At 44.8% G+C, this 71,428-nt stretch overlaps 1 protein-coding gene and 15 non-coding genes across 16 annotated transcripts in view; all 16 read left to right on the top strand.

Annotated features, from left to right (window-relative positions):
* UBE2U (ubiquitin conjugating enzyme E2 U) overlaps positions 1-15,776 on the top strand; it is a 49,208-nt gene extending 33,432 nt beyond the window's left edge. The window contains exons 6-10 of the mRNA XM_040360773.1: positions 124-190; positions 5,329-5,417; positions 8,474-8,540; positions 12,670-12,779; positions 15,382-15,776. Of these exons, the coding sequence (XP_040216707.1) occupies positions 124-190; positions 5,329-5,417; positions 8,474-8,540; positions 12,670-12,779; positions 15,382-15,563 (515 nt within the window). The 3' untranslated portion in view covers positions 15,564-15,776. The remainder of the gene's footprint in view (positions 1-123; positions 191-5,328; positions 5,418-8,473; positions 8,541-12,669; positions 12,780-15,381) is intronic.
* Positions 15,777-28,189: 12,413 nt separating this feature from the next.
* LOC120946404 lies at positions 28,190-28,268 on the top strand. Its single transcript, XR_005750727.1, has one exon. It is a non-coding gene; the product is annotated as a small nucleolar RNA SNORD74 (small nucleolar RNA).
* A 2,052-nt stretch (positions 28,269-30,320) lies between these two features.
* LOC120946373 lies at positions 30,321-30,402 on the top strand. Its single transcript, XR_005750706.1, has one exon. It is a non-coding gene; the product is annotated as a small nucleolar RNA SNORD79 (small nucleolar RNA).
* A 3,422-nt stretch (positions 30,403-33,824) lies between these two features.
* LOC120946405 lies at positions 33,825-33,903 on the top strand. The gene has a single exon (XR_005750728.1). It is a non-coding gene; the product is annotated as a small nucleolar RNA SNORD74 (small nucleolar RNA).
* A 2,368-nt stretch (positions 33,904-36,271) lies between these two features.
* Positions 36,272-36,352, top strand: LOC120946372. Its single transcript, XR_005750705.1, has one exon. It is a non-coding gene; the product is annotated as a small nucleolar RNA SNORD79 (small nucleolar RNA).
* A 1,071-nt stretch (positions 36,353-37,423) lies between these two features.
* On the top strand, positions 37,424-37,500 carry LOC120946408. The gene has a single exon (XR_005750731.1). It is a non-coding gene; the product is annotated as a small nucleolar RNA snR60/Z15/Z230/Z193/J17 (small nucleolar RNA).
* Positions 37,501-37,999: 499 nt separating this feature from the next.
* Positions 38,000-38,084, top strand: LOC120946382. Its single transcript, XR_005750711.1, has one exon. It is a non-coding gene; the product is annotated as a small nucleolar RNA SNORD103/SNORD85 (small nucleolar RNA).
* Positions 38,085-38,682: 598 nt separating this feature from the next.
* LOC120946383 lies at positions 38,683-38,767 on the top strand. Its single transcript, XR_005750712.1, has one exon. It is a non-coding gene; the product is annotated as a small nucleolar RNA SNORD103/SNORD85 (small nucleolar RNA).
* Positions 38,768-40,111: 1,344 nt separating this feature from the next.
* Positions 40,112-40,196, top strand: LOC120946381. Its single transcript, XR_005750710.1, has one exon. It is a non-coding gene; the product is annotated as a small nucleolar RNA SNORD103/SNORD85 (small nucleolar RNA).
* A 519-nt stretch (positions 40,197-40,715) lies between these two features.
* LOC120946380 lies at positions 40,716-40,800 on the top strand. The gene has a single exon (XR_005750709.1). It is a non-coding gene; the product is annotated as a small nucleolar RNA SNORD103/SNORD85 (small nucleolar RNA).
* A 781-nt stretch (positions 40,801-41,581) lies between these two features.
* Positions 41,582-41,665, top strand: LOC120946378. Its single transcript, XR_005750707.1, has one exon. It is a non-coding gene; the product is annotated as a small nucleolar RNA SNORD103/SNORD85 (small nucleolar RNA).
* A 1,374-nt stretch (positions 41,666-43,039) lies between these two features.
* Positions 43,040-43,124, top strand: LOC120946385. The gene has a single exon (XR_005750714.1). It is a non-coding gene; the product is annotated as a small nucleolar RNA SNORD103/SNORD85 (small nucleolar RNA).
* Positions 43,125-44,028: 904 nt separating this feature from the next.
* Positions 44,029-44,100, top strand: LOC120946387. The gene has a single exon (XR_005750716.1). It is a non-coding gene; the product is annotated as a small nucleolar RNA SNORD103/SNORD85 (small nucleolar RNA).
* A 609-nt stretch (positions 44,101-44,709) lies between these two features.
* On the top strand, positions 44,710-44,794 carry LOC120946386. The gene has a single exon (XR_005750715.1). It is a non-coding gene; the product is annotated as a small nucleolar RNA SNORD103/SNORD85 (small nucleolar RNA).
* An 891-nt stretch (positions 44,795-45,685) lies between these two features.
* LOC120946379 lies at positions 45,686-45,770 on the top strand. The gene has a single exon (XR_005750708.1). It is a non-coding gene; the product is annotated as a small nucleolar RNA SNORD103/SNORD85 (small nucleolar RNA).
* Positions 45,771-46,847: 1,077 nt separating this feature from the next.
* Positions 46,848-46,932, top strand: LOC120946384. Its single transcript, XR_005750713.1, has one exon. It is a non-coding gene; the product is annotated as a small nucleolar RNA SNORD103/SNORD85 (small nucleolar RNA).
* Positions 46,933-71,428: the final 24,496 nt, after the last annotated feature.

Raw genomic sequence — 71,428 nt, 5'->3', positions numbered from 1 at the left:
TGAGCTCAACTACTGTATCTCGGGTAGCCTGTTCTTCCTCTGACTGAGGATTGCCAGAAGCTGCAATAGTCAGGAAACCAAGAATCTCTGAAGGTTTATTCATACGCAATTTCACTTTTGCAGCTGGTTCGTTTCAAGATTGTACACCGGTTAGAGAGCCATCGGCCACAGAGAAAACACCTGCGCAAAGGTCTGTATGACTTGTATTTATTCTGTTTTATCCACTTTATGAGGCCTATTGTCTCTTACCCAACTGCCCCAGGACTTACAGCAGGACCAATTCCATTGGCACTGGTGCCAAATGCAAGAACACTATTAAAGCGGAGTTCCACCCAAAAATGGAACTTCCGCTTAATCCACTCCTTGCCCCCTTACATGCCACATTTGGCAATTCATTTTTTTTTTGGGGGGGGGGGGGAGTGGGGACCACCAGGGATAAAAAAAAAGATGCCACCAGGGATGAGGAGGACACAAAAAATGGATGCCAATCAGTGCCGCAATGGATGCCAATCAGTGCCCACAATGGGCATCACTGATTGGCAGGCATTGTTTGGCACTGATTGGCATCCATTAGTACAACACATACAATAGTGCCCATCTATGCCCATCCATGCCGCCTATCAGTGCCCATCCATGCCGCCTATCAGCGCCCATCCATGCCGCCTATCAGTGCCTGTCCGTGCCGCCTATCCGTGCCCATCCGTGCCCGTCCGTGCCGCCTATCCGTGCCCATCTGTGCCGCCTATCTGTGCCCATCTTTGCCACCTATCCGTGCCCATCCGTGCCGCCTATCCAAGCCCATCCATGCCGCCTATCCGTGCCACCTATCAGTGCCCATCCATGCCGCCCATCAGTGCCGCATATTAGTGCCCATCAATGCCACCACATCAGTGCCACCTCATCGGTGCCCATCAGTGCCGCCTTATCAGTGCCCGTCAGTGCAGTACCATCAGTGCCCATCAGTGAAGGAGAAAACATACTTATTTACAATGTTTTATAACAGAAACAAAAAAAAAAAATTTTTTCTAAATTTTCGGTCATTTTTTTATTTTTTTTGCAGAAAATAAATATCCCAGAGGTGATCAAATACCACCAAAAGAAAGCTCTATTTGTGGGTACAAAATTATAAACATGTAGTTTGGGTACAGTGTAGCATGACCGCGCAATTGTCATTCAAAGTGCAACAGTGCTGAAAGCTGAAAATTGGTCTGGGCAGGAAGGTGTATAAGTGCCCGGTATGGAAGTGGTTAATATAAGGAGACTTACCTGTCCAGGGCGCCCGCGATGTCAGGACCCCGAAGCCGATCTCTGCCTCGGCTCTCGGATGCTGCCGCCGCCATCTTCGGTAAGGGAATCAGGAAGTGAAGCCTTGCGGCTTCACTTCCTGGTTCCCTACTGCCCATGCACAACTCGCGCTGCACAATGCCACTGGTCCCTGCTGTCTTCTGGGACCGTGTGTCTCCCAGAAGACAGCGGGGCGCGATGTGGCATGGACTCCCGCAGATAATGCAGGGATCTATGCCCGGAAGTGGGTGCAAATACCTGTCTTAGACAGGCATCTGCTCCCCCCCTCTCCCCTGAAAGGTGCCAAATGTGACACCGGAGGGGGGGGGGGATTCCAGACATCGGAGGTTCTATTTTTGTGTGGGCCTCCGCTTTAACCATTTGCGGATCGCCCTCTGTACATAAACTGTGGCAGGGCGGCCGCTCTGCGCCAGTCGCCAGATCACGTACCTAGTATGTGCTCTGACACTTCCGGGTCTGGGGATCGCTCACATGCTGCCGGTGACCACACTTGGCAGGAGCCCAGCGGCGGGTACTGCAGACACGCCACTCTGTCAGAAGGGAAGGTATTGATGCTGTGCTCCACATGGATCAATGCCTTCCCCTAGTCAAAGCCAATATTTTTAGCACTGATCGCTATATTAGGGTCACTGGTCCCCAAAAAGTGTCAAAACTGTCTGACTTGTCCACCGCAATATCACGGTCCTACTATAAGTCGCTCATCAGCGCCATTACCAGTAAAAAAAAATCTTAAGGACACTTTCCTGTCCAGGGAGCCCGCAAAGTACCCCCCCCCCCCCCCCGAGACCGATCCGTCCATTGGCAGACGCCACCATTGTAACTAAGGGAAACCGCCGGTTTCCTACTGCGTATGCGTGAGTCGCGCATCACTTTCTGAATGGCCCGTCGTACCTAGCCAAGGTAAAAAAAATAGCTAAACAGAGGCTTGAACTCTTCGGTTTCAGAAGCTATTACTGGTTTCCCGAAGCAATCCCATTTTCACCAAGCAAATAAACAGAAAGTCTGGTCTGCAATGACTGAGCAAAAGAGATGGTGAGAACTGTCGATGGAGTGTTCTGGTTGGACAATACTGCCCTCAAATGTTGAGATTATATTACTGCACCCTTGTGTCCTTGTGTTCCATATACACTATGGCCCGGATTCACATACATTGGCGCATATTTATGCCGGTGTAGCGTATCTAATATACGCTACGCCGACGTCGCGCAGAGAGGCAAGCACCGAATTCTCAAAGCACTTGCCTCCCAAACTGCGCTGGGTTCCCTCGGCTTAAGCCGTCGTAGGTAGAAGTGGGCGTGAGCCATGCTAATGAGGCGTGACCCCATGCAAATGATGGTCCAAGCGTCATAGAAGTACTTAAAACGAAAACGGCTCATGCGCCATCCCGTGGACGCATCCCAGTGCGCATGCTCAGAATCACGTCGGAACTACTCCCTAAGATACGACGGATCACTGCCTAGGACGTGAACGTAACCTACGCCCAGCCCTATTCACGTACTACGTAAACGACGTAAAATACGACCGCTGTGTTCCCTGGTCCATACCTTAGCATGAGTTGCACCTCATATATGGGGAATAACTTCACGCCGGACGTATGACTTACGGAAACCGCGTATATTATGCGCCGGGCGTAAGTACGTTCGTGAATCGGCGTATCTCCCTCATTCGCATATGTGCATAGAAAATCAATGGGAGCGGCAAATGCGCCCAGCGTAAATATGCGCCCACGATACGACGGCGTAGGCAAGTTACGTCGGTCGTAGGAAGCCTATTTTTAGGCGTAACTCAGTTTATGGGCACGGCGCATAGATACGACGGCGCATATTTGCACTTACGCGGCGTATCTCGTACTAACGATCGGGACCCGGGACTGTCGGTTACCTGATCACTGTGATAGACTCTGATTGGCTGATTGTGATCAGTCTGAGTGTGCCCGCCCCTGTGTTTACTTCCTCTTCTTGAAGGAGAGGACATGTAAAAAATAAAAAGAATAGAGAAAAAAATAACGAGATCAAGGTTTGCCAGTGCCTGGGTTAGGTTTGGGGTCAAAGATCATGGTCAGCATATTATGGGTAGAATTTAAAGCACTTTTGTTGAGAAAAGGATACTCCCCTCTGGGAGGTCTGTGTACATTGCAAGGATTTTAACAAACTTTGTTTCAGATTCCTACCTTTTTGTTATTCTGTAGAAATCCCTGTATGTTTGCCTGTGTCCCATGTGGGAAAGTAACACTGGTGAGTTTTTGCCACGTTTTCAATTGTAAAAATAGCGCTATTAAAACGCTCATAAAACGCTCCCCGTGCATCTCAATGGACCCTTTCACACTGAGATGTTGCGCTGGAGGAGCGTTGAGAAAGCAGCATCTTTGGAGCAGCTTTTGAGCGCTAAAAAACGCTCTAAAAACGCTCCCCTCTCCATTGAAAACGCGGTAAAAACGCAGTAAAATCGCTGTAAAATAGCGGTGTTTTACCGCTATTTTAACGCTCCGCTATAGGCGTTTCCAGTGTGAAAGGGCTCTAATAGGAGTGGTTTCATAATTAACAATCAGCTGTGCACCTGCAGAGCTCTAATGAGGAAAGCTGCTGGGCCCGCATCCCTTTAGACGTGAGTTAACCCAAAATGACATTTTTGTTTCAGGGGATGCCTGAAATCTGACTTGTATCTTAGGCCCCTTTCACATTGGACGTGTAGCCGCGGTGGCTGTACATCGGCGCTAAAAATATCGGCGCTATACCGCCGGGATTGCCGTGGGAATCGACCGCTAGCGGTGTGGTATTAACCCCCGCTAGCGGCCAATAAAGGGTTAATACCGCCCACAATACGCCTCGGTATTGCCGCGGTTTCCCATTGTTTTCAATGGGAAGGAGCGGTGAAGGAGCGGTATACACGTCGCTCCTCTCACCGCTCCAAAGATGCTGCTGACAGGAGATTTTTTTATCTCCTGCCAGCGCATCGCCTCAGTGTGAAAGCCCTTTAAATATTTTTTATTTTATTTTTTTAATTAGTGTCAGTGTCAGTTAGTGTCAGTATGTTTTAGGCAGGATTAAGAAAATGCAAAATGTGCATCATTGTTTCTAGGCGGTACTACAGCTACAACAACTAACATACACATACTGTATAAATCATCGCGGTTATCAACGCTTGTGTCACGCTTTTATTTTATCATTCTGGTAACAAGACACTGTCCACAAGGGGTTAATCTCCACCCACTCAGCGCTTACTACATGCTTCTCCTAGGAATATAGGCACGGATTCACGTAGAATGGCGTATCTTTGTGCTGGCGTAACATATCCTATTTACATTACGCCTCCGCAACTTTTATAGGCAAGTGCCGTATTCTCAAAAGAAAGTTGCGGCGGCGTAGCGTAATTAGGCCGGCGTAAGCCCGCCTAATTCAAATTGTGAAGAGGTGGGCGTGTGTTATTTAAATTACCCATGACCCGACGTGATTGACGTTTTTCACGGACGGCGCATGCGCCGTCCGTGGAATCTCCCAGTGTGCATTGCTCCAAAGTACGCCGCAAGGACGTATTGGTTTCGACGTGAACGTAAATTACGTCCAGCCCCATTCACGGACGTAAATGTAAAATTTTCAAAATTCGACGCGGGAACGACGTCCATACTTAACATTGGTATGCCGCATGTACGCCACCATATAGCAGGGGTAACTTTACGCCGGGAAAAGCCTAACGCAAACGGCGTATCTGTACTGCGTCGGCCGGGCGTACGTTCGTGAATTCGCATATCTAGCTGATTTACATATCTCTAGGCGTAAATCAGAGTACACGCCCCTAGCGGCCAGCGTAAACATGCAGTTAAGATCGGACGGCGTAAGAGACTTACGCCGGTCGGATCTAATAGAAATATATGCGTAACTGATTCTATGAATCAGGCGCATAGATACGTCCGGCCAGACTCAGAGATACGACGGCGTATCTGAAGTTACGCCGTCGTATCTCCTTTGTGAATCTGGGCCATAGACTGTTCATCGTGATTTGATGATTTGTGATTTGATATTGCAGGAAGATAAAAGCCATTTCTTTTGAAGATTATCACCAAATTTGGAGTGGAATTGCTACATCAACTGATCCTGAGAATTTACAAGCTGCAGGTAAGATGGACAGGGGCATGCAAACTGCGAGTCGCAATGTTTTTTTGTTTGTTTTTTAGACTTACCGCGTTTTATATCTATGCAGCACTATTCTTTTCTCTCTCACTGCGGCTACTGAGGCATGATGGCGTCACCTGTATAGTATTTAGGAGCCGAGTCTTTATATAATTTTGCTCACAGGAAAGTAGTTTGTGTGATGGAAGTTGAAAAGGATCAGAGTTTTGTCTGCAGTGGTACCTCAGGCGCAGTGTCTTGTATGACCAGTAGATGTCACTGTTGTTCCAGGAAACAGCACAGTGTCTAAAACTCAAACTTCTCAAATTTTGGGATATTGGTTTAATACTTTTTTTATTGTTGCGTTCATGAGAAGAAAAAAAAATGTATTTATTTTACTTAAAGGGGTTGTAAACCCTTGTGGTTTTTTTTACCCTAATGCATTCTATTTATTAAAGCGGAGCTCCACCCTATAGTGGAACTTCCGCTCATCGTAACCCCCCGCCCCCTCCGGTGTCACATTTGACCCTAGGATCGGCCCTGCCGTTGTGTTCTGGGAAACACTCGGCTCCCAGAACACAACAGGGACCAGTCAGCCGCTGCGCAGCTCACGCATGCGCCGTAGGGAATCGGGCAGTGAAGCCGGAGCGCTTCACTTCCTGATTCCCTCACAGAGGATGGTGCGATCGCCCGTCCTCTGCTGCAGACGTCGCTGAACTCCAGGACAGGTAAGTGTGCTAATATTAAAAGTCATCAGCTGCAGTATTTGTAGCTGCTGGCCTTTAATATTTATTTTCCGGCGGAGATCCGCTTTAAGGTGAAAAAAATTCTGACAGTGACCGCCCCCCCCCCCCCCCCCCGTTTTAATCACCTGAGCCCTTCGATCCCTCGGGCGGAGGCACGCTGTAGTAGGGTGACCAAACATCCCCGGTTTCCGGGGATAGTCCCCGGATTGAGGACACTGTCCCCGGACCAAGTCTGTCCCCGGTTTTGTCCCCGGATTTGGGGCAATTTAGAAGACAGTCAGTGCAGAATAAAAAAAAAGTTCTCCCTTACATCAGAGTCTGCAGAGTCCCCCCTTACAGTGTAAGGGAACTCTGCAAGTTCAAAAAGTAAAAGGGGAACTCTGTGGACTCTAATGTGAGGGAGAAATCCATCAACTATTTTATAGACGCTATAGTTTTGCGCAAACCAATCAATATACGTTTATTGCAATTTTTTTAACAAAAATATGTAGAAGAATACGTATCGGTCTAAACTGAGGAAACATTTTTTTTTTTTTTAATTGTGATATTTATTAACCACTTCTAAACCGCTGTACGTCTTTATACAGCCTAACTTTAAAGATTGATATCTCGGTAACAGCAGCAGCTGCTGCCACAACCGAGGTATCAATCTTTAGTGTCTGCGGTTCTGTTAACGATAACGGTGGTCTCCGCGGCGGATTCGCCGCGAGATCGCCGTTATCGGTGGCGGGAGAGGGGCCCCCCCTCCCGCCGCTCTCCTGCGCCCACCGCCGCTTACCGGAGCCGTCGGTAGCGGCGGAGGAGATCGGGACCGTTCGGCAGCTGAGCGGGGACGAGACTGAAGGAAAAATCTCCTTCGCCCGTCCCCATAGCTCTGCTGGGCGGAAGTGACGTCAAAACGTCAGTCCCGCCCAGCCTCCTAAAGAAACATTTTTTTTTTTGTCATTTGAAAAAATGACATTTTCAAATTTTTTTTTTTTTTTTTTTTTGCATTTTAGTCTAAATATGAGATGTGAGGTCTTTTTGACCCCAGATCTCATATTTAAGAGGACCTGTCATGCTTTTTTCTATTACAAGCGATGTTTACATTCCTTGTAATAGGAAAAAAAGTGATCATTTTTTTTTTCCAGTGTAAAAAATAATAAAATAAATAAAAATAAATAAGAAAAAAAAAAAATGTTAAATCGCCCCGTCCCGACGAGCTCATTCGCAGAAGCGAACGCATACGCGAGTAGCGCCCGCATATGAAAACGGTGTTCAAACCACACAAGTGAGGTATCGCCGCGATCGTTAGAGCGAGAGCAATAATTCTAGCCCTAGACCTCCTCTGTAACTCAAAAAATGCAACCTATAGAATTTTTTAAACGTTGCCTATCGAGATTTTTAAGGGTAAAAGTTAGACGCCATGCCACGAGCGGGCGCAATTTGTAAGCGTGACATGTTGGGTATCATTTTACTCGGCGTAACATTATCTTTCACAATATATAAAAAAATTGGGCCAAATTTATTGCTGTCTTATTTTTTAATTCAAAAAAGTGATTTTTTTTCCAAAAAAAGTGCGCTTGTAGGACCGCTGCGCAAATATGGTGTGACAAAAAGTATTGCAATGATCGCCATTTTATTCTCTAGGGTGTTAGAAAAAAATAAATATATAATGTTTGTGGGTTTTAAGTAATTTTCTAGCAAAAAAAAACTGTTTTAGTCTTGTAAACACCAAATCTGAAAAACACCCAAAGTAGAGAAGTGGTTAAATCAAAAATGTTTAAATATATATATTTTTTTTTTATTGTCGCTCTTCTTTTGTTTATAGCGCAAAAAAATAAAAACCGCAGAGATGATCAAATACCACCAAAAGAAAGCTCTATTTGTGGGGAAAAAACATCAAGATTTTATTTGGGTACAGTGTTGCATGACTGCGCAATTGTCATTCAAAGTGCAACAGCGCTGAAAACAAAAAATTGGTCTGGGCAGGAAGGGGGTAAAAATGCCCTTTACGGAAGGGGTTAATATCAAAATATATGTATAGTTTATACTATAAAAAAAATTGCTGTGTGCTGCTATAGTGTTCGGGTTTGACGTGAAGAAAAGGTGGCGACCCTATAACACATTCATCAGTCAATATCGCCCGCCGCCAAACCCCATAGAGGTGAAAGGGGCTGCACTACAGCTATATGCAATGGATGCAGTTGCGGTATGATGAACAAGGGGATAGTTTGTCTTTTGCACTTACTTAAACAAATATAACATAATGCTTATTTGTACAAGTTTCAACCTCAGGACATTGCTCGACAATCCATTTTCCATTTTTATTGGCAGGGCATAAAGGACTCAAATCCAAAACACCGTACCATCAAACCAATGGAACCAGTACTGCAAACAAACAGTAAGTAGGACAACACACGGCTGTATTCAGCATCATTATATTCATAGGGCCAGATTCTCGTACATCTGCGGCGGCGTAACGTATCTCATTTACGTTACGCCGCCGCAAGTTTTACGGGCAAGTGCTTGATTCACAAAGCACTTGCCTGTAAAGTTGCCGCGGCGCAACGTAAATCCCCCGGCGCAAGCCCGCGTAATTCAAATGATCTGCCTAGGGGGCGTAGTGCATTTAAATTAGGCGCGTTCCCGCGCCGAACCTAATGCGCATGCGCCGTCCCTAAAATTTTCCGACGTGCATTGCGCTAAATGACGTCGCAAGGACGTCATTGGTTTCGACGTCAACGTAAATGGCGTCCAGCCCTATTCACGGACGAATTACGCAAATGACGACGGCCATACTTAAAGTGGAGTTCCACCCATAAATATAACATTACATCAGTAGTTTTAAAAAAATGTCATTAGTCCTTTACGAAAAAATTTTTTTTTTTTTAGATGCCTTCAAAGTGTTGTTGCTAGGCAGAATAGTTAATCTTCCCACTTCCTGCACCTAGGTGCTTAATGCTTCCTAACCTACACCGCACAGACTCCTGGGAATGTAGTGGGTGTAACTTTCCAGGAGTCTGTGCACTCCCCAGTCTCAAAGAATCATGTGACTTGGACAGCACAGGTGCTGAAACCTGATCTGACACTGCTTGTGCAGCACTGAGCATGTGCGAGATTTGCAAGGCTGAAATCCAGGAAGTCATACAGTCTGGCTTCATGATGCCCACACTTAAGATGGCCCCAGTCAATTTCTATTTTATAAAGTGTCTAAATGCTGTAACAACCTAACAAAACGGACTTTAGTTTACAGACTAACATTACTAGAATACATTAAGCTTGTGTATTACAGGGGTATTTATATTTAAAAAGTGAAATTGTGGCCGGAACTCCGCTTTAACATAGGATACGCCACCTAGGGGGCATGTTTATCTTTACGCCGCGTATCTCTTACAGAAACAGCGTATCTTTACTGCGACGGGCAAGCGTACGTTCGTGAATTGGCGTAACTACTCATTAGCATATTCTACGCCAACCTCAATGGACGCGCCACCTAGCGGCCAGCGTAAATATTGCACCCTAAGATACGACGGCGCAGGCCGTCGTATCTTAGGCATGTTTAAGTGTATCTCAGTTTGAGAATACATTTAGACATACGACGGGCTTAGATTCTGAGTTACGTCGGCGTATCTGCTGATACGCCGGCGTAACTCTTTGTGAATCTGGCCCATATTATCCAGTTTTCTTTTCGGCCAGCAGTTGGAGCTTTACTCCCCTTTTCTATATTCAGCTATTGTTATGCCTGACAAAGTTAACTGGAAAGCAATCCACTCTACTGTTGTGCCCTTTCTTTAGCCACTTAACCCCCGGACCATATTGCTGGTCAAAGACCAGAGCACTTTTTGCGATTCGGCGTCGCTTTAACTGACAATTGCGCGGTCGTGCGACGTGGCTCCCAAACAAAATTGGCGTCCTTTTTTCCCCACAAATAGAGCTTTCTTTTGGTGGTATTTGATCACCTCTGCGGTTTTTCGTTTTTGCGCTATAAACAAAAATAGAGTGAAAATTTTGAAAAAAAAATAATATTTTTTACTTTTTGCTGTAATAAATATCCCCCAAAAAAAACATTTTTTTCCTCAGTTTAGGCCGATCCGTATTCTTCTACATATTTTTCGTAAAAAAAAAACGCAATAAGCGTTTATTGATTGGTTTGCACAAAAGTTATAGCGTTTACAAAATAGAGGGTATTTTTATGGCATTTTTATTAATATTTTGTGTTTCACTAGTAATGGCGGCGATCTGCGATATTTTTTTTTTCGGTACTGCGACATTATGGCGGACACTTTAGACACTTTTGACACATTTTTGGGACCATTGGCATTTTTATAGCGATCAGTGCTATAAAAATGCATTGGATTACTATAAAAATGCCACTGGCAGTGAAGGGGTTAACACTAGGGGGCGGGGAAGGGGTTAAGTATGTTCCCTGGGTGTGTTCTAACTGTAGGGGGGGTGGACTGACTAGGGGAAATTACTGATCTTCTGTTCATACTTTGTATGAACAGAAGATCAGCATTTCTCTCCCTGACAGGATCGGGAGCTGTGTGTTTACACACACAGCTCCCGGTCCCCGCTCTGTAACGAGCGATCGCGTGTGCCCGGCGGCGATCGCGCCCGCTGGGCACACGCACGGGAGTCAGGGGCGAGCGGGCCCCTAGTGGCCTGCGCAAGAGCCGACATATAGCTACGGGCTCTCATGCAGGGGAGCCGACCTGCCACCGTATAACTGCGGCTGCTGGTCGGCAAGCAGTTAGGTAAACCATGGTGCTCAGGGAATCCTTGGTTATGTATTGAAAGTTTATTTAAAACAAATAGTGTGTTTGTTTAATAACCAGGTCATCCTCTGTCTCCACCCCCCTACCTAACTCCTGCACCATTCCTTGGCTCCACCCCCTACCCACCTCCCAGTTCTGCCTCTTTTTAGAGAATACAGAATCAAGTAACAATTGTGGTACGAAGTAATTTATATAGAATTTGTTAATAAATCCCCCCCCCCCCCAACAACAATGGATCACCCGCAACAAAATACCCCCTCCCCCAGCAATAATAGACCCCTGCAGCTAGCTTCACTAGAGCCTCCCCCCCCCCCCCCACCAGCAACAAAGACCTCCTTAGCAACAATAGACCTTGTCCCACAAAAAATTGGTATTCGCCACCGCGCTACTTTAACTGGTCATTGCAGTGTCAAGCAAAACTGTACCAAAACTACTCAAATAGAATGTTCTTTTGGTGGTATTTCATCACCACTGTTATTTATTTATTTTTGTTATACAAAAACAAAAAAAGACAATTTTGAAAAAAATACAATATTTTTTACTTTCTGCTATAAAACATATTCAATAAAAAAAATCCTCAAAAATGTAGGTCAAAATCTATTCTACTACATGTCTTTGGTAAAAAGACCCTGGTTCCTGCTGTTTTCTGGGACCTGTGTGTCTCCCAGAAGACAGCGGGGGGGGCGGAGGAATATCCGGACATGGCGAATACTGTGGCGATCTACAGGGCCGCCATCAGGAATTATGGGGCCCCTTACACAGCTTCAGACATGGGCCCCCTGAAGCAAAGAACCGGGGGGGGGGGGGGGTGTTGCCGCCTCAAATTGAGAAGCGGGGGGGGGGGGGCTGCCGCGAATTGAGGAAAAAAAAAAGAAGAAATAAAGAAAAATATATATAAGAAAAGGGGGGTTGCTATCCGGGGCCCTTTAATAAAAAGAAAAAAAAGAAATGGAAAATATATATAAAAAATATATATTTATTTTTAAAAAAAGGGGGGTTGCCATCTGGGGCCCTGGGCCCTTTAATAATAAAAAAATAAAAATAAACCTCATGGCCCTTTAATAGAAAATAAATAAAAACAAACATATATAAAAAAAATAAGCATTTATAAAAAAAAAAAAGGGGGGGGAGTTTCCATCCAGGGCCCTGGGGGAAAAAAATATATAAACAAAAATAAAAAAATAAACATTTATTAAAAAATAAAAAAAGGGGGTTTGCCACATGGGGCCCTGAAGACCTCTGAGCCCTTTAATAAATAAAATAAATAAAAATATATATATATATATATAAATAAAAAAAGTTTTTATTTTTTATAAAAAAAAGGGGGTTGTCATCTGGGGCCCTGGGGACCTCCAGACCCCTAAGAAAAATAAAAATTGGCCCTTTAATAAAAAATAAAATAAAAATATATTAAAAAAAATATTTTTTTGTTTTATAAAAAAATAAAATAAAAAAAGGGGGGTTGCCATCTGGGCCCCTGGGGACCTCCGGGCCCCTTACAGGTGTACTGCCTGTACCCCCCTGATGGCGGCCCTGGCGATCTATGCCCGGAAGTGGGAGCAAATAACTCTATTATACAGGTATCTGCTCCCCCCTCCCCCTGAAAGGTGCCAAATGTGACACCGGAGGGGGGGGGGGAGACGAATCCGAAAAGCGGAAGTTCCATTTTTGGGTGGAACTCCGCTTTAAGCCTTGGCACCAAATTGTTTTGATCTACTACAAAATGCTCTTCGTATATCTTTTTTGCATCAATAGATACAACATCCTTACCCATGGGTTTATTGATGATAGAAGAGGAGTGATTCCATCCATCCAGCTGGGGAGCGAGGAAGACCCTCACAACTGTGTGTTCTGCAGGCTGTCGTGTATGTACTGTATCTGTTATATGTATCAGGGTGGTGCAAATCCCCCTGCAGTCAGAGGTATAGTGAAGTACTGGCAGAGATTCTGTGATAATCATGGGAAGTACTGGCGGAAATTCTGTGATCATCATTCGAAGTACTGGCGGAGATTCTGTGATAATCATTAGGAGTACTGGCAGAGATTCTGTGATAATCATTGGAATTACTGGCAGAGATTCTGTGATCATCATGGGAAGTACTGGCAGAGGTTCTGTGATCATCATGGGAAGTACTGGCAGAGATTCTGTGATAATCATTGGAAGTACTGGCAGAGATTCTGTGATAATCATTGGAAGTACTGGCAGAGATTCTGTGATCATCATGGGAAGTACTGGCAGAGATTCTGTGATCATCATTGGAAGTACTGGCAGAGGTTCTGTGATCATCATGGGAAGTACTGGCAGAGATTCTGTGATAATCATTGGAAGTACTGGCAGAGATTCTGTGATCATCATGGGAAGTACTGGCAGAGATTCTGTGATCATCATGGGAAGTACTGGCAGAGATTCTGTGATAATCATTGGAAGTACTGGCAGAGATTCTGTGATAATCATTTGAAGTACTGGCAGAGATTCTGTGATCATCATGGGAAGTACTGGCAGAGATTCTGTGATCATCATGGGAAGTACTGGCAGAGATTCTGTGATAATCATTGGAAGTACTGGCAGAGATTCTGTGATAATCATGGGAAGTACTGGCAGAGATTCTGTGATCATCATGGGAAGTACTGGCGGAAATTCTGTGATCATCATTGGAAGTACTGGCGGAGATTCGGTGATAATCATTAGAATTACTGGCAGGGATTCTGTGATAATCATTGGAATTACTGGCAGGGATTCTGTGATCATCATGGGAAGTACTGGCAGAGATTCTGTGATAATCATTGGAAGTACTGGCAGAGATTCTGTGATAATCATTGGAAGTACTGGCAGAGATTCTGTGATAATCATTGGAAGTACTGGCAGAGATTCTGTGATAATCATTGGAAGTACTGGCAGAGATTCTGTGATAATCATTGGAAGTACTGGCAGAGATTCTGTGATAATCATTGGAAGTACTGGCAAAGGTTCTGTGATCATCATTGGAAGTACTGGCAGAGGTTCTGTGATCATCATTGGAAGTACTGGCAGGGATTCTGTGATAATTATGGGAAGTACTGACGGAAATTCTGTGATAATCATTGGAAGTACTGGCAGAGATTCTGTGGTCATCATGGGAAGTACTGGCAGAGATTCTGTGATAATCATTGGAAGTACTGGCAGAGATTCTGTGATAATCATTGGAAGTACTGGCAGAGATTCTGTGATCATCATTGGAAGTACTGGCAGAGATTCTGTGATTATCATTGGAATTACTGGCAGAGATTCTGTGTTAATCATTGGAAGTACTGGCGGAGATTCTGTGATAATCATTGGAAGTACTGGCAGAGGTTCTGTGATAATCAGGGACGTCTTAATAGCATCATGGGCCCCTGGGCAAAGTAATGCTCTGGGGCCCCTACAATGATGACTCTGCAGGTAATCTAAACAGACATTAAGTAGGTAGGAGGCAGACTGCCTCTCCTGTGTATCTATAACTCTCAGTGTCATGGGGGCCCCCCAATTTTGGGGCAACGTGGGCTCAAGGACCAGCTGCTTTGGTGTAAGTGCAAGGGGTCCCCCATGCAGCTGGGGTCCCTGGGCAGTGCCCGGGTGTGCCCTCTGATTAAGACAGCCCTGGTGTCACGCTGACATCTGTTGCTGAATGGAGCGTCTGTTCAGGTCCACCTAAAAAACTGACAAGTGGACCCGAACTGTCCGCCCCTGTGAAAGGGGTCTTACTCTATTCTATTCTTTTATTTTCTATTCTATTCCTTAGTTATTATTTTTTTTTTCATTCTATCCCTTTATTTTCTGTTCTATTTTTTTTTTTCATTCTTTTATTTTCTATTCTGTTCTGTTTTACTCTTTATTCTTTTATTTTCTATTATAGTCTATTCTTTTCTAGGCTATTTGATTCAAATTCAATTCGAAAACTATCCAAATTTCGTCCGCAATTTTCGTTTAAATTTGTTACTATTGTAATTCAGAAATTCGAATACATCCAAATTTCCAAATAACCAAAAAATGTGTCAGAATTTCGATTCGGAACCAAAACAAACTGCACATGTCTACTGATGAGGGCAGCTCAGGACTTGTTAAGGCTCCATTCACACATAGGCGTATTGTCGCCTGTAGCGCAACGCTATTGCTGCCTGCAATATGCTGGAGGGGTGATTTAACATCGTCGGCTATGGAGAGGGTTCACATCTCCACGCCGAATGCCGAAACGCCATACGCCTGAAGCTCAAAACAAGTCCCGGACCTTTTTTTCAGGCAGCTTTCGGCGTTCGGCATAGCCGACAATGTTGATCACCCCTCCGGCGTATGCTAGGCTTAAAAAACGCCGCGTTTTGTCGCGGAAAATCGCGGGACAAAACGCCGCAATTTGTCGCGGCAAATGGCGGTAACATACGCCGCATTGAGGTGTGAATGCAGCCTAAAACTTCACACGTGCCTTTCTAACTTTCCCTTCTCACCCCCTTCAGATAATTGCGGCGTAGAGTTCCTGGGACGCTCGGAGCCAGATACAAGCCGGAGATCTGATTCCAATAAAGATGCTACGGTGTGGTTCTGTGGATCCAGCTGTGACGGAGAACCTCGGGAAGAGGAGGTGGATCACCTGGTGGTGTGGACTAATACACTCAGTTCTGATTTACTAGAAGACTGAGCGGGGACCAGAACCAGCCAACAAACCCAACAGTACCAGCACATAATTGCAGCCTCTGTGCCCGGAAACAAAGGAGGACTTTGTTTTATAAGATGACAATTGTGGGCATGGCGAAACATACCCAGCAAGTCTTGGTGACCTTATGTACCCCAATACAAACTGGTAATCAGGGCCGCCATCAGGGGGGTACAGGCAGTATATATTTTTATATATATATATATATTTTATTATTATTATTAAAGGGCCCAGAGGTCCCCAGGGCCCCAGTATGGCAACCCCCCTTTTTTTTTATAAATTTATATATATATATATATATATATATATATATATATATATATATATATCGTTTTTCATTAAAGGGCTCAGAGGTCCCCAGGGCCCCATGTGACAACCCCCCCCCGCCTAGGGGTCAAGTCCTGGGGAAAAAAGTGTGGGAACTCCCACCCAAGATCCACTCCCCCATCAAAAAAAAAAATGATACGCATAATTACTAAACCGCATGTTTTTTTGTTTTTTCCGATCCACTGTACCTTAGTAATCCTTTATGTTACTGGCTGCTTCCTGTATATGGATTCATCAGGTAGTGTGCGGGTATTCCGTCATTTCCTCAATGCCGCAATATCTCCTGGGAGCAAGTTCTTTCTAAATCCCGCGATAACTCGCGGCAGACTTCCGCAATGTCTCCTGGGAACAATGACAAAAGCTCCCAGGAGACATTGCGGCATCGAGGAAATGACGGAATACCCGAACACTACCCGATGAATCCATATACAGGAAGCCGCCAGTAACATAAAGGATTACTAAGGTTCGCCTGCCCCTGACAGTGACTGGAGCTGGGCATCGCCGCTTAGTGAAGGATTGCCTCGAGCGGCTCGGCTGCTCTAGTCCTGCAAAGGGAACTGCGTTCCTGCTGTGAAAAAAGTGCAGGAACTCCGTTCCCACGCATTCCCGCAGGACTTGAGCCCTGCCCCCCCCTTTTTTTTTTTTTATACATGTTTATTTTTTTATTTTTGTTTATATTTTTGTAGCGCCTGTGTACAAAGTACAGGTGCTATGTTAAATTTAGTGGGATGAGAGACTTACTTGCTCTCATCCATGTTGATTTATTTAAATTTGGCTGTCGCCAGCCCTGAACTGTCCTGTGGGTCATTCTGTGCTCCAGAGATGCCGTTTCATCTCTGGATGGCAGGTGGCGCCGGAGGGGTCCAAGCGGAGCCGCTTCCCCCCAGCAGCCAATTAGAGGAGTTTTCCCTCGCGGAGCATGCTGGGGAGGGGTATTTCTGTGGTGGAGGCCATGGTTCGGGGTTCTTCGCGGGTTCCTGGTTCCAGGTGCGGCACCCACCTTTAGGGTGTGCGCACATCACGGGCCCCCGGCGATATGGCCTACCAGGCCGGGGCGCACGTGCTACGCGGAGTTCCTGACTCTGGGCCCTCATGGCCCGGAGCAACTGATGCTGGAAACGGACCCCAGTGATTAACTGGGTTCCCCATCCCTCATCAAGAAGATCCCAAGCGAGTTGTGCTGTTCGGTGGGGGAGTCGGTCTGAGGTGAACCCGGAGGCAGGTGATCCAACAGGGCGAACCATTGGGGATCTGAGTGGCCGGACACTGACAGGTTGTATGCTGCAAACTGTCAGTCGGTGACTCAAGGACAAGAAGTCTACCTGAGGGAGATTCAGGCTGATCGTTAACGGGAAGGATTCGCTCTACTATTTTACGCTCTTGATGCATTGGGCCTGTGGCAGGGGCCCTGACCAATCCCAATCCTAAATTCCAATAGAGCCGGGTCTGTGGCAGAGACTTGTTCCTCCCTAAAAAGCTCTAAGTGACGCCCTGGCTGCCAGGCCTGTGAGAGGGGTCTGTCCAGGGGCACTTTACCCACTTCGGCTGGCAGTGCCGATCCTGACCTCCCAGGGGCCCTAAGCAAAATGACATGGCACATTAAAAATGAGAAGCGGGGGGCGCTGACGACAGTGACATGTCACATTAAAGAAAGTTGAGAAGCGGGGGGAGGCGGAAATGACTCAGCCAGCGAGTTTAGAACTGGGGTGAGGGGGGCGAAAATTACTTCTCACCTGGCGGGGCCTCTAGTAATTTGGGGGGCCCTAAGCGGCATGCATAGTGAGCCTATAGGGAGGATCGGCCCTGCCGGCTGGAGTGGCGACGTGACAAGTGAAATTATTGGAGGCAGGACTGCTTCTCTATCCATAGCCTGAATCTGTGAAGTTCATCCTTTTTTTTCACCAACCTGCACTATCTACCTCAAGTTGACTGTTGGTCGTGTTGGACCAGAAATAAAGCATTTAAAACGTCAACCAACTGTCTGGACATTCTATTACTGCTCTCATCACCATCATTACCCCTAGACACAACACGGAGGTAACTTAAATACGCCGATCCCAAATCTAACCAGCGGCTCCTCCGGGGGTAGCGCTACATTTTTTAATTATTATTATTAAAAGGCCCAGAGTGCCCCTGGGCCCCGGATGGCAACCCCCCTTTTTTTTATGTATTTTTTATAAATGTTTATTTGTTTTTTATTAAAGGGCTCAGAGGTTTCTTTTTTCTTCTTATTAAAGGGCCCAGAGGTCCCCAGGGCCCCGGATGGCTACCCCCTCTTTTTTTTACCCCCCAGTTCTCTACTCCAGGGGGCCCATGCCTGAAGCTGTGTAAGGGGCCCCGCCGAAATTCCTGATGGCGGCCCTGCTGGTAATAGACAGGCCTGGGGGGGTTCTGTGTCTGAATGGAATTCATATGTTTGTGTAAAGTTTTCTTCCCTCCCACAAGCCAAAAACATTCTAATTGGTTCTACCGGGAATATGTGTACTCCCATAACCGTGGTTAGGTCATTAGCATAGGTGTGCACAGCCTTTTGCATTAGGGTGTGCACCCCAAAGCCAAAACACACTCTACCGATCGTTCGCGGTGTTAATTCAGAAAGGGAAGGGGCCAGTAAATTACATATTTACTGGCCCCCTCCCCACTCCTAAAACATCCTAGCAGCAACATTCGAAAGGAGAGGAGGGAAGCTGGCAGCGCTGCGGGGAAAAGATGGGAGCCAGGGCAGTAGAGGAAATCTGTGCTGCACAGGGTGATTGGGGTGTGCCTGGGCACATCTGGCACACCCTGTGCGCACACCTATGGTCATTAGATTGTAAGCTCCCATGAGACAGGGACTAATGTGAACAATACTATGCACAGTGAAACCTTGGATTACGAGTAACGCGGTTTACGAGTGTTTTATTATTATTATTATACAGGATTTATATAGCGCCAACAGTTTGCGCAGAGCTTTACATCAGGGAAGACATTACAGTCACAATACAATCAATACAGGAGGGATCAGAGGGCCCTGCTCGTTAGAGCTTCACAATACAAACTGTTTGTGTGTGTTTTTTTTTTTTTTATTCTGACTCGATTTGCGAGGGTTGTCTTGCGAGACAAGCTGGATTCAAGCCTCTGGGGGGTGCAGTACCACATGTGGCCAAAGGTGTGGGGGGGCGCCGGTGTCGCTCGGAGACATTTGAAGATACTCCGTTCCCTAGTGCCTCTGAGTGTCTACAGCCCCCCCCCCACCTGTGGCCACATGCGGTACTGCATACACTAGCAGTGACACTGGAGCAAATTATCTGAGTTTCCATTAATTCCTATGTGGAAACTCGCTTTGATATGCAAGTGATTTGGATTACAAGCATTATTCTGGAACAAATTGTTCCCTAGTGCCTCCGAGTGTCTACAGCCCCCCCTCCACCTCTGGCCACATGCGGTACTGCATACATTAGCAGTGACACTGGAACAAATTATCTGAGTTTCCATTGATTCCTATGGGGAAACTCGCTTTGATATGCAAGTGTTTTGGATTACAAGCATTCTTCTGGAACAAATTGTTCCCTAGTGCATACCTCCCAACTTTTTGAGATGGGAATGAGGGACACCGATCAGCAAAAATATGCAGGCATAGGACACACCCCCTTGCCACGCCCCCTTAAAGGAGAATTGTACAAAACAACAAGATTGGTTAAACCCACAAGTGTTTTTTTTTACCACTACTATTCCTTTATATTGGCTTTTAGAATTTACAAATCAGATAAAAGTTTTAGCACTGGGAAACACTTTTTGATAGATAAAAAGTGCATTTTATATACATTAATACAGATCAGACCAAAATGAGGGACAAATGAGGAGAATGAGGGACGGAGGGACATTGCTCCAAATCAGGGACAGTTGGGAGCTATGCACTAGGGCATGGGTGCTCAACCTGTGGCTCTCCAGCTGTTGCGGAACTACAATTCCCATGAGGCATTGCAAGCCGCTGACAGGTACAAGCATGTCTCCCAAAGGCTGAGGCATTATGGGAATTGTAGTTTTGCAACAGCTGGAGAGCCACAGGTTGAGCACCCATGCTAGTGCCTCCGAGTGTCTACAGCGCCCCCCCCCCCACCTCTGGCCACATGCAGTACTGCATACACTAGCAGTGACACTGGAACAAATTATCTGAGTTTCCATTGATTCCTATGTGGAAACTCGCTTTGATATGCAAGTGCTTTGGATTACAAGCATGCTTCTGGAATGAATTGTGCTCGTAATCCAAGGTTCCACTGTACTCTGTTAGGAGCGGTGTGAGGCCCCTTTCACTCAGGGTGGACTCTGTTTTTGATCAGCTGGAGATCTGTCCGCTGATTTCCTGCTGACAGATCCATACGGGTCTGCTCAGTTTCTGTAGAGCAGGCACGGACAGAGCCCGGTATACTCTATGGGTGACCGGGTATAACCGGACTCCGCTATCCAATTACACCCACCTGCCCTCCGATCCGGCTAAATGGAGGAAGACGGATCCCCTTCGTTTTTTTTTTTTATATATATACCGTATTTATCGGGGAATAGCGCGCTCCCGCGTATAGCGCGCACCCCTAAAGTTGCCCCAATTCCTGTGGAAAAAATATTTTTTTGTACTTACAGTTTTGGTGTCTTGCGCGGCGTCCATCGGCGGCCTCGTCGGGTCCGGCGTCCGTCTGCGGCTTTGGGTGTCCTCTTCGTCAGGTCCGGCGTCCTTCTGCGGCGTCCTCGCGTCCTCCCCGCTCGTTTCCCGCGCCGAGTTTGAATACTGCGCCGACATATACCGAGCGCAGTACACTCGTGTATCGTCGGGCAGGCTCGGCAACTCTCGCGCTGACGTCCTGTACGTCCAGGACGTCAGCGTGAGAGGAGCCGAGACTGGCCGACGATACATGAGTGTAGTACGCTCGGTATATGCCGGCGCAGTATTCAAACTCGGCGTGGGAAAGCGGGTATCGGCGTATACCGCGCACCCACGATTTTGCCCTGATTTTCAGGGCAAAAAAGTGCGCGGTATACGCCGATAAATACGGTATATAGAATCGGAGGCAGGCAGGTGTAAACGGACACAAGTCCATGGGGTGAGTGGGCTGTCCAATCAGATCCGGCCCCTGCAAAACTAACAAACAGGCAGACCTGATTGGACCAGCCCTGTGAAAAGGGCCTAATATGTCACCCTGTTTATACAGGAAATAAAATCTTCTTTATAAAGTATGGTGTTATTAAAAAACAAAATAAAGAAGAGTAATAATATGATGTGTGTGATCTGCCTGCAGGCTCATTCAGTCCAAAAAAACATGTCTGATTATTTTAGGCCAATCAGATGCATTTTTAAATGTTTTCAACGCTTTCAACGCGATCTGTTTCTGAAAGGGGTCCTGTGCGATTTTGGGTAAGGTGTAGGTGCAAATTAAAATACACATTCGCGCCTAAATCGCACCTAAACCGGTGAACAAAACCTCACCGGACTCTGGAGTGCAAACCGCAGCCGGACATGTGTGAACTCGGCCTAAAGTGCACCTCAGCTGTCGCTAAGCGCCACACACTGAAAATGCTTTTTTTTATATATTTTTTAAATTTGTTTTTCGCAAAATACAATGTGAATCAAATGTGAAAATACAATTTAACCACTTAAGACCCGGACCATTATGCAGGTTAAGGACCTTGCTCCTTTTTGCGATTTGGCACTGCGTCGCTTTAACTGACAATTGCGCGGTCGTGCGACGTGGCTTCCAAACAAAATTGGCGTCCTTTTTTTCCCACAAATAGAGATTTCTTTTGGTGGTATTTGATCACCTCTGCGTTTTTTATTTTTTGCGCAAAAAAAAAATAGAGCGCCAATTTTGAAAAAAAAATTCAATATTTTTAATTTTTGCTATAATAAATATCCCCCAAAAATATATAAAAAAACATTTTTTCCTCAGTTTAGGCCGATACGTATTCTTCTACCTATTTTTGATAAAAAAAAATCGCAATAAGGATTCGGCGCGGTCGCGACCCCACGGCTGGGCCTTAAAGAGACACATACAGGTACGTGATTGTGCCCAGTCATGCCATTCTGCCGACGTATATCGTCGGTAGGGGGTCCTTAAGTGGTTAAAGTATAACTTAAAGTGATACTAAAGGTTAGATTATAAAAAATAAAAAATATAACAAACATGTCATACTTACCTCCACTGTGCTGCTCATTTTGCACAGAGTGGCCCCGAAGGCTCTCTCAGCTCCTCCCTACATCAGATAACCCCCTCTGGGAAGCGCTCTCCCAAGGGGGTTACCTTGCGGGCACGCTTCTGTGTCCGGCATTCGGCGTCCATAGCCGCCGAATGCAGGACTCGGTCCCCGCCCCCCGGCGCCACGTCATTGGATTTGATTGACAGCAATGGGAGCCAATGGCTGCGCTGCTATCAATCTATCCAATGAAGAGCTGAGAAGCCGTGGAGAGAGTGATGGCGGGGACGCGCCCACGGAAATTCGGGACTCAGGTAAGTAAAACGGAGGAGGGGAGGTATCCGGACAGCGGAGGTTCCATTTTTGTGTGGACCTCCGCTTTAATTTTTAAAGCGGAGTTCCACCTAAAAGTGGAACTTCCGCTCATTTGTCCCCCCCCCCCCGAAAGGTGCCAAATGTGGCAATGGAGGGGGGGGACAAATGATCGGAAGTTACACTTTTGGGTGGAACTCGGCTTTAAAATTTAAAGTGGTAGTAAACTCTGTACTACCACTTTTACCTACAGGTAATGCCGGGTACAGACGAGAGGATTGATCCGCGGATACGGTCCGCCGGACCGTATCCGCGGATAAATCCTCTCGAGGATTTCCCCGGATTTGGATCCGATGGAGTGTACTCACCATCGGATCGAAATCCGCGCCGAAATGATGCACGACGCTGTCATATAAGGATATCCACGCATGCGTCGAATCATTACGACGCATGCGAGGGAGGGAATCGGACGGATCGATCCGATGAGTCTGTACAGACCACCGGATCGATCCGCTGAAGCCGATTCCAGCGGATAGATTTCTTAGCATGCTAAGAAATTGTTATCTGCTGGGAATCGGTCGGGCCGAAAAAAATCCGCGGAAAAAGATCCGCTGGGATGTACACACCAGCGGATCTATCCGCTGGAACTGATCCGCAGATCAATTCCAGCGGATAGATCCTCTCGTGTGTACGGGGCCTAAGGCTATAATAAGGCTTGCCTGTAGGTATAAAGAATATCTCCTAAACTGTACAGGTTGCAATGAGCCGCTGACTGCAGCGACGTGCAAGCGCACAGGGATTCCTCGGCTAAAGGCCCGACAGCCGCCGGACCTTGCCGGAAAGAAAGAAGTCTCCCTTGCGCATGTGCGGGAGTGACGACATTGCCGCTCCAGCCACTCACATCACTGGAGCGGCAATACCCGGAAGACACGCCGAGGCAAGATGACATCTCCCTCGACGTGGACCAGGTAAGTTCCCCACGCCTCGTTCCAAGGTAAGTATTTCATAATGAGCTAGTATGCAGCGCATACTAGCTCATTATGCTTTTTGCTTTACAGGTATGCAAAAATAAAAATAAAAAAATCTCCCGCGGGTTTACTACCGCTTTAATAGAAAGTTTATTTTTTCCCCAAAAAAAGACCTTCATTTTATTCTCCAGGGTCTCTGATAAAAGAAGATACTGTATATATAATGTTTGGGGGTTTAAAGTGATTTTCTAGCAAACCAAAAAATTAAAAAATATAAGATTTTGACTTTTAACCACTTGCAGATTGACGTCGGCAAAGTGGTTTCAATATCCTGACTGGACATCATATAACTTCCTCAGGATATTAAGCCGCTGCGCAACCCCGGGGGCGCACATCGCGGCGATCGTTGTTGCAGGGTGTCAGTCTGACACCCCGCAACACCGATCTAGGTAAAGAGCCTCCGACGGAGACTCTTTACCACGTGATCAGCCGTGTCCAATCACGGCTGATCACGATGTAAACAGGAAAAGCCGGCTGCTCCTCTGACAGGGGGGGGTTTGTGCTGATCGATTATCAGCACAGCCTCCCCGAGGATGCCCACACTGGACCACCAGGGATGCCACTAGACCATCAGGGATGACAATGCAAAACACAGGTATGCCACCCTAGACCACCAGGGATGACAATGACAGAAATAATGGATGCCAAGCAGTGCCCGCAATGGTTGCCAATCAGTGCCCACAATGGGCATCACTGATTGGCAGGCATTGTTTGGCACTGATTGGCATCCATTAGTACAACATACATTAGTGCCACATATAAGTGCCCATCCATGCCACCTATCAGTGCCCATCCATGCCGCCTATCAGTGCCCATCCAAGCCGCCTATCAGTGCCCATCCATGCCGCCTATCCGTGCCCATCCGTGTCACCTATCCGTGCCCATCCATGCCGCCTATAAGTGCCCATCCATGCCGCCTATAAGTGCCCATCCATGCCGCCTATCCGTGCCCACCCGTGTCACCTATCCATGCCCATCCGTGTCGCCTATCTGTGCCCATCCATGCCGCCTATACGTGCCCATCCATGCCGCCTATCCATGCCCTTCCGTGCCCATCTGTGTCACCTATCCGTGTCGCCTATCTGTGCCCATCCATGCCGCCTATCCGTGCCGCATATTAGTGCCCATCATCAGTGCCCATCAATGCCACCTCATCAGTGCCCGTCAGTGCAGTACCATCAGTGCCCATCAGTAAAGGAGAAAACTTACTTATTTACAATGTTTTATAACAGAAACAAAGAAAAAAACTTTTTTTTTCATAATTTTCAGTCATTTTTTTATTTTTATTTACAGAAACTAAAACCCGCAGAGGTGATCAAATACCACCAAAATAAAGCTCTATTTGTGAGTACAAAATGATAAAAATTTAGTTTGGGTACAGTGTAGCACGACCGCGCAATTGTCATTCAAAGTGCGACAGCGCTGAAAGCTGAAAATTGGTCTGGGCGGGAAGGTGTATAAGTGCCTCCCGGTATGGAGGGGGTTAAACAACAAATGTCAGAAAAGGAATTTTGCGGTTACATTTTGCACACAGAATTGCACATCGTTGTCAGACTTCTGTTGGGAAATAAGATCCATGCAATGGCAGCAGCGAGGGAATATATAAGCAGCTGACGTAATCAGAGAGGGGTGGTAATATCTTCCCCTCCTCCCCTCATTGTAATAATTGCCACTCAGCATGGTCTGGAATGTGGGGGAGGGGTGGGACTGGTGCATGCTGGGTAATGAGTAATAAACATGTGCTCTCTGCTGCTCAGCAGCCATTTTGGACGGTTGCACAGCCAGCATGGGTCGCAGTGCAGAGCTCTCTCTCTGATGGAGGTAAGCTGATCACTGGGCACAATATACTTTGTTGTCTGAAACAATGTAACAGATGTGTGCAGATATTTCATGCAGGGAGGGGGAGGGGATGGTGCATACAGCAGCAGCAGCAGCAATGCAACCCCAAGAACAGATCATTTCTCTCCTGGGAGTTCATAGAGATGTGATGATGGGCACTGAGAAATAAAAGGGCATGAGGCGGGGTGAACATGCACTTTAAATGTTTGCATACAATAGGATGTGTATCTCCCTGTAGTGCAGCGTCTTCTCATCTACTTTAATGTGGTGCAGTCAGAAGTCTGTTTTATTATACAATCTAATGGCCTGTACACACCATCTGGAAATCGGATCGATCGCCCGGTGATCTGACGATATGGTTCCTCCTATCGATATGGTTCCTGTCTTGACTGCACAGGCGCAATCCTTGCCGAGCGAAATCGCTGAACCTCCAGGGAGACGTGGAATTTGAGGTAAGTTTTCTGGGGTCCCCCGGTGGCTCTCGGCTCCTCCCCTGGATCAGATAACCCCCTCTGGGAAGCGCTCTCCCAAGGGGGTTACCTCGCTGCGCTCGCTCGGCCTCCTGGCTCCTTTTTTTTATTTAGTTTTACATCCTCCAATCCACGTGGATGTTAAAGCGGGAGTTCACCCATAAAACAATTTTTAACATTAGATTGAGGCTCATTTTGTGAAGGGGAATCGGGTGTTTTTTTTTGTTTTTTTTTTAAAAACGAAGCAGTACTTACCGTTTTAGAGAGCGATCTTCTCCGCCGCTTCCGGGTATGGGCTGCGGGACTGGGCGTTCCTATTTGATTGACAGTCTTCCGACGGTCGCATACATCGCGTCACGAGTAGCCGAAAGAAGCCGAACGTCGGTGCTGCTCTATACGTCGCCTGCGCACCGACGTTCGGCTACTTTTGAAAAATCGTGACGCGATGGATGCGACCGTCGGAAGCCTGTCAATCAAATAGGAACGCCCAGTCCCGAAGACCATACCCGGAAGCGGCGGAGAAGATCGCTCTCTAAAACGGTAAGTACTGCTTAGATTAAAAAAAAAAACACCCGATTCCCATTGACAAAATGAGCCTCAATCTAATGTTAACAATTTCATTTTTGGGGTGAACCTCCACTTTAAGGGACGAGCCTGGATGCCGCCCGAGGTTCGGCGATTTCCATGGGCTTCATCCGCGCAGTCAGGTAGGGAACCGTCTCGATAGGGGAACCAGATCGACAAGACCTCGGGGTTTATTTTATTTTTGTTACTCTAATTTTTTTTTTTTTTTTGCATGCTTATTGCATATTGAAAATGGAGAGGTTTTGAAAATTGATGTATTGTAGTTTTTTAGCTGACAACTGTACTGATTAAACGAAGATCGTACGAGAAATTTTTCATGCATGTGCGATCAATCGGCTCTCGAAAGCTCTGTACTAATCTGATTATCATACAATCGCTTCGGAAGCTGTATTTTTTTTTTTTTCATCCGATTTTTGGATTGTGTGTATGGGCTATTAAAGTGTTTAAAGCTGACCTAAACTCTGGAATTTACACCCCCCCCAATCTTCCAGTGATGTGGTGGTTACACCCCTTGCTGGTTGACTTCTTCCATGGTGCTGGTTTTTAAGCCTCTTGATTGGTGGGGGAGGGGTAGCGGTCATCCATGCTTGAGTCAGTCATTCTGATACAGCCAATGTGCTGGGAATGCTGAGCTGCACATGCAGTGAACGTTCAATAGAAACCAAGTAGGCAGGGAAGTGTCTGTGGGGGTCTCCAATTACCCCCCCCCCCCTCTCCCGTGTCTGTGGGGGGTCTACGTTCCCCCCTCTCCCGTGTCTGTGGGGGTCTCCATTCCCCCCCCTCTCCCGTGTCTGTGGGGGGGGTCTCCATTTTTTTTTTTTTTTTTTTACTGATGATCAATGCCCTGACTTCCTGTACAGATCCCCCCCTTGTGAGGGAATGCCGCTGATCGGCTCTCCGCTCACTATGTTACTGTGAGAAGAGACGATAAGAGCCGGTTCACACAGGGGCGACTTAGCCGCCTGACAAGTCTTGTTCCGCTCTATTCAATGGAACCGTTCTAATAGGAGCGACGCAAGTCGCTCCGACTTAGAAAAAGGTTCTTGTACGACTTTGGGGGCGACTTGCATTGACTTCAATACAGAAGTCATTTTGCAAGTTGCCTCAAGACGTCTTGAGGATCGCCTTGCCGAGTCGCCCCCAAAGTCGTTGCTGTGTGTGAACCAGTGATCTGCCAATATGGTTCAGGCTATCCAGATGGTTCCTGTAAGGACTGCGCAGGCGCAATCCTTGCCGACGGAAATCTCCGAACCTCGACCGGCATCCAGGGCGATGTGAATTTGAGGAAAGTGGCCTCGCTCGGCCTCCTGGCTCTTTTTTTTAATATCCTCCAATCCATAGGGATGTTCAGGAATGAGCCTGGATGCCGGCCGAGGTTCAGAGATTTCCGTCGGCAAGGATTGCGCCTGCGCAGTCCTTATAGGAACCACCTGGATAGGGGAACCATACTGACAAGTCACCGGCTCTAAACAGCACTTCTGTGCTTGCATGTGATTGGATACAGCTGATCACATGGGTAAAGAGCTGCACCATCGCCTCTTGACTGAAAGCCATGTCCCAGGAGGGCGTGTACGAGCAGCGACACTGGGACAATGCAATTAGCGGATCTCCAGCTGTTGCCAAACTACAAGTCCCATGAGGCATAGCAAGACTGACGGCATCAAGCATGACACCCAGAGGCATGATGGGACTTGTAGTTGGGCAACAGCTGGAGGTCCGCTAATTGCATATCCCTGTCTTATGACCTCCCAGGACGTGGTTGAGCTGCAAACCGCAATGAAATCGGCAGTGCAAATCGCGCTGTTCTGCGGCTTTGAAATCGCTCTTCAAAGCGGTACTGCTGTTGAACCGGGGCTGAATCTGTCTTCCCTGTGCTGCTGATCACACTTGTGCCTGAGATGATGAAAGCTATGTTGGTAGGGACATCTGATGAGAATGATGATTACCAACGTCTCTGAGCGGGTACATTTTTTATTTTTTTTCTCTTGTAAACTGAAACCGATCATTCTCCAAGATTGCTGACATTTGCATGTGACTTTTTATTACAGATCATCACTTGGATTTCCCTGAGGTTCAGCATGGAGGTAGGTTCCATATGATTTTACTGCTTTGCGGTAGGAATTTGCACTTCAGAGGCGCACTCATGTTGTCTCTTCGCTGAATAATTGTCGGCTCGCCTGTCTGCGCTGATTTATGCTTGGTAATGCCCGGTACACACGATCCGATTATCGGACGAATGATCGTCCGTATTTTTTATTTTTTTTTTGTATGCTAATCTCACGTCGAATCTGAGTTTACTAAAGTCACAAATTCTCGTACGGCAGAATAAAAAATCGGAAGTGATGTTATGTGTTGTAATGCATAGGTATTGCATTTTTGAACGACGGCTGTACTGATTAAACGAAAATCGTACGATCGGGCAAAAATTCCGTGCATGTCCGATAGGATAAAATCGGATGAACTGTCCTGGTCGGCTCTCGGTAGCTCTGTACCAACGATCCGATTATTGTACGATCGTTTCAAAAGCGGCGTTTTTCCTACGATTTTCGGATCATGTGTACGGGGCTTAAAGCGGATGTGCGGCCAAAAAGAAATATTAAAAGCCAGCAGCTACAAATACTGCAGCTGCTGACTTTTAATATTAGGACACTTACCTGTCCTGGAGTCCAGCGCCGTCCACAGCAGAGGACGAGCGATCGCTCGTCACTCTGCTGCCCCCCCCCCCCCCCCCCATACACTGAGGGAACCAGGAAGTGAAGCGCTCCGGCTTCACTGCCTGGTTCCCTACGGCGCGAGTTGCGCTGCGCCCGCCGATTGGCTCCCGCTGTGTGCTGGGAGCCGAGTGTTCCCAGCACACAACGGGGGGGTGACGGGATGTGATGCAATACCCGTCTTTTGCCCGTGAATGCTGGGCCAGAAGTGGGTGCAGATACCTGTCACATGATTGGAATGCCCCACTCCAAGCCATTAAAGGTCCTGGAGGCAGTGGGAAGGGGTTAAACACTAGGCATGTTTAGCACTTGAGCGTGCATTCATTGCAATGGCTGGAATAATCATTTATTCTGGCCAACGGAACCCTTCAACACCCAAATGCATGTACAACGTATGTGTTTTTTTTTATTTATTTTCTTCTCTTTGCAGCATTTCTTCATTCAGAAATGTTCAGGGGAGCTAAGAAAACACTGGGGGCATCATTATGCCGTATGGATTTGTCTAGGGGTTGACTTACTTTATCGGGGGGGGGGGGGGGGGGGGCGAGATATACAAATTTTTCTAATTATCGGTCAGACTTCTTCCGACTGTCGCCACAAGGCGCTTGCTGCAGTCTCTGCCAATTTGTCAGCGGTGCGGAGGGATGACATCCTCTCATTGCCTGCCTTGTATCGCCACAGTTCCACCCCTACAGCAGGGCCGCGAAGGCTGCTCCTGACTGAGCTGCAGTCGTGGGCGAGCAGAGAGATGGTCATCTCTCGCCGCCCACACGTGGAAGTTTTCCCGTTCTGGCGCCGCTTGGAAGATGGCAAGTTGCATATGGGTGGCGGGTGACGCACTGCATCTGGACAGTGATGTACAGAATATATCGCCCACCTGCTATCGGCCTGAAAAACGGCTGCTGTAAAAACATAAAATGTCCCAGTGTGCCAGAGGCCTCAATGATGATGGTAAATGGGACACGTAGTGTGAATCTCCTTAAAGGGGGGGATACAGGATAACCTGACGGGTTCCAATCCCTCTGATCCAAAACGAAAAAGGTTTTGCATATAGCTCTTCTTGTAGTCTTGTTCAGTCTGAACTATACATGGATGTGTATTCTGCTCTGACTCTTCATTTGCTTCTCTTGACTTCCAGATGAGCGTACCACCAATGTGTGCCGATGCATCGCAAACCAGAGCAATGAAGACCCCCCTAAAGTTGGAACGTCTAACCAGTGTTGGTGTTTTAGACCCGGGAGTCCAGTCCGTCATGCTTCAGGGCTCTTGGGTAAGCCTGCGACTCTTTCTGCATCATATGGGAACATGGGCTGTACATGATGACTTGAAATAATCAATGGGAATCTCTCTGAAAAAAGACTGAGGGAAATCTTCTACTCCTGATACAGTGTAGAAAATTGAACACTTCTCTAAGTTTGTATATCTTGTCTTCATGTTTCCTTTTTTCCTTCTAGATCAAACCTGTCCTGACCTACACGACCTCTACCATCCCGGGAACATGAAGGTTTGTAATCCACTTACTTTACAGCAAGCCATACATGATAAAAATTCCCACAGGTGGAAGGGAAGAAAATTGGTTGAAAATAAACAGTTGGTGCCTCTCACAAAGCTTTCCTGGCCGGTAGAACACATTGATCATTGCAAATGCTATAGCTGCTGGCAGTAATCCCAACAGGTTGGTTGTACTGGAGTACCGTCCATGGATTGACTTCTGTACAACCTGCCTATAGACGTGTTGTATGTGGTTATGCAATTATGGCATTGGCAACTGATTTGATTAGAAGATCGCCAGATTAACTAGCGTTTTCCCTTAAAGCGGAGGTTCACCCTAAAACAATTATAGACCATTACATCCAGCATACTTCCGCCATCTACAGTATGCTGGGGTTTGTTTGTTTTTTTCGTACTCAACGTTTTATCGTTTTTTTTTTTTTTTTTCCCCCCCCGGCTTCTGGGTCCTGGCTCCCGTGGTAGTGGGCGTTCCTATTGAGAGGTTAGATGATTGACGTCTGGTGAAAAACTTCACTTGGCGCTTAGGGCGCGTCACCAGTTTTCCGTAAATAGCCGACCTGCGAGTCGGCTCTATGGCGCCTGCGCCCGCCGTGTAGAGCTGACTGCGCACGCACCATACAGAGCCGACTCGCAGGTCAGCTATTTACGGAAAACTGGTGACGCGCCTTATGCGCCAAGGGAAGTTTTTCACCAGACGTCAATCTAACCTCTCAATAGGAACGCCCACTCCCGCGGGAGCCGGAAGCCGGGGGGAAAACAACGATAAAACTGTACGGCAAGAAAAAAAACGACATACTGTAGATGGCGGAAGTATGCTGGATGTAATGGTATATAGATGTTTTTTAAGGTAAACCTCTGCTTAAAGAGATTTTGGGCCCCCCCACCCCCCTTTACTGGTGCCACCTTTGATGGTCCGTAACATGCACAGATGTGCTAAAGCAGGAGTGCCCAACCTTTTGAAGAGTAAGGGCCACTTAAGCGACTTGGAAACCGATCGTGGGCCACAATGAGCAGAGCGGATGGATTGCATGTCCGTCTGCTCTGCATATGCAGAGCGGAACACAGCCCACTATACTTTTTTTTATTTATTTTTTGTCTATTCGTTTAGGAAAAATAAAATAAAAAATCCAGCAGTGATTAAATACCACTTGGGCCCCTTTCACACCTTTTTTGTACAACTTGTCCCACGATTTGGGATTACAAAGTAGCATGACAAGTTGTTTCCAATGACAACCATTTATATTAGTACGACTTAAAGTCGTTTCGACTTCAAATAGTCCCTGCATTACTTTGGTCTGATTTTGATGGCAGTTACACAGGCATTTCCTGAAATTGTGGTGGTAAAAGCGTGCGACTTTGAAGTCGCAGCAGTGTGAAAGGGGCCCTAAAGAAAACTGTGAAAACAATGATAAAAATTCCTACAGTGCTGGCATTACTGTGGGTGCCCGGCTGTGGCTTCACAGCCGGGCACGCACTCTGAATGGCCAGGAAGTTCTCTGGTACCTGTGACGTGTCCCAGAAGATTAAAGGGGGGGGGGAGAGGTGAACATCACCCCACCCCTGCCAAAAATTATGTGGGGTGTCGCTGTCGCTTAAGGCGGAAGTTAATTTTTGAGTGGAACCCTGCTTTAAAGTGTAAGTAAACCCACCTATCATTTTCAGGCAAGGAAGCTGCCATCTTGGCCTATGTTTAATCTTCAACTGCCATGATGCTGCACATGTGATCAGTTATGGCACCAGCCATTGGATGGTTTGACAGTTTGGTTGAGAGCACAACCAATGTGACAGTTGGCAATCCCGGCATGCCGCAAATGTAACTGCTTTTTGAAACTGTTAGATCGATGGGTTTACTTCCGCTTTAAATTGAATCAAATTGTTGGTGTTGGAAACTGAGAAGAATAATAATCTCAACTAAATTGTAAATTTGTGCTGGGAATGCATGCTGAGCTGCACATGCAGTGAACGTTCAATAGAAACCAAGTAGGCAGGGAAGTGTCTGTGGTGGTCTCCATTTCCCCCCCCCCCTTCCCGTGTCTGTGGGGGTCTCCATTCCCCCCCCCCTTCCCGTGTCTGTGGGGGTCTCCATTCCCCCCCCCCTTCCCGTGTCTGTGGGGGTCTCCATTCCCCCCCCCCCTTCCCGTGTCTGTGGGGGTCTCCATTCCCCCCCCCCTTCCCGTGTCTGTGGGGGTCTCCATTCCCCCCCCCCTTCCCGTGTCTGTGGGGGTCTCCATTCCCCCCCCCCTTCCCGTGTCTGTGGGGGTCTCCATTCCCCCCCCCCCTTCCCGTGTCTGTGGGGGTCTCCATTCCCCCCCCCCCTTCCCGTGTCTGTGGGGGTCTCCATTCCCCCCCCCCTTCCCGTGTCTGTGGGGGTCTCCATTCCCCCCCCCCTTCCCGTGTCTGTGGGGGTCTCCATTCCCCCCCCCTTCCCGTGTCTGTGGGGGTCTCCATTCCCCCCCCCTTCCCGTGTCTGTGGGGGTCTCCATCCCCTTCCCGTGTCTGTGGGGGTCTCCATTCCCCCCCCCCCTTCCCGTGTCTGTGGGGGTCTCCATCCCCTTCCCGTGTCTGTGGGGGTCTCCATTCCCCCCCCCCCCTTCCCGTGTCTGTGGGGGTCTCCATTCCCCCCCCCCCTTCCCGTGTCTGTGGGGGTCTCCATTCCCATCTCCATTCCTTATTGCGAGGAGATAAGATGCGGTTCACACTCAGCCGCCTGACAAGTCGCGTTCCGCTCTATTCAATGGAACCGTTCTAATAGAAGCAACGCAAGTCACTCTGGCTTAGAAAAAGGTTCTTGTACGACTTTGGGGGCGACTTGCATTGACTTCAATACAGAAGTCTTTTTGTAAGTTGTCTTGAGGATCGCCTTGCCGAGTCGCCCCCAAAGTCGTGCCGCCTGTGTGTGAACCGGCTCTAAACGGCACTCCTGTGCTTGCATGTGATTGGATACAGCTGATCACATGGGTAAAGAGCTGCACTGAAAGCCATGTCCCAGGAGGGCGTGCACGAGCAGTGACGCTGGGACAATGCAATTGGAGGGATCTCAACTGTTGCCAAACTACAAGTCCCATGAGGCATAGCGAGACTGACAGCATCAAGCATGACACCCAGAGGCATGATGGGACTGGTAGTTGGGCAACAGCTGGAGGTACGCTAATTGCATAGCCCTGTCTTCTGACCTCCCAGGACGAGAGGAGGTGGTTGAGCAGCAAATCGCGCTGTTCTGCGGCTTTGAAATTGCTCTTTAAACAGCACTGCTGTTGAACCCGGGGCTGAATCTGTCTTCCCTGTGCTGCTGATCACACTTGTGCCTGAGATGATGAAAGCTATGTTGGTAGGGACATCTGATGAGAATGATGATTACCAACGTCTCTGAGCGGGTACTTTTTTTTTTTTTTTTTTTTTTCTCTTGTAAACTGAAGCCAATCATTCTCTAAGATTGCTGACATTTGCATGTGACTTTTTTTTTTATTACAGATCATCACTTGGATTTCCCTGAGGTTCAGCATGGAGGTAGGTTCAATATGATTTTACTGCTTTGCAGTAGGAATTTGCACTTCAGAGGAGCACTCATGTTGTCTCTTCGCAGAACAATTGTCGGCTCGCCTGTCTGCATTGATTTATACTTGGTAATGCCCGGTACACACGATCCGATTATCGGATGAATGATCATCCGCTTTTTTTTTTTTTTTTTTTTTTTTTGTATGCTAATCTCACGTCGAATCGGAGTTTACTAAAGTCACAAATTCTCGTACGGCAGAATAAAAAATCGGATGTCATGTGTTGTAATACATAGGTATTGCATTTTTGAACGACTGCTGTACTGATTGAACGAAAATCGGGCATCATACGAAAAATTTCCGTGCATGTCCGATGGAATAAAATCGGATGAACTGTCCTGATCGGCTCTCGGTAGCTCTGTACCAACGATCCGATTATCGTACGATCGTTTCGAAAGCGGCATTTTCCTGACGATTTTCGGATCATGTTTACGGGGCTTAAGGGTCATGCACCCCCGGGGCTAATGGGGGGGAAAAAAGAAAAAAATGGCACTGGCGTGTTGACTTTTTTTTTTAATCGCACACCACTGCCTATGCGCACATAGACCTTTACATGTGGATTATATGAGTGTTTACAGGCTGAAAATAAAGCATCCGTGTATTCAAGAGGCGTTTTAAAACAACAAAAAAGCTTGACTCTCATAAACGTGCTCAACCACTTCTCACGGGCCGCACGCATATAATGCCACCTTTCAACGAATGAGCTTTAACGCCGAGTGGCAGCATATCTGTGTATGTAAACCGATTACTGTATTGTGAGCACAGGTGAAAGCTCCCGATTCATACTTGGGATCGGGAGATATAGATCACGTGACGGGGAATCGCAGCAGTCACATGCTTGGAATGCCTCCACCTCCAAGCCATTAAAAAGGTCCTGGAGGCAGTGGGAAGGAGTTGAACCCTAGGCATGTTTGGCACTTGAGCGTGCATTCGTTGCAATGGCTGGAATAATCATTTATTCTGGCCAACGGAACCCTTCAACACCCAAATGCATGTACAACGTATGGCTTTGTTTTTTTTTTTTTTGTTTTTTTTTTTCTTCTCTTTGCAGCATTTCTTCATTCAGAAATGTTCAGGGGAGCTAAGAAAACACTGGGGGCATCATTATGCCGTATGGTATTGTCTAGGGCAGGGATGTGCAATTAGCGGACCTCCAGCTGTTGCAGAACTACAAGTCCCATGAGGCATAGCAAGACTGACAGCCACAAGCATGACACCCAAAGGCAGAGGCATGATGGGAATTGTAGTTTTGCAACATCTGGAGGTCCCTGGTGCATATCCCTGCTCTAGGGGTTGACTGACTTTATCCGGGGGGGGCGATATGCTAATTTTTCCAATTATCGTCCAGACTTCCTCCCACTGTCACCACAAGGCGCTTGCTGCAGTCTCTGCCAATTTGTCAGCGGTGCGGAGGGACGACATCCTCTCACTGCCCGCCTTGTATTGCCACAGTTCCACCCCTACAGCAGGGCCACGAAGGCTGCTCCTGACTGAGCTGCAGCCGTGGGCGAGCAGAGAGATGGTCATCTCTCGCCGCCCACGCGTGGAAGTTTACCCGTTCTGGCGCCGCTTGGAAGATGGCAAGTTGCATATGGGTGACGGGTGATGCACTGCATCTGGACGACAGTGATGTACAGAATATATCGCCCACCTGCTATCAGCCTGAAATGCAGCTGAAAATCTGTATCGGGACTGAAAAAAAAATCGGTGGGCCCCTACTTCTCTATCCCTGTGTTTGGTTTGATGGGGAGTTTAATGACTAGAAAAACATCTACAGCCAAAAACAGCTGCTGTAAAAACATAAAATGTCCCAGTGTGCATGAGGCCTCAATGATAATGGTAAATGGGACACAGTGTGAATCTCCTTACAGGGGGGGGGGGATACAGGATATCCTGACGGGTTCCAATCCCTCTGATCCAAAACGAAAGGTTTTGCATATAGCTCTTCTTGTAGTCTCATTCAGTCTGAACTATACATGGATGTGTATTCTGCTCTGACTCTTCATTTGCTTCTCTTGACTTCCAGATGAGCGTACCACAGTGTGCCGATGCATCGCAAACCGGAGCAATAAAGAACCCCCTTAAGTTGGCACGTCTAACCAGTGTTGGTGTTTTAGACCCGGCAGTCCAGTCCGTCATGCTTCAGGGCTCTTGGGTAAGCCTGCGACTCTTTCTGCATCATATGGGAACATGGGCTGTACATGATGACTTGAAATAATCAATGGGAATCTCTCTGAAAAAAGACTGAGGGAAATCTTCTACTCTGATACAGTGTAGAAAATTGAACACTTCTCTAAGTTTGTATATCTTGTCTTCATGTTTCCTTTTTTCCTTCTAGATCAAACCTGTCCTGGCCTACACGACCTCTACCATCCCGGGAACATGAAGGTTTGTAATCCACTTACTTTACAGCAAGCCATACATGATAAAAATTCCCACAGGTGGAAGGGAAGAAAATTGCTTGAAAATAAACAGTTGGTGTCTCTCACAAAGCTTTCCTGGCCAGTAGAACACATTGATCATTGCAAATGCTATAGCTGCTGGCAGTAATCGCATGCAAAAAAATCCCAACAGGTTGGTTGTACTGGAGTACCGTCCATGGATTGACTTCTGTACAACCTGCCTATAGATGTGATTATGCAATTATGGCATTGGCAACTGATTTGATTAGAAGATCGCCAGATTAACTAGTCTTTTCCCTTAAAGAGAAATTACGGGCCCCCCCCACCCCCCTTTACTGGTGCCACCTTTGATGGTCTGTAACGTGCACAGATGTGCTAAAGCAGGAGTGCCCAACCTTTTGAAGAGTAAGGGCCACTTAAGCGTCTTGGTAACCGATCGTGGGCCACAATGAGCACAGCGGATGGATTGCATGTCCCTGTCTGCTCTGCATATGCAGAGTAGACACAGCCCACTATAAAACGTGGTAAAAACGTGCAACTTTGAAGTCGCAGCAGTGCGAAGGGGGCCTTAAAGTTCCATTTGTGTGAAAACAATGATAAAAATGTCAAATTCTATGTCTCTGAAATTCTTACTGTGGGCACCCGGCTGCGGCTTCACAGTTGGGCACGCGCTGTGAATTAGCCGGGCAATTTTCTGGGGACCTGTGACTTGTACCAGAATATTGGAGGGAGGGGGGAGAGGTGAATATCACCCCACTGCCCCCCAAAAAATGACATGCCAAACGTGGCATGTTGGGGTGTAACGTCACTTAAAGCGGAAGTTCATTTTTGGATGGAACCCTTTAAATTGAACCAAATTGTTTGTATTCCAACCGCAACCAGTTTCCAATACCATCTCAGGGGGGCTTTTTAATATGGTGAGAATTTTAGTAATTTATTACTCTGAATGTATATGATGAAAACATAGTTCAGCTGATTATACTGTGAAGAACAGTCTTTCGCTCCTATCTGATGCATCCAGAGAATTTTACAGCTTGTTACTTTAGACACAATCCCACCCCTATCTGTTCATCTCCACATTCGTACATTGATTTCTCTTCCAGTAAAACATTGCCTGGACTCCCAAGATCCTACCCACATAGTATATATAGGGAAATGACTCTTGGGAGACATAGTTCTGGTGCCATGACTATATCAATAGGAACTGAGCTCTCTGCAGCTGACCCTCAAATATGTGGTGATGTCGTCGCCTTGTTTTGTTTGACAAGATCATGGTAGAGGAAGCAGTACTTGGTCATGATCTAGAGGGGGAGAGGAAGCTTTGGGATGTGCCTAAAAAAAATATTTCGAGTTCACAAACCAATACAAACACTTACTAACATGCACTTTGTTTCCTTTATCTTTTTAGATCTCTGTAATTCTAAGATGACACTTCAGTCCACCTGGTGAGTAAAATGCTCCTTTCAGCTCCAGATTTCTAAGTGACGGCTCCGTATGTCCAGAGTTTACCATTACCAGGTCAGGCGGTGATGACACACTTGCCCTCACTGAGAACATTGTTCAATAATGAGAACCCCCAACGTACTCAAAATATCTGAGCCTGACCCGTGTCCCTATTGAGGGGAAAATGTAGTAAAACTAGCTAATTTCTTTATAAACGATCATGACAAAATTTACATTGTTCTTCCCTTTCTTTTTAGATCTCTGTAATTCTGAGAAGGTTGAACAACTCCAGGCCATCTGGTAAGCAAAATGTCCCTTCTAGCCAAAACTTTAAGGCCCCTTTCACATGAAGGGTCTGATCAAGTCCACCCTCTTTTTCAGGCGGATCTGATCAGATGGTCCATTCACCCCTATGGACTATTGGGTTTAAGTTCACTTTTGTGTTTTACACCCTTCTACCTCCAATCTAGTCCCCTAATAAAAAAATGGAAGGGGAGCCATCCCCTTGTGGTTGGGTGAATCTGAGGACAGCCAGGTGTAAATGGACAGTGGAGAGTAAATCTCCTGTCCGCCCATAGATTGGGGTCTGTCCATATCTGCTGTTCGTTAACTGAGTAGACCTGTCGAATCTCTTCCCCCCCCCCCCATATCTCTGATGGGGGGCAGGGGGAAATCTGTGAGTGGACCCCCTGCTGATCAGAATGACATCATCCCATGTGAAAGGGGCCTTGGTGATCTACTGTGAGCCTTATTTCCAGGTCAAGCAGTGATGACACACTTGCCCTCACTGAGAACATTGTTCAATAATGAGAACCCCCAACGTACTCAAAATATCTGAGCTTGACCTGATGTACCTAATTTAGATGTCTGCTGGCACCCGCTGATCGTTCAAAACGGGGTTCTGTCAGTAAGGAAAGACCTGGATCCTGTTCCAAAGCAGGGACATGGATCTATGCCTTCCACTAAGCACCCCCCCCCCCCCTCCAGTAAAACACTGGCTAGGCACAGATTTAATGCTTTACTTGCCCCTGATGTAATCCCCTTCCCACCCAGTGTCATTAGAACAGTGACAGTACATATTTTGGTCATTGTATTGGTGTCATTGGGCCCTAAAAAGTGTAAATTTGTCTGCATTATTGCATTCCCACTAGAAGTTGCTGATCATTGTGTGTGTGTGTGTGTGTGTGTGTGTGTATATGTGTGTGTGTATATATATATATATATATATATATATATATATATATATATATATATATATATATATATATATATAAAAATTTGTTCTCTGTATATCCCATAGTTTTGTAGACGCTATAACTTTTGCATAAACCACTCATTATACCCTTATTGGGATTTGTTTTAGCAAAAATATGTAGCAGAATACATATTGGCCTAAATTGATGGGTGTGTTTTTTTTTTTTTTTTTTAAATGGCGATATGTAAATATAAAACAAAAATGCGCAAAAAAGCAGGGGTGATCAAAAACTACCAAAAAGCGCTATTTTCTGGAGGGGGGGGGGGAGATGAAGTAAAAACATTTTATTTGGGTACAGCATTGCATGACCACGCAAATGTCAAAGTAACGCAGTGCCATATCACCAAAAATTGCCTGGTCAGGAAGGGAGGTAAATCTTCTGGTGCTTAAAGCGGTGGTTCACCCTTATTAACATCTTTTTAGCATAAAATGAGGCATAGTAGCGCGAGCTACAGTATGCCTGTCTTTATTTTTTTAGTCCCGTACTCAGTGTAATCGTAGAGACAAGATTCCGACTCCCCGCGGGGAATGGGCGTTCCTATGGAGAGGGAAGGTGATTGACGGCCGGCTCTGGCACGTCACGCTCCCCGAAGACAGCCGGAACAGGTCTCGGCGCTATACGGCGCCTGCGCACAGACTATGCGCAGGCGCCGTGAAGCGCCAAGTCCTATTTCGGGTATTTCCGGAGAAGCGTGGCGTGCTATAGCCGGCCGTCAATCATGCTCCCTCTCCATAGGAATAGGGTGAACCCCCGCTTTAAGTGATAATTGAACTGTCATAACACTTTTGCAGGAAATTTTATATTGTTCCCTTTCTTTTTAGACCACCTGTAATTCTGAGAAGTTTGGACCCTTCTAGGCCAACTGGTAAGCAAAATGCCCCCTAAGTCAAAGCTGAGTGATCTCTCCCTGTACTGTGAGCTCTATTATCGGGTCAGGCGGTGATGACACACTTGCCCTCACTGAGAACATTGTTCGATAATGAGAACCCCCAACGTACTCAAAATATCTGAGCCTGACCTATGTCCTTATTAAAGAAGTTTGCCTCTTAAATTTTTTTTTTAAGGTGGTACATGTTCCCAATGCTGCAGCCGTAGGAGACCTTCATGGCACCAGCTATCTGCTAAATGCTGGCGCCATGCTTTACAGCAGGGATATGCAATTAGCGGACCTCCAGCTGTTGCAGAACTACAATTCCCATGAGGCATAGCGAGACTCTGACAGCCACAAGCATGATACCCAGAGGCAGAGGCATGATGGGACTTGTAGTTTTGCAACAGCTGGAGGTCCGCTAATTGCATATCCCTGCTTTACAGGCTCCTAAAAAGAAAATAATGCACTTTTTGTTTTGTTTAACTTGATCCTTTACATATATTTTTTTTTTTTTTTTTTTTTTTTGCAGAAAATTGTTATATTCCGTTTCTTTTTAGACCTCCTAATTCTGAGAAGTTTGAATCATTCCAGACCACCTGGTAAGCAAAAATGCCCCCTTATAGCTGTGAATGACCTCTCCCTGTACTGTGAGCTCTATTATCGGGTCAGGCGGTGATGACACACTTGCCCTCACTGAGAACATTGTTCGATAATGAGAACCCCCAACGTACTCAAAATATCTGAGCCTGACCTGATGTTCATAGTTGTAAAAATGTATCTCCTTTTTATGAAGAGTTCTTTGCTAGTGAATAGGATGTGATCCTCAACCACCTACCCACTGCTGTATTGACAAAGGGTGGATGTGTAATCAGGAATTCCTTGTTAGAATGGTCACTACAGAAAACACACACATGCGACCAGTGCCCTAATTGGCTGGGATCTGAGCTGTCATGTCTTTGTTTTACTGTCTCTAAGGAGGGAGCCATGATTTTCATACAAACTTGACTTTAAACGTGTTTGTTTTTTTGTTTTTTTGTTTTTTTTACCATTATATGGTGGATTGATGGAAGGAGTTTATCCCAAAACAGATTGGGGCGAGAAGTCAAGTGATGATGCTCATGCACTCTGCAGTGTAGTTGAGCATCATGGGGAAATGTAGTTCCAAAACATCTGGGGTGCCAAGGTTTGCAGTCGCTCTCCTAGAGAATAAAATAACGATCATTGCAATATTTTGTCACTGTATTTGTGCAGCAGTCTTTTATACAATTTTTTTTTTTTTTTTTTTTTTTTTGAAACTTTATAAGGTTGTAAAACTAGCTTATAAGAGATCTGTTTGTGTGTGGTGGTTTTGTTTTGTTTGTTTTTTTTGCAGGAAATTTACATTGTCGTTTTTTTTTTTTTTTTTTTGTTTTTAATAGATCTCTGTAATTCTGAGAAGTTTTTAAACCATTCCAGGCCATCCGGTAAGCAAAATGCTTTTTCAAGTCAGATATGAATGACCTCTCCCAATACTGTGAGCTCTATTATCAGGTCAGGCGGTGATGACACACTTGCCCTCACTGAGAACATTGTTCAATAATGAGAACCCCCAACGTACTCAAAAATCTGAGCCTGACCTGATGTTAAGAATTGTAAAAATGTATCTCCTTTATGAAGAGTTCTTTGCTAGTTAAAGCGGTGGTTCACCCTTAGAGGGCATTTTTTAGCCTTAGATTCCTGCTCGTTTTTACTAGGGGAATCGGCTATTTGTTTTAAAATATGAGCTGTACTTACCTGTTTACGAGATGCATCCTCTCCGTCGCTTCCGGGTATGGGCTGCGGGAATGGGCGTTCCTTCTTGATTGACAGTCTTCCGAGAGGCTTCCGACGGTCGCATCCATCGCGTCACGATTTTCCGAAAGAAGCTGAACGTCGGTGCACAGTATAGAGCCGCACCGACGTTCGGCTTCTTTCGGCTACGAGTGACGCGATGGATGCGACCGTCGGAAGCCTCTCGGAAGACTGTCAATCAAGAAGGAACGCCCGCTCCCGAAGACCCATACCCGGAAGCGACGGAAGAAGATGCATCTCGAAAACGGGTAAGTACGGATCATATTTTAATACAAATAGCCGATTCCCCTAGACCGAACGAGCAGGAAGCTAAGGGGGGAAAAAAAAAAAAAGAAATGGTTGAACTCCCGCTTTAATAGGATGTGATCCTCAACCACCTACCCACTGCTGTATTGACAAGGGGTGGATGTGTAATCAGGTCGCTACAGAAAACGCACACATGCGACCAGTGCCCTTGGCTGTGATCTGAGCTGTCATGTCTGTTTTACTTTCTCTGGAGGGAGCCATGATTTTCATACAAACTTGACTTTAAACGTGTTATTATATTATATGGTGGATTGATGGAAGGAGTTTATCCCAAAACAGATTGGAGGGAGGAGAAGTATTTGACACCCTGCTGATTTTGTACCACTGACGCATGCTATCGGTCTATAACCTACCTGTGTGTAATGTAAAACCTTCTCCTTTTTTTTTTTTTTTAATTAGACACTAGAGCTGTAAGGTAGAACCTTGGCACCCCAGATGTGTTTGAACTACATTACCCATGATGCTCATGCACTCTGCAATGTAGTTAAACATGGGGGGGAAATGTAGTTCCAAAACATCTGGGGTGCCAAGGTTTGCCATCACTGCCCTAGAGAATAAAATAACAATCATTGCAGTATTTTGTCACTATTTGTGCAGCAGTCTTTCAAATACAATTTTTAATTTTTTATATTTTAATGGGGAAAAAAATGTAGTAAAACGAGCTTATAAGAGATCTGTCGTGCGTGTGTGGTGGGTTTTGTTTTTTTGCAGGAAATTTACATTGTCCCTTTTTTGTTTTTAATAGATCTCTCTAATTCTGAGAAGTTTGAACCAGGCCAATCCGGTAAGCAAAATGCCCCCTTATAGTCAGATATGAATGATCTCTCCCTGTACTGTGGGCTCTATTATCGGGTCAGGCGGTGATGACACACTTGCCCTCACTGAGAACATTGTTTGATAATGAGAACCCCCAACGTACTCAAAATATCTGAGCCTGACCTGATGTTGATGATAAAACTTAATGTAAAAATCTTTGTAGATTTCTGTGATGGCAAAAGTGATCCTTGACCACCTACCCACTGCTGTATTGGGGGTGGATGTATAATGTGAACAATTTTTTTTCGTGTGGAATTAAATGGGGGGGGGGGGTACAATGAACTTGTTTATAAGCAATAAATGTTTTGGCCATTGACTAACAAGAGGAGTTTGAAAGGCCTTTTCTGAAAATTTTTTGTTCTACACGTTTACATTTTTTGCTAAAAAATTACTTTTTTTTTTTTTTTAAATTGACCGCATCCTCCCCGTTAATGATCAGCCTGAATCTCCCTCAGGTGGACATCTTGTCCTTGAGTCACCGACTGACAGTTTGCAGCATACAACCTGTCAGTGTCCGGCCACCCAGATCCCCAATGGTTCGCCCTGTTGAATCGCCTGCCTACGGGTTCACCTCAGACCGACTCCCCACCGAACAGCACAACTCGATTGGGATCTTCTTGGTGAGGGATGGGGAACCCAGTCAATCACTGGGGCCCCTTTGCAGCATCAGTTGCTCCGGGCCATGAGGGCCCAAAGTCAGGAACTCTGTGTAGCACGTGCGCCCCGTCCTGGTAGGCCATATCGCTGGGGCCCGTGATGTGCGCACACCCTAAAGGTGGGTGCCGCGCCTGGAACCCGTGAAGAACCCCTGAGCAATGGCCTCCTCCACAGAAATACCCCCTCCCCAGCATGCTCCGCAAGGGAAAACTCCTAATTGGCTGCTGGGAAGAAGCGGCTCCGCCTGGACCCCTTTAGCGCCACCTGTCATCCAGAGATGAAACTGCATCTCTGGAGCTAGAATGACCCACAGGACAGTTCAGGGCTGGCCACAGCCAAATTTAAATAAATCAACATGGATGAATATATATGATGACACACTTGCCCTCACTGAGAACATTGTTCAATAATGAGAACCCCCAACGTACTCAAAATATCTGAGCCTGACCTGATGTTGATGATAAAACTGCTCACTGACACAGGCTATTAGTCTATAACCTACGTGTGTAATTATTTATTTATATATATATATATATATATATATATATATATATATATATATATATATAGTAGACCCTAGAGCATTGATGCCAAACCTCGGCACCCCAGATGTGTTTGAACTACATTACCCATGATGCTCATGCACTCTGCAGTGTAGTTGAGCATCATGGGGAAATGTAGTTCCAAAACATCTGGGGTGCCGAGGTATGCCATCGCTCTCCTAGAGAATAAAATAACAATCGTTGCAATATTTTGTCACTGTGATTGTGCAGCAGTCTTTCAAATACAATTTTTTTTTTTTTTTTTAACTTTATAAGGGAAAAAAAAGTTGTAAAACTAGCTTATAAGAGCTCTGTTGTGTGTGTGGTGGTTTTGTTTTTTTTTTGCAGGAAATTTACATTGTCCCTTTTTTTTTTTTTTTTTTTTTGTTTTTAATAGATCTCTGTAATTCTGAGAAGTTTGAACCATTCCAGGCCATCCGGTAAGTAAAATGCCCTTTCTAGTCGGATATGAATGACCTCTCCCTGTACTGTGAGCTCTATTATCGGGTCAGGCGGTGATGACACACTTGCCCTCACTGAGAACATTGTTCGATAATGAGAACCCCCAACGTACTCAAAATATCTGAGCTTGACCTGATCAGAATTGTAAAAATGTATCTCCTTTTTATGAAGAGTTGTTTGCTAGTGAATAGGAAGTGATCCTCAACCACCTACCCACTGCTGTATTGACAAGGGGTGGATGTGTAATCAGGAATTCCTTGTTATAATGGTCGCTACAGAAAACGCACACAAGCGACCAGTGCTCTAATTGGCTGTGATCTGAGCTGTCATGTCTTTGTTTTACTGTCTCTAAGGAAGGAGCCATGATTTTCATACAAACTTGACTTTAAACGTGTTATTATATTATATGGTGGATTGATGGAAGGAGTTTATCCCAAAACAGATTGGAGGGAGGAGAAGTATTTGACACCCTGCTGATTTTGTACAATTGCCCACTGACGCAGGCTATCGGTCTATAACCTACCTGTGTGTAATATAAAACTTTTTTATTTATTTTAATTGGACCATAGAGCAGTGATGGAGAACCTTGGCACCCCAGATGTTTTTTGAACTACATTACCCATGATGCTCATGTACTCTAGTTGAGCATCATGGGAGATGTAGTTCCAAAACATCTGGGGTGCCAAGGTTCTCCATCACTGCTCTATAGAATAAAATAACGATCATTGCAATATTTTGTCACTGTGCAGCAGTCTTTCAAATACTATTTATTTTTTTGAAACTTTTAAGGGAGGGGGGGCAAATGTAGTAAAACGAGCTTATAAAGAGATCTGTTGTGTGTGTGGTGGTTTTGGTTTGTTTTGCAGGAAATTTACATTGTCCCTTTTTTTTTTTTTTTTGTTTTTAATAGATCTCTGTAATTCTGAGAAGTTTGAACCATTCCAGGCCATCCGGTAAGCAAAATGCCCTTTCTAGTCAGATATGAATGACCTCTCCCTGTACTGTGGGCTCTAATTATCAGGTCAGGCGGTGATGACACACTTGCCCTCACTGAGAACATTGTTCGATAATGAGAACCCCCAACGTACTCAAAATATCTGAGCCTGACCTGATGTTGATGATGATAATAAAACTTAATGTAAACTCTTTATAAACATTTTTGTGATGGCAAAAGTGATCCTTAAATTTTTTTTAACAATGCAGTACTTACCGTTTTTAGAGATGTTCTCCCGCCGCTTCCGGGTATGTGCTGCGGGACTGGGCATACAGTGCGTCACGAGTTGCCGAACGTCGGTGCGGCTCTATACGGCACCGATGTTCGGCTACTTTCGGGAACGGTGACGCGCTGTATGCGACGGTCGGAAGGCTGTCAAATAGGAACGCCCAGTCCTGCAGACCATACCCGGAAGCCACTGAGAAGATCTGTCTCTAAAATCGGTAAGTACTGCATTGATTTTAAACAAAACTTCTGATTCCCGTAATTGACCTCAATCTAATGTTTAAAAATATATTTTTTGGGTGAACCTCCACTTTAACCACCTACCCACTGCTGTATTGACAAGGGGGTGGATGTATGTGAACAAAACCTTTTTTGTGTGGAATTAAATGGGGGTGGGGAATACGATGAACATCCTCCCCATGTTGAGGGCATGTTTTTTTTCCTTTAATTGACTGCAGGGTTCCCCTTAATATCCATACCAGACCTAAAGGGTCTGGTTATTGAATTTGCGGGGACCTCCGCATTTATTTATTTTTTTCCCGGACCCAAACTTTTTTCAATTATTCGGGTCCGGAGTTCGGGAAAAAAAATAAAATAAATGCGGAGGTCCCCGCAAAGTCAATAACCAGACCCTTTAGGTCTGGTATGGATATTAAGGGGAACCCTGCAGTCAATTGAAAAAAAAAAACCCAAAGTCCGTTCGCTCAACCCTAATAAGCAATAAATATTTTGGCCCTTGACCAACGAGGAGTTTGACAGGCCTTTTCTGGAACTTTAATGTTCTACACGTTTACATTTCTTGCTAGAAAATTACTTTTTTTTTTTTTTTTTTTAATTGACGGCATCCTCTTTTCTTTTTTTTCTTAGACCAATTCTGAGAAGAGAACTACAGGCCACACGGTGAGCAAAATGCCCCTTCTAGCCAAAGCCGTATCTCCCTGTACTGTGATCTCTATATTATCGGGTCAGGCGGTGATGACGCACTTGCCCTCACTGAGAACATTGTTCAATAATGAGAACCCCCAACGTACTCAAAATATCTGAGCCTGACCCATGTCCCTATTAGGTGATCCAATGGACAATCAAACATTTTCCTTATTCTGAGATGTACGTGAGCTGTAAAACAAGTCCTTACTTGCCTCTGAGATTGAATTGCTGTACAGTGCTTGTTGCTACTAAATTCATACCAAAATAATTTAAATGGCGTATTCCCCCCCCCCCCCCCCCCTGCATCTGAGCAGGGACCTCACTGCCTGCCAATCTTCCAATGTAAAGTTGCAATTGTTAAAAAGAATCGTTCACCTTTACCACAAATCTGCCTATGCAGATATGAGGCTTCTGTAAATTAAAAAATAAATGCAGCTCGGACTAAGATTGATATAACTTATGAAGCCTGACTTAAGGTGACACTGAGAGCCGGTTCACACTGGGGCGGCACGACTTTGGGGCCGACTCTGCAAGGCGTCCTGAAGATGACTTCAGAGGCGACTTGAAATATGACTTCTGTATAGAAGTCAATGCAAGTCACCCCCAAAGTCGTACAAGAACCTTTTTCTAAGTCGGAGCGACTTGCGTCGCTCTTATTAGAACTGTTCTATTCAATACAATGGGACGCGACTTGTCAGGCGGCTGAGTCGCCTGACGTGTCGCCCCAGTGTGAACCGGCTCTAAACGTTTGTGTTTTTGAAAAAGTCAGTCATGCTTTCCCTCCACAGTGCAGTTTGTTTGGCAGTGTGGCCCCAATCCACCTGTTCTGGGGTCCCATGGTGGCTCTCGCAGCTCCCCCCCCCCCCCCCCATTTGATAACCCTCCTCCTAGAAAGCTCTTTCCCGAGGGGGTTACCTTGCGGGCGCACGCCCCAGTCATTCTTTCAGCATCCATAGCCGTGGAATGTATGACTCGGCCCCTGTGTCATTGGATTTGATTGACAGCAGCGGGAACCAATGGCTGCACTGCTATCAATCTCCAATCAAGAGCCGGAAGGCGTGGATGCACTCAAGCGAGTAAAACGGGGGGTTGGGGGAACCAGACACTGCAAGGTTTTTTGTTTTTCACTGTAATGCATAGGGGGGAAAAAAGTTTACAACTCCTTTTTAGTACTCCCCGGTCATCACTGCTCACATCCATCACAGGAGTGAACTCTCACATGGAGCTTCGCGCTGCTGCATCGGGGGAGAGTATGAGGGGCTTAAATCAGAGTTGGCACTCACTTTTGTGATTGAGGTGATCACTAGACCTCACCAGATAACGTCCTGGGAGTATTTCGGTCAGGCTTCATAAGGTATGTAAATAACCTATAGCCAAGGGTGGTATTCATCTTTAGAGCCGGTTCACACTGGGGCGACTCGGCCGCCTGACAAGTCGCGTCCCATTCTATTCAATGGAACCGTTCTAATAGGAGTGACGCAAGTCGCTCCGACTTAGAAAAAGGTTCTTGTACGACTTCGGGGGCGACTTGCATTGACTTCAATACAGAAGTCATTTTGCAAGTCGCATCTGAAGTTGTCTTCAGGTCGCCTTGCAGAGTTGCCCCCGAAGTCTGTGCCGCCCCAGTGTGAACCGGCTCCCAGTCAGAGCTGCACAGTTTTTGTTTTAATCTACAAACATCCCTTTTTTCTAAAGGTTAACTATCCTTTTAAAGTGCAACACTTACTGCTACCCAACTTTACTGTCATAATCTACAAGGGTTAATGGCTCCACAGTGCCTGCAGCTACAGAGGTCAGCAAGGGTATATTTTAAAGCTTATTGTTCACTTCTCAAGAATGTGGAAATGTGACCTTTTTACCTTGTCTGGTTTGCACAGGAAATGTTGTCCTATGGCCTCCTGAGAATCGGTGAACACCCTCAACCCAGGCAGAGGCTCTTGGCTGTTCTCAGTGTGCCTTAGTAAAATGAACGTATTGGCTTGAGAATTGATGGCTGCAAAAACTGCTTTCTTATGCTTTTATATTTTTCTTCTTTCTTCAGAAGAATGTATTGAAGATTGTAAGGATACCGAATGTCATTAGTCGGTCGTTAAATTTGTATGGGGATGAAGTGACATGGATCTGGCTGTGATGGGGAAGTGGATCATCTGGAAGCCTGGACCCAATGACTTTTGCTCTGGATGACTTAATATTGCATGATTTTTGCGTATATTTTGTATTCACTAAAAACATGCCTTATTTAACACGTGCATTAAATTTCTATTTTGTGATGCTTAGTACTGTTTGTAAAATAACCAATAAAATATTTATATATTTTCTATACATTATACTGTCATTATTTTATATATATATATATATATATATATATATATATATATATATATATATATATATATATATACACACACACACACACACACACACACACACACACACACACACACACACACACACACACACACACACACACACACACACACACACACACACACACACACATACACATATACATTTTATTTACCCACAGGAAGATCAATGGACATTTGGAGGCATTTAATGCACCTAGCATATGTTTCCCATCACTCTCCCCTGGGAGCTCCAGGTCTTGCATACAGGATACCATACAAGTGAATGACTGACTGCATGGCCATACTATAGTGAGTGCTGGCCGGCATGATGCATTGGCACTTACAGCTGTAAGGCTGTGTTACAGTCATTCACTGGCTCCTTCAGCTTCCTGATGTGGCAGAGCATTGAGCTTGGTGCATAAAATGCCTACAATCAGTGGCGGCTGGTGCTCAATTTTTTTGAGGGGGCGCAAACAATTGCAGCCGCTGTGCCATCAATTGTCACCACTGTGCCCTGTAAAATGCCCCGCCGGTGAACCTGACTGGTTGAGACGCCTGTCAGTGTTAACCAGGGAACGCCGCTGGCTCTGATAACCACTTAAGCCCCAGACCATTTTGCTGGTCAAAGATCAGGCCACTTTTTGCGATTCGGCACTGCGTCGCTTTAACTGACAATTGTGCGACGTGGCTCCCAAACAAAATTGACGTCCTTTCTTTTTCCCACACATAGAGCTCTCTTTTAGTGGTACTTGATCACCTCTGCTAGTTTTTATTTTTTGCGCTATAAACAGACAATTTTGAGAAATGTAATAATTTTTTTTACTTTATGCTATAATATCCCCAAAACATATATATATATATATATATATATATATATATATATATATATATATATATATATATATATATATATATATATATATATATATATATATATATATATATATATATATATATATATATATATATATATATATGTATGTGTATATGTATATGTGTGTGTGTGTGTGTGTATATGTATGTTTTGGGACCATTGTCGTTTAACAGCGATCAGTGCTATAAAAATTTACTGATTACTGTGAAAATTACACTGGCAGGGAAGGGGTTAAACACTAGGTGATGCTGTAGGGGGTTAAGTGTGTCCTAGTGAGTGATTCTTGCTGTATGGGGATGGGCTGTGTGTGACAGACAGTGATCACCGCTTCAGATTACAGGAAGCTGTGTTCACTGTCCTGTCACTAGGAAGACTGGGCAAATGCTTGTTTACATCAGCATTTCCCCCTTCTTCGTCACTGACAATGATCGCGGGTATGCCCGTGGACATAGTCTGTGGGGCCTGCGGTCGGAGCTCAGGGCGGCGTGCACCCACAATGCCGCTTAAAGGACACACACATTTTATATAATATATATATATATATATATATATATATAAAAAATATGCCCGTGCCATTCTGCTGACATATATCTGCGTGCGGCGGTTGGCATGTGGTTAAAGTAGAAGAATTGGAATTTCTTCTCTAAATTGGACTGTTGGTGAACATAATGAATACGAATTTATCTGACATGACGAATGCTGTATCTAAACGAATGGAACTAATGAATTCTTTATTTTGTTCCATTAGTTTGGATGCAGCATTTATTTCAAATAATTCATAACTTTGGATGTATTTGTTGCATTCATGAACTGCCAGATTTGAAAGGAAATTCCAATACCCTTAAATAGTTCTGAAATATTAAAATCACAATTTTTTTTTTTTTTTTTACATCTCAAGTTTCTGCAACAAAATACTTTCAATGCTATATTTTAAAAACCAAAATGGAGCTAATAATTAAACTGTTGGTTTATATACAGTAGGAAGATGGTTGTGCTGTTCACAAGCTTGAAAAGCATGCTAGTGTCTAAGGCAGGGGTCTCAAACTGGTGGCCCCTCCAGCTGGTGCGAAACTACACATCTCATGAGGCATTGCTAGGCTGACAGTTACTAGCATGACTCCCTCAGGCAGAGACATTGTGGGATTTGTAGTTCTGCAACAGCTGGAGGGCTACCAGTTTGACACCCCTGGTCTAAGAGAAAGTGCTGGCAGGGTGGAGATTGTCCACACTCACCATACAAGGCTAAATCTGATCCATTGCTAAGCGATGTGGCTAGTTGGCTTGTCCCCCCCCCCACCCTCTCAAAACTGCCACTCTATCGGGGAGCCCTTATCTGGCAGTAGGCCGATGAGCATTACCGTTTAGTACAAGCCCGGTGGTGTCCCTGGGAGCACCGCTTGGCTCTTCTGCACAGCTTCTTTCTTCCTCAGCAGAGCTTGCTGCTTCCCCCACACATCTAGCTCCCTCGATTTAGCTACCGGCTCGGCTCCCTAGCACTCAACCTTGCTTCACACACCTGCGGCACAGCTATGTGTATCCTTGCAAACTTCATGTCTCCTAATCGCCGCTCCCACACGCATGGCTCCTCTTCTCTGTACACCACCTGGCTCATTGGCAAAGCTCCTGAATTGAATATAGATAGCGCTAATATCAACTAGTGCAAGGTGAGTACAATAAAATCCAATAAAAATATTCAATAGTGTAAATTATATGTATAGGAAACAACAACACTATGCAAATACTATCTATCTACATGAATAGAATAAAAATGAGTCCATAATGGGTTAACTGGACTAGACCCATATGCAGCCCTGCGGGAAATCAGCTGACGTCTCCTTCTCACTGCTTCAAAATAGGATAGATCTGCCCAAAGATTCCAGCCAGAAACTCCACATATATGTAGTAAAAAGAGAGGACAAGCCTCCTAGTGCAATATTGTTGGAAACAAGGAGGGGAGACAGGGACTACACCGACGGTGTGTTAACTCACAAATCCGCCGATTGACACAGGCTCTGAATCAGGTTGCCGCTCAGTGTGATGGTCTCCTCACTCGGATCGTGTCCCGTCACATAGGCTCCTCCCCCAAGCGTATCGTCACTCGCCACGTGACTTAGTCATGGGATCAGAGGCGCTTTACCACGTGATCAGCCGTGTCCAATCACGATGTAAACAGGAAGAGCCGTTGATCGGCTTTTCCTCACTCGCGTCTGACAGACGCGAGTAGAGGAGAGCTGACCGGCAGCTTTCCTGACGGGTTTGCGCTGATTGTTTATCAGCGCAGATGCCCACACTGGACCACCTGGGAAGCCGCTAGGACCACCAGGGATGGGGGCAACATGGCCATCCACATTAAAAAATAGATGCCAATCAGTGCCCAAAAATGGGCACTGTCTGGCAACATTATGGACAAAAAAATATATGTGATGCCCAGCAATTCCACCCATCAGTATCGGTGTCGTTCATCATTGTTTATCAGTGCCCATCATTGAAAAAGAAAATGTACTTATTTACAAAAAACAAATTACAGAATCAAAGAAAAACATATTTTTTTTTCCAAATTTTCGGTCTTTTTTTTTATTTGCGCAAAGAAATTTAATTGCAGAGGTGATCAAATCCCACCAAAACAAAGCTCTATTTGTGGGAACAAAACTATAAAAAAAATTGTTTGGGTACAGCATTGCATGACCGCGCAATTGTCATTCAAATTGCGACAGCGCTGAAAGCTGAAAATTGGCCTGGGCAGGAAGGTGCGTAAGTGCCCCGGTATTAAAGTGGTTAAAGCACCTGTGCAAGATAAAGGAAAACCTGCAAACATGGCCTGTTGGGGGTACTTGAGGACAAAGTTGAGAACCACTGCTGTGTAGACCACCTAGCTCTCCTGCAGACTTTTTATCACCTTCTCAACATCAAGGGAATTGTTTAATTTCACATTTCTCCTTCACATTGAGGAGTTTTTCAGGCGGTACAGCGCTAAAAATAGCGCTGCTATACCGCCTGAAAAACTCCTGCCCAACTACCTCAATGTGAAAGCCGGAGGGCTTTCACACTGAGGCGATGCGCTGGCGGGAGACAAAAAAAATCTCCTTTCAGCAGCATCTTTGGAGTGGTGAGAGGAGCGGCGTGTATACCGCTCCTTCCCATTGAAAACAATGGGAAACCGCGGCAATACCGCCAGCAATGCGCCTCTATAGAGGCGCATTGCGGGTGATATTAACCCTTTATCGGCCGCTAGCGGGGGTTAATACCGCACCGCTAGCGGCCGATTCCCGCGGCAATCTCGGAGGTATAGCGCCGCTATTTTTAGCGGCGATATACCGCCACCACGGCTACAGGTCCAATGTGAAAGGGGCCTAAGAGATGCAGTGTGTGTAAAACCTGGAAGGGTTCAACACAGAAATGTATTTCAAATCCATCACCGCTGGGAGGTTTTCTGTTACAAAGAAATTGATTGCTTTTCACCTATATATTGGAGTGCCCATGTGAATACCAATACCTGAGATATACCACTAGTAAACTTTTTATATCAAGAGTATTAAAAATGTGTATGGAAATCAGATTATCAAAACACTTTTTAAGATATTCCCCAAAAGGAACTCTAGGCAACTGAAGTTTTGTGGAATAGATACAATTCAAGAACATTGGCAATGATCCAACCTGATCATTTGACCACATGGATGTATGGCCTAGCCCTAGATTGTATGCAAGCGGAAGGCCCTAATGTGGAGTTTGACATGAATTGTGTTTTTGTATTTTTTATCAAACCCTAATGCCCCGTACACACGACTGGTTTTCCCGTCGGAAAAAAAAACTTGATGGTTTTCCCGACGGAATTCCTCTCACGCCTGCCTTGCATACACACGGTCACACAAAAGTCCGGTGAACTTTTTTTTCTCTGCCAAGAACGCGGTGACGTAAAAGACTACGACGAGCCGACAAAATGAATTTCTTTGCTTCCGAGCATGTCGAATTGTTTGTGAGCATGCACGTTTTTTTTTCGGTCCGAAAAGTGTACAGACGAACGGGTTTCCCGCTAGGATTTTTTCCTGGCGGGGAAAAAAAAGAGACCCTGCTCTCTTTTTCTTTTTTCGTCAGTTTCCTGTCAGAAAAGCTGCGATGGAGCGTACACACGATCGGAATTCCCGGCCAAAAGCTCTCATCGCAGATGGAAAAAACGGTCGTGTGTACGGGGCATGAGGGTAAGATCCCATTATAAATGGTTGTTGGCATAATTTACTTGATTTAATGTGTTGGGTTGGTGGATTCTTTATTTCATATATTTTATGTCTTTTGTTAGAATTCTAGATATATTTGTGTGTGTATTTTAATATTTTGTATTATAATCTTCATGCAAAAGAATGCTTATACATGACCACTAGATGGCGCTTTTGCATAGGTAACATGTTTTGTGAATCATTGTTCTATTTGAACATTATGAATATTTTTGATCGGTGAGCAGAATTAGTTGCAATTACTTTTTTTTTTAATTATAGACTGATGGTTTTGCTTTTTTATGAACAAAACTTGTTGGATGCTCAATAATTATGGTTAAAAGTATTATATAAGTAACCCTGACATGTCTGGAAAATGAACATATAGACAAGCCTGATGCATTTTGGAAACAAGTTCTGTGGACCGATGAGGTTAAAATAGAACTTTTTGGCCGGAATGAGCAAAGGTACGTTTGGAGAAGAAAGGGCACAGAATTTAATGAAAAGAACCTCTGTCCAACTGTGAAGCATGGGGGTGGATCAATCATGCTTTGGGGTTGTATTGCAGCCAGTGGCACAGGGAACATTTCACGACTAGAAGGAAAAATGGATTCAATAAAATTTCAGCACATTTTGGATGGTAACTTGATGCCATCTGTGAAAAAGCTGAAGTTAAAGAGAGGGTGGCTTCTACAAATGGATAATGATCCTAAACACACCTCAAAATCCACGGGGGATTACATCAAGAGGCGTAAACTGAAGGTTTTGCCATGGCTTTCACAATCTCCTGACCTCAACATCATTGAAAATCTATGGATAGACCTTAAAAGAGCAGTGCGTGACAGACAGCCCAGAAATCTCAAAGAACTGGAAGACTTTTGTAAGGAAGAATGGGCAAAGATACCTCAAACAAGAATTAAAAGACTCTTGGCTGGCTACAAAAAGCGTTTACAAGCTGTGATACTTGCCAAAGGGGGCAGTACAAGATATTAACTCTACAGGGTGCCCAAACTTTTGCAGACGGCATTTTTTTGTTTTCCGTAATTTTGAAAGTGTAAATGATGGAAATAAAATCTAACTTTTTTTGACATATTATAAGAATGTCTAATCTGTAATTTGATGCCTTTTGGAGATTTTTCCATCTTTCCTTGGCTTCGTTATGCACATTAATACAAATTTTTACCTGGGGTGCCCAAACTTTCGATCCCCACTGTATGTGTGTTGTGTATGTGGGTTGCATGTGTGTTGTGTATGTGTGTTGTGTATGTGTTGTGCATGTGGGTTGCATGTGTGTTGTGCATGTGTATTGTATGTGTATGTGGGTTGCGTGTGTTGTGTATGTGTGTTGTTGTGTATGTGTGTTGTGTATGTGTGTTGTTGTGTATGTGGGTTGTGTATGTGGGTTGTGTATGCACGCACCAAACGGGTCTTTGGCTCGGTCTTCCAGGACGCAGGTCATGTGACTTCCTAATTCCAGAAACAGATCTTCACAATTAAGCTTTTTATGACCTGGAATGTGTCAGATGGGGCTTAGTTGTCATAAATACTAAAGCTGGACGCTTTGGGCCTGGTTTAGATTTAATAAACAAGCGGCGCTGATACAAAGCGGTTATAGGAGGACAGTATGCATGTCTGTTTGCAGTGTTCATTCTCATTACTTGAGAATCCTCAGCTAAGGTGCTGTTCCTTTAAAGCTGAACTCTGGGTAAAATCAACAGTTACCCCTGCAGTGGGGATCCCCCCAGTAGTACAAGAGTTAATTGCTCATTTTTGTATAGGGTAACAAATAAAGCAGTTTTACTTATGTAATCAGGGCTGCCATCAGGGGGGTACAGCCATGTAAACACATGTAAGGGGCCCGAGCATTCCAAGCAGCCCCGGGCCCCTACTCCAGGAGGGGGCGGTATAAATCCCCATTCGCCTGTGTGCACCATCCTTGGACCATGTCAGGAGATGCAGTGGCGTCACTAGGGTTGGTGTCACCTGGTGCGGTAAAATATGGTGTCACCCCCCCTCCCCAAAAAAAAAAAATTCTAATATTTTTTACCCTACTGTTTGCTCTCTGTTCTCCTTTCTTCCCCTTTTCTCTCTCTCCCTATCCATCTTTCTTGTGCGTTCTATCCCTTCTTCTTTCTCTCCATTTTTCTTTGTCCCCTCCCCCCACCTCTCTTTCTCCAGAACCGGAATTCACATCTCAGGAGCCTATAGGCCAGGGGCGTACCTAGAGCATTTGGCACCCGGCGCGGATCCAATATCTGGCACCCCCCCACACGTTAAAATGTAAAAACACCCCACTGTGCCCCCTGCATACCTCTGCATCCTTCAATATCTTTTTGTTACTACTGTGTACCCCTCTCCACAACTGCACCTCTGGACCCCTTTACATTACACAGCACCCTGCACCTCTGGACCCTTTAATATTACACAGCACCCTGCACCTCTGGACCCCTTTACATTACACAGCACCCTGCATCACTGGACCCCTTTAAAATTACACAGCACCCTGTATCACTGGACCCCTTTACATCTCACAGCCCCTTCACCTCTGGACCCCTTTACATTACACAGCCCCCTGCATCACTGGACCCCTTTACATTACACAGCCCCCTGCATCACTGTACCCCTTTAAAATTACACAGTACCCTGCATCACTGGACCCCTTTAAAATTACACAGCACCCTGTATCACTGGACCCCTTTACATCTCACAGCCCCCTTCACCTCTGGACCATTTTACATTGCACAGCACCCTGCACCTCTGGGCCCCTTTACATTACACAGCACCCTGCACCTCTGGACCTCTTTACATTACACAGCCCCCTGCACCACTGGACCCCTTTACATCACATAGCCCCCTGCACATCTGGACCCCTTTACATTACACAGCCCCCTGCATCACTGGACCCCTTTAAAATTACACAGTACCCTGCATCACTGCACCCCTTTACATTACACAGCCCCCTGCATCACTGGACCCCTTTAAAATTACACAGTACCCTGCATCACTGCACCCCTTTACATTACACAGCACCCTGCATCACTGGACCCCTTTACATCTCATAGCCCCCTGCACCTCTGGACCCCTTTACATTACACAGCCCCCTGCATCACTGGACCCCTTTACATTACACAGCACCCTGCATCACTGGACCCCTTTACATCTCATAGCACCCTGCATCTCTGGACCCTTTTACATTACACAGCACCCTGCACCTCTGCACCCCTTTACATCACATAGCCCCCTGCACCTCTGGACCCTTTTACACTACACAGCCCTCTGCACCCCTTTACATTACACAGCACCCTGCATCACTGGCCCACTTTACATCTCATAGCCCCCTGCACCTCTGGACCCTTTTACATTACACAGCCACCTGCACCTCTGGACCCCTGCATGTTACACAGACCCCATTCAGTGCAGACACCCCCCCCTCAGTGCAAATCCCCCCCCCCTCAGTGCAAACCCCCTCGGTGCAACCCCCCCTTAGTACAAACCCCCCCTCAGTGCAAACCCCCCTTAGTGCAAACCCCCCCTTAGTGCAAACACCCCCCCTTCAGTGAAATCCCCCCAGGTGCAAACACCCCCCCTCCCCATTCAGTACCTCAGATCATCGCAGGCAGCGCCACGGCACATGGACAGAAGGCCCCCCCCCACATGTCAGCTAAAAATATATATATATATATATATATATATATATATATATATATTTTTTTTTTTAGCTATTTTTTTTTTTAAATCGGGATGGTGTCACCCCTCTAAGCGGGTGTCACCCGGGTGCGGACCGCACCCCCCTAGCAACGCCTCTGAGGGGATGGGGGAATAGGACAGGAGGAGTAGAAGGACATGGGATGAAGGAGGAGGGTGACGACATGGAATGGGGGGGGGTGGGAATGGAGAAGGAGGAGGACATAGGATGAGACTTGGTGGGACATCCAGTGGGTGGGCCCTGGGGAATGTTTATGGTCAGGCCCAGGCCTAAAGCTGTGTAAGGGGCCCCAAAATTTCTGATGGATGCCCTGTATGTAATATGTATGTAATGTTTTTGACTTCTTTTTTGGTTTGCTTTTATGCAACCATTTTTGGATTTATTATTCATTTCTTTCATTTTTGCTTTTATTCACTATAGCCCTTATCTTCAGTGAGGGATGGACCGGACTCTGGTGGCACCCTTTTGAGGCAGTTATTGGGAATTGTGTTTATCATATTCCTTCCTCAAACTTTTTACTGAATCTGAATATTGTCTTTACAACGCGTTTGTATTGAATTTCTTGCCCTATGGGTAAGTGGTAGGGTTGTCCCGATACCACTTTTTTTAGGACTGAGTACAAGTACCGATACGTTTTTTTTATGTACTCGCCGATACCGAATACCGATACTTTTTTTAAAATGTGTCCCCAAATGCAGCCATGTCCCCCCACATATGCAGCCATGTCCCCCCACATATGCAGCCATGTCCCCCCACATATGCAGCCATGTCCCCCACATATGCAGCCACGTCCCCAAACATATTGCAGCCACGTCCCCAAACATATGCAGCCATGTCCCCAAACATATGCAGCCATGTCCCCAAACATATGCAGCCATGTCCCCAAACATATGCAGCCATGTCCCCAAACATATTGCAGCCATGTCACCAAACATATTGCAGCCATGTCCCCCATATACGCAGCCATGTCCCCAAACATATTGCAGCCATGTCCCCCGTGCCACGTTAATCACCGCGCGGGGAACATTACAGTCAGCTTTCGTTTGAATAAGCTGTTTTCCCCTGCCGCGCCGTGTATAGAGACACTCCCCCTTGCTCGCGATTGGACAGATCCGTCCAATCCCGAGCAAGGGGGAGTGTCTATGCGTGGCAGGGAAAACAGCTATTCAAACGAAAGCTGACTCTAATGTTCCCCGCACGGTGATTAACGCGGCAGCGGCGGCGGCTTTGCGATATACGACGGCGGCGGGGGGGGAGGAGGCAAGTATTCTATTTAGGCATCGGGGGTATTTGCGGGAGTACAAGTACTCCCGCAAATACTCGGTATCGGTCCCGATACCGATACTGGTATCGGTATCGGGACAACCCTAGTAAGTGGTTTGCCTAGTAGTAATTATGTGATGTATTTTCATTTGTTTGTGTATATGCATCTTACATTGTTAAACTGCGATAAACTGTTTTCCTCTCTCCTTTTTTATCGTTTTTTTTATGTAAAAACTTTACCTAAATATATAAACTTGTTATAAGTATGTGTATTGTGCATTGAGCATGATTATTGTCTCAATGTTTGATTTCTTATATACGATTATTTTTTTCTTCTTTTATAGTATTTCTTGTACAAGCTCCTGATGAAGCCCTGCTCAGGGCGAAACATGTTGGGCATCCTGTGTACAGGTTTTCTTTGTGGCTCTTTTTGAAGCCACTTATATATAGGATCAAAATGTGGTTGTGTTTACTTCCATTTTAATTATATATGTAAAAATCAAATAAATTATGTATTTTTCTACTTGATCTATTTCTTTCTTATTGAGAAACCGTTAAAGTCCCTGGGTTTGTTACCCTCCCCTTCTCATTTCCCTTTTTTGATCAATTTATGGGATGTGGTGTCTTGATTTGACCTCCTATGCCTCACATGTGTTCCCTGTATGTAATACTTCACTCTAACAGGCTTGGTCCTCCATTGGTCATTAACCCCCCCGAGGTCATCATGTACAATGCAGTCCTGGCAGTGAGGAGGCTGAGGCCCACCTGGAGTACCAGAAAAAATAGGAGAGTGTCGTCTGCTGGGGGAGCCAGGGATTAGGTAAGTAAAATTTATGCTGACCCTAGACCAAAAGGAGCTTTTAACCAATGCACTGGGGAGGGATCTGCTACCAGTGTAACATGATATTACCCAGAGCTCCTCTTTAACCCAGCAATGGATAACAGTGAAACTCGTTGTGACGGTATTATAATGATATCCCCATCAATGTCTTCCCTTCTTCCCATAAAAGCAAATCACCCCAATATTCCACGAGGAGGGATATTCCTGGAATCGCCCAATAAGCCACACATGAGCCCAAGCTTACTGCTGGAACAAGACAGACTTTAATGGTATAGCACACAGCTTATATGTAATTTCTAAAACTGTTACAATGACAAATCTCCGCCCACCTCACACTGGGGCTTCCATACAGATCATAGGCAGACATTTCGGAGCCGACCCTGAAAACACATTTTCTTTAGATAATGACATCAGTGAAGTTAATTACTAGTTGTACAGAATACATTATCTAGACAGCCTGGCCCTGCATATAGAAGAGATAATTACCACAATGAAGCAATCAGAATAATTAACATGAGCCACTTCTAATCACAGTAAACAGTAACCACAGGGCTTCTTCACACACACAATAGACCATTTACCCTTTGAAATAGGACTGGCTTAGGAAGGGTCATTACCATATCAACAGCCTGTTAGCCGAGGAGTGAGTCACACCTGAAATCCTCTAACACACACACAACATTACTAGCAGGGAGAATTACACTGAAGCATCCTTCACACTCGTTATTAAAGAAAAGTGCATCCCAGAGAGGCGGGCCGGTGACATTTTGTTTTCCACCTCGTCCAATCAGAGAATTCTTTGTATTCTCTGAATGGTGCCCATGCTGAGTGGCCAAGCTCCTCTGTTCAAAATGCTTAGTAACATTGATCCAAGCTAAACCTATGTAACTATGTATAATATATCAATACCTGGAATACCTGTAGATCAAATCAAACTGTGCAGCTTTGACCAAAGTTGAATAATGCCCTTGCTTTAGGTGTAGGCCCAGTGGCGGCCCGTGGAATTGCAAACAGTATGCAAATTACACCCCCCCCCCCCCCCCCAGGTCGGCAGTGGTGTATTTAGGTTTTGTGCTACCCTAGGCCTGACTAAACACGTGCACCCCCTAATTTAAATATGATCCACCCCTTCCTGTCAAGGTCACACCCTTCCTGTTTAAGACCTGCCCTGAAATTTTCCAGTGGGGACACTAGTTCTGAGGGCCTGGGGGGGAAGGGGATTCCCTTAATCTGGAGAGATTTCCTCTCACTTCCTGTTTAGCTATGGGGCAGGAAATGAAGGGAAATGAACGGATGGCAAAAATAAATTACCGGGCTGTAACCATCCCTTACTCTATCCAAAATGGAAAAAAAGTGTTGCTTATAGTTCTACTTTAAGCACAAATTTCTGATAAATTTATAGAGGACTTAGACCCCTTTCACACTGGTGCCGCCCAAAGCATCAGCGGTAAAATAGGGGTAAACTGCTGCTTTTTTACGATAAGATTTGTGGCATATTTCGGATGCTAGCGGAGAGCTTTTAACCCCCGCTAGTGGCCGAGAAAGGGCAGCATGGGCTCAAGGACCAGCTGCTTTGGGGAAAGTGCAGGGGGCCCCCCATGCAACTGGGGCCCCTGGGCAGTGCCCAGGTGTGCCCTCTCATTAAGACAGCCCTGGTGTAACTATGTAACATTGGTTTTCTATAATAAAAAAGTATTTTATTAATTCATCTAAAATGTAATATTCTTACATAAAATAATTTATATGACATTGTACACAATCATAAAAATCAATAGTGACAGTATGATGGATCTTGTTCACATGGGATGATCTTAGAGGCTTATAAAGTAACGCAGTGCCGTAACGCAAAAAATGGCCTGGCCATGAAGGGGGGGTAAATCTCCCAGATGTCAGGCGGTTAAAGCGCCTGTTATCCCTAAACACACCCACCAATGAAAAGTGCCGGGTAGGGCGATCATGTAAACATCATCTGCGCCACACATGCGAGTGAAAAATGTGCAGCTAGACATGTGCAATTTGTTTCGTTCTGAAATCGTTTTTTGTCTAAATTCGGCACATTTGTTAATTCCGAAACATCCGAATTAACGAAAAAACTTAAAAAAAAAAATTCCCCGAAAACCAATTTTCGAAAAGAAGGAAAATCCGAAATTCAAAAGAATAAAACATTTGGATAATTCCTATTATAATTGAATTATTACGTTTATTAACCATTATTATAGTTTTTATTATTATTATTTGTTATTCATAATAATAATAAAAGCTATAATAATAGTTATAAACTATAACTATGAATTTCCTTTCAAATTTGTCTGTTAGTGAATGTAATAAATTATTAACCATTATTGTAGTTTATTTTATTATTATTTATTAATAATAAATAATAATGCTAATAATAAGAATAAAAACTATAATAATAGTTATAAACGAATAAATTATAGGTATTGGAATTTCTTTCAAATTTGGCTGTAAGACCCCTTTCACACTGGGGGCGGTTTGCAGGCGCTATTGCGCTAAAAATAGCGCTTGCAAAACCGACCTGAAACAGCGGCTGCTGTCTCCCCAGTGTCAAAGCTTTCACACTTTCACACTGGAGCGGTGTGCTGGCGGGACCGCTCCAAAAGTCCTGCTAGCCGCATCTTTGGAGCGGTGAAGGAGCGGTGTGTATACGGCTCCACCACCGCTCCTTCCCATTGAAAGCAATGGGAAACCGCGGCTATACCGCAAGCAATGCGCCTCTGCAGCGGCGCAGAGCGGGCAGTATTAACCCTTTTTTGGCCGCTAGCGGGGGGTAAAACCGCACCGCTAGCGGCCGAATACAAACACAATTCCAACGGTAAAGCGTCGCTTTACTGCCACCGCACCTTCCGCCCCAGTGTAAAAGGGGCCTCAGGGAACATAACAAATTATTAACCATTCTATTTATTTTTTTTGTATTCATAATAATAATAAAAACTATAATAATAGTTATAAACTATTAAATTATAGGTCTTGAAATTTCCTTTCAAATTTGTATGTTAGTGAACGTAATATATTTTTAACCATTATTATATTTTATTTTATTATTATTGTTATTATTATTATTATTATTAATAATTATAAATAATATTGCTAATAATAATAAAATCAATAATAATAGTTATAAATGAAATAATTACAGGTATTGTTTTTTTTTTTTCAAACTTGGCAGTTAGTGAACATAACAAATAATTAACAATTATTATAGTTGTTTTATTATTATTATTATTCTTTATTATTAGTAAGTAATAATATAATTAATAAAAACTATAATAATAGTTATAAACTATTTAATTATAGGTCTAGGAATTTCCTTTCAAATTTGGCTGTTAGTGAAGGTAATGAATTATTAACCAATATTATGGTTTATTTTATTATTATTATTATTATTTATTAATAATATTGCTAATAATAATAAAATCTATAATAATAGTTATAAATGAATAAATTACAGGTATTGTTTTTTTTTCAAACTTGGCAATAATTAACTATTATTATAGTTTTTTAATTATTATTATTCTTTATTATTAATAAGTAATTATAATATTAATAAAAAAACTATAAAAATAGTTATTATAAACTATAATAATAGTCATATAAACTATTTAATTATAGGTCTTGGAATTTCCTTTCAAATTTGGCTGTTAGTGAAGGTAATGAATTATTAACCAATATTATAGTTTATTTTATTTTTATTTTTATTATTATTATTATTATTATTATTTATTAATAAAATTGCCAATAATAATAAAAACCATTATAATAGTTATAAATCAATAAATTATAGGTATTTGAATTTCTTTCAAATTTGTCTGTTAGTGAACGTAACAAATTATTAACCATTATTATAGTTTTTTTACTATTATTATTTATAAATAATATAATAATAAAAAGGATAAAAGTTATAAACTAATAAATATATTTCCTTTCAAATTTGTTTGCTAGTGAACGTAACAAATACAAATTAAAAAAGTAATAATAATACCGCATCTATACGAAATTAATGTACTGAATTCGAATTTTTCTGAATTTGCGAATGATCCTAAAAAAAAAAAAAACTGAATTTTTCGGCCGTGCAAATGTCTACTTGAAACGCGATTAATTGTTAAAGGTACAAAGAACCTGCCTAGAAAAGACACGTTTTGTCGCACAACAAATGCAGCAAATCGCACAAAATGGTCCAGGAGCTACTTTGTCCTGCAAAACAAATTGGTTACAAATTGCTTTTTTCTGCTTTAAAATTAATTTTAGCGAATTTGTTTCCTAATAATATGCGTTTGATAAACAACTGTGCAAATATCTTGTGACATAAAAAACTACAAATGCCGCCATTGGATTCTGCAGAGCCTCTGCTTTCAGAAAATATATACTTTTTACAGTAATTTCTGCTCATTTTAATGAACAAAAAACATATTAAGAAAAAGTCCCCCGGCAGTGAAGGGGTTAAACAGTTGTTTGTACAGTGTACCAGACTGGCTGTAGATTTGAATTTTTGTCAGTTGGTTCTAAAAATAGAACACCTCATCCATCTGGTGCAGCTGTGTGAATTCAGTCTACAGAGCATATGGAGCATTGTGATGTCACTGTGGCTCCCCCCCCCTTTTGCCCATATAAGGAACGCATCAGGGGTACAGCTCACTTGCTGCGTGTATTCTGACCGAGCAGGATGCGATTTCTCTCTCTCTGCAGTGTTGCGAGTTCTAGGGGAACAATGACACGATTTATGAGAAAGAGCGGTTACAAGGCGAAGGATCTTCTCAAGAACAACAAGGAAGAACCTGTTTTATTGCTAAATGTGCGCCCTTTATCCGAGGAGCACCGGGCAAACCCACCGCCCCAAACTACCGCCCCTAAAAAGGGTGGAGCCAGGGCTATTGGGCAGAAGGTCAGGGCTGCCATAGGTAGAATCTGCCCCTGCCAACGCCCAAAAATCCCAGAAGATGACGTTCATAGTAAGTAATATTGTAGAGAATTATAGTGCAAGGTCACATGATGGATGTTTTATACAGAGATATATATATTCATACATAGCCTTCCCATAGGAGATATATAGAAATAAGAGAAATCTGCCCTTCAAAGAGCACATTATGTAATCTTTGTAACATTTTGGATTTTTCATTTTGGAATCATTGTTATATATATAATATTCACGTACAAAGTAAACAACAAAAGATATGACGGCTTGTGTTCCCTGGTCCATACCTTTGCATGGGTTGTGCATCCTATATGGGGAACAATCCGGCGTATCTTAGGGAGTAGTTCCGACGTGATTCTGAGCATGCGCACTGGATGCGTCCACGGGACGGCCCATGCGCCGTTCATTATTCATATCTTTATGGCGCTCGGCCCATCGTTTGCATGGGGTCACGCCTCATTTGCATTGCTCACACCCACTCCCACTTACGACGACTTACGCCTAAGAAACCCAGCGCAGATTTGGTGGCAAGTGCTTTGTGAATTCGGTGCTTGCCTCTCTGCGCTGCGTCGGCGTAGCGTAAAGAAGATACGCTACGGCGGCATAAATATGCGCCGGTAAATGTGAATCCGGGCCATAGTGGGGTTACCTCTATATATACACATTGTGGGGTCACCTCTATATATACACATAGTGGGATCATATCTCTCTCTCTATATATATATATATATATATATATATATATATATATATATATATATATATATATATATATATATATATATATATATATATATATATATATATATATATATATATATATATATATATATATATATATATATATATATATACATACACACACACACATAGTGTATCCACTGGATGGATGGAGAAGAGAAGGGGAGGAGTTAGAAGCCATCAAGTCCCCATTAGTTAAATAAATAATAATAATAAATAAAGCTGTGTTGGGGGGGGGGGGTCCCAAAAAAACAAAGAACGTCACACCAGTGACAGACTACATCATAGGTGTCATTTTTCTATTTTCCACTTCAAGTATGGGAATTCAGGTGGGGGGGTGCTGTTAGAGATGTCACAGGGATTTCTTCACTTACACTTGTTCTGACATAGAAAGCCAGGCACTAAGAATGGACCCCCACGGGGCAGAGAACTCCCATATTGTCCATGTATATAGAGAATCCCCATAAAGGGAAACATGTAACACCAGATTATTTCCATAACACTCACTCATGACACTCATATATGACGATCCATCTAAATGTGCACAGATTTCATGTAAGATCGATCAATGAGGTGTAAAGAGCAAGAATAAAAATGACTGTTTTCTTCTCTCTCTAGGAAAAAACGATGAACGTCTCAACGTCAGACAGCCTTACATCTGGGTTCCATACATCAGTAAGGCTGAACTGGATAAAATAATGGAGGATAAACAAACACAAACAACTCCATTCATCAATGAGGACCAGAAGACTGTACAGGCCTCAACTATGGAGGACAAGAACATACAAGTCACTCCATCCACCGATGAAGACCAAAAGACTGTACAGGCCTCAACTATGGAGGACAAAGGCATACAAGTCACTCCATCCACCGATGAGGACCAGAAGACTGTACAGGCCTCAACAATGGAGGACAAAGTCATACAAGTCACTCCATCCACCGATGAGAACCAGAAGACTGTACAGGCCTCAACAATGGAGGACAAAGGCATACAAGTCACTCCATCCACCAATGAAGACCAAAAGACTGTACAGGCCTCAACAATGGAGGACAAAGGCATACAAGTCACTCCATCCACCGATGAAGACCAAAAGACTGTACAGGCCTCAACAATGGAGGACAAAGGCATACAAGTCACTCCATCCACCGATGAAGACCAAAAGACTGTACAGGCCTCAACTATGGAGGACAAGAACATACAAGTCACTCCATCCACCGATGAGGACCAGAAGACTGTACAGGCCTCAACAATGGAGGACAAAGGCATACAAGTCACTCCATCCACCGATGAAGACCAAAAGACTGTACAGGCCTCAACAATGGAGGACAAAGTCATACAAGTCACTCCATCCACCGATGAGGACCAGAAGACTGTACAGACTGCAGCTATGGAGGACAAAGAAACACAAGTCACTCCATCAAGCAGCGAAGACCAGAAGACTGCAGAGGCCACAACTATGGAGGACAAGGAAGTCACTCCATCCACTGATAAAGACCAGAAGACCGTACAGGCTGCAGCTATGGAGGACAAAGAAACACACGTCACATCACTCTCATCACTCTCTGACACATCAAGCAATCCATCTTTAAAATTTTCACTCAGTAGTGATGTTGAGAGTCTGCAATCTTCACCCATCAGCAGCACAAACCATGAGATGGCCTCACCAGTCCCATGCGCCCGTGCCATCAAGGACCAGTCATGCATACTCTCCTTTGAAAAGATGACCTGTCATAGAATTCTCGGAGAGGGATCCTTCGGGATTGTGCTGTTGGCCTCTCATCCCACCATTGACCAGAATCTGGCAGTTAAAATTGTGGAAAAGAAAAAATTACTGCGAAACGCTAATGATTGCGAGATGATTTTCACAGAACGTGACGTGCTGAAGGCAGCCAGCGAGAGTCCATTTATTACACATCTGTTTGGAACGTTCCAGACAAAGGTAAGTCTTTTCACCTTCCACTTTCTACACCTCTTTCCTGTACTGCACTCCACTACTGATTCAGACCCCCTAAAATTGTTATTCAAATGGTGACCTTTTTGGGAGCTGAAATTTACACAAGGCTAAGCCACCCCTCCCACCTCATATGAAGGTCTTCACACCTGTCAAATAGTCCCTTAGGCACTGAGTGCTGAATTGTGAGAGGCGGAAGGGAGCTTCACTTGTGTCCCACACCAGGTTTTTCCTGAGGGGTCCGGCTGTAGTGGATGGAAAGTAGTATGGGTAAAAGCAGAACTCTAGAGTGCCTCCTACAAGCCTAGAGGTTGGTTGGGTAAACTGCACAGAGTAGCCGTTTTATTTTAGAAAATCATTTTAAGAGGCTGCCATTGCTGGCCTGCTTTTGAAATGACAACCTGGTTGCTTCTGGTATCAAAACTTTGAGTTACTTAGAAAAAAAGTCTGCAGCTAGCAAGACAGGAGAAGTCAGGCCTTCTGATCTACAGGGGGCTTCCAGGATGGTGAACCAAAGAATTTGTTCGATCACCAGAACAGCCAGACAAAGCTAGCATTGCAATAGGGACAGTCCAGCAATGACGACCTTCATAGTTTCTCTATCCAGTTTTCCTAACTTGTGTGTGTGTGTCTGTCTATTACAAAATGAAATCCTGCATGTCCATAATGTAAACTTTACCTCTTATTTCTACACAGAATCATCTCGTCTTTGTCATGGAATGCCTGAGCAGAGGGGATCTCTTTGACACCGTGGTTTCAGGTCCATTTTCCGAGGACACCATCAGGTAAGATCAATAACCAGGTCACTCTGGAGTGGGGGGGTGACCGACCACTGAGGAAATGGCAGTGATGTGATCACCCCTTCACCTGACCATCCACACCCCTATTTACTATAGGGGGAAGTAATTTCATATTTAGATTAAATTAGTCTGCAATGATTTGGGATGCTAATATATATATCTCTTTCCCCATCAGATGCTTCATAGCGGAAATGATCTGCGGTCTGCAGTTCCTGCATTCTAGGGAGATCATCCACAGAGACATCAAGCCTGAAAATATCCTCTTGAGTGATGACGGCCACATCAAAATCACGGATTTTGGCTTGTCAGTTGCTGGAGTCACAGAGTCCAAGAGGACCAAAGGACGAATCGGGACACCAACGTACATAGCGCCAGAGGTAAGATACGTGCTAGCCACCTGATATTAGATCTAATTGTAATGTTTGTTATTATGGGATATAGAGATAAGATAAAGTGGGGCCCATTGGGACCCCCCCTATCTGTTTGTATTGGTGACCACTGTCATTGAGAAAGAAAGTAAGATCCAAAGTTTTAGTTTTCCCCAGAAACCTTCAATAGGGGTGCCTGTTCTGGGGACAATTCTTTAAGAGAGAAAGTTCCCTCAATTTGGGAGACTTCAACCAATTATAATTTGTATCTCTGGGAGACTCAATGCCCCAATATTCACAAGCTCTGCCTTAGTTTATTGTCTTTTGAGCACAATTTTAGGACTCCTGGTAGACTTCATTGGTCACATATACCAGCATGGAGTAATCTCTGTCCTCTGCCTGGCCTGACAATCAGCTTATTAATCTTTCTCTTTATTATGTTTTTATAGGTCCTTCAAGGTTTTCCATACTTCGGCATGGTCGACTATTATGCACTGGGAATAATAGTATTTGTGATGGTGGACGGCGGACATCCATTTCTTAGTGGCGAAGAGTCCTATGAGGAAACATTGAAGATACTGACCACCAAGAAACCGAGCTATCCAGAAGACATGGACCCTACCCTCTGTGACATCATAGAGATCGTAAGTATACATAGAGGTTTTATATCTTTTAAGTGACAAAGTCCTTTCCAGGTTACATATATCTTATTAGGATTTTAGAAGACACATTAGAAATTTCACATGTTTACCTACACACATTGATGGAAGTCATAGCAGTGCTTTCAGCAAGATGACTGCTTAATGGATGGATCTGTCTTCACCTGTCATAAGGAAAGCAGCAGCCCCTGTGTCCCTTTATCAGTGGAAAAGGCTTAGAAAGTACAATCCAAAAAATGAAAATCCTATTGCAGAGGATGTGTGAGGAAAGCAGCAGCCCTTGTGACCCCTAAAATCCAATTGCAGAGGATGTGCTTAACTTGCATTCACGGTCTGTGTGGTTTCCTTGGATCATGACGGAGCCAATCACGTATGCAGTGAATTCAATTTCTGGGGACATTCCTTACACAGACAGCATATAGAGCTCCCCTGGGGCTGCCATCATCATAAGACTGATATAAGAAATATGTAACTGTCAAAATCAAATATTAAAAGTGGAATTCTTTTGTTCAGAGATTGGTTATGTTATTTCAGTGTTTCTTATTATATTCTTTTCCTTTTTACAGTTTCTATGTAAAGACCAAGAGGAGCGGATGATGCTAGTAAGTGACATCCGAGAACACCCATTCTTAAGGAAGGTGGACTGGAAGGAGACAGAGCAAGGAAAATCACTGCCACCATTTCCATCAGGATATGTAAGTATACGTATAAGGGAGATGGGGAGATTTATAGATATTTTTTTTTTGAATAAATTCGAAACATTGACAAGTCTTTTTTTCGCTTTCCAGATTCCTGAGGAAGATCTGAGTGAAGGAGTGTCAGGGAAAGAATTCATTCAATCTGCAGAAGAAGACTGTGAGACGCTGATAAAGCCAGAGGAGCAGAAGAAATTCTATGGCTTTTGAAGCTGCAGCTCTCACCACCATCGGAGAGCCAGGATCCTCACCGTAGGGCCTCATCATCACCATTGGAGAGCCAGGATCCTCACTGTATGGCCTCATAACCACCATCAACGTACAGCCTCATCACCCCCATCGAAGAGCCAGGATCCTCACCGTAGGGCCTCATCACCACCATTGGAGAGCTAGGATCCTCACCGTAGGGCCTCATCATCACCATCGGAGAGCCAGGATCCTCACTGTATGGCCTCATCACCTCCATAGAAGAGCCAGAATCCCCACATTGGAGCCTCATCATCACCTTTGAAGAGGCAGGATCATCAATATAGAGCCTCAGATCATTAAACTCTGAAGGATCTACAACCATCTAATGTGACATTTATTTTTCAGGGACAAACTTCAACTTTTTAAGGTCCCAATTATATAGGTAGGAAGATACATTTTATTTATCATCTACGGATGACAAGACATAAAGACATTGTGACAACAACCATTGACTTCCCTATTACCAAGATCTCCAGAGAATGTGGTTGTGTCACAGATCAGACCACCCATCACATGTGATCTGACTGCTGCACGATAGCGGTGTATGACGTCACACGTGACATGGGCATGCCTACTGTGCATTCGTAGAGCAGCCACAATCCGGAAGGCCAATCAGAGAGAAGCGTGATCTCAAGCTCCACCCCTAGGGAACAACCCGCTCAGACCACTCCCAAAGAGTCACTGCCACACATGTCATTGCCAGGACATGTGGAGGAGGAGCGGGCTATATGGGAAGGAGTCTAACCAGCATATAATTGGGAAAAAACAGGAGTGTCCATCTTCTTAAACCACTAAGGGCTCTTTCACACCAGCCATTTTAGCATGTGGCAATGGCGTATTATCCATGGGTGCAAAGTGTGCAGTGCACATGGGCCCCATTGGGGGGTGGGGTCCACTGTGCTCTGACCCACACTGCACCCATGGAACTGTGACAACTGTGAGACACCTTTGTCCTGTTTTCCCACTTACATGCCGGATAGAATCC

The sequence above is a fragment of the Rana temporaria genome, chromosome 7 (genome assembly GCF_905171775.1).
Source record: "Rana temporaria chromosome 7, aRanTem1.1, whole genome shotgun sequence".
NCBI classification, from domain to species: domain Eukaryota; kingdom Metazoa; phylum Chordata; class Amphibia; order Anura; family Ranidae; genus Rana; species Rana temporaria.
Note: the sequence above shows the minus strand (reverse complement) of the source record. Positions and strands in the feature narration are given on the sequence as shown.